Genomic DNA, 72,089 nt, shown 5'->3' with positions numbered 1-72,089 from the left:
AAAATTTCTGACAAGACCCGAACCAGGGCCTAATCGTGTCGGGTGCTTCAAGACCAACCAGGATCAAAGACCACCCCGAATACCTAACCATAATCGCCCTATACCTATGTCGGATGAATTTCGAACATATAACAAGATAGAAAAATTATAATTGAAAGACAATGTTAAAATCCATAACCATAACCATCCAAACCTCTAACCAAACACCCAACTAGTGTCAGCCCTAATACTAATACCAATGCCAAGGTTGAAACCGCCTATGCCCATGCCTATAGTAGTGACACAAAGCCTCTAATAAAAAATAAAGATCATCCGATTGGGACATGCCCCCGACCATTACCAAAACCAGATTCTAAGAAGAAAAAACAACATAAAGAAGTCCATATCATGAAATGGAGCCTTCCATAATATAGAAACTCACCACTTCAGTCTGAAACAAAGCTGTCCTCAAATATAATCACTGAATATGAGTAATAGCATAGCCAGTTACTGCATTGTGTGGGGATACAACGGCCAAAGATGGGTTAGCGAGTGAACGCTAGAATGTCCTCAAGAATAAGGGTAAAATAATACCAACATTTAAAATCAAGTAAGTAACCAAGTGCAATCATATCAATACATATATATATTCCATGTCGGGAAAGGAAATCGGGTTTAGCATGCATTTAAAATCTTAACTTGTGTCGTGTAGCTTAACCGTCCTAAAACCACCCACAGGCTATATAGGTCCAGTGTTACCCCCTGAATGGGCCCAGTGTGTATAGCCAGATGAACTGGAGATATCATAGGGATCGGGGATTTCCGTGTAACCTTTGTCCTCTATGATACATATATATAACTTAGGGGATTCCTATGTACCCTATAAGTATATGGCCACCATGGCCAACCCTCATGTCGGCAAATATGAGTTTCCAGTGTCTATCCATCTAACTCACACCTTTATGGTCAGCTATCACACCCCGCCATTATTACCCAATTAAAACCTTCAGCACATAATCAAACCACCAATTCCAAGAGTTAATTACCAAGGCATTATGAATTAGTATTGTCATACCGGCTATAGCTTGCAAGAAATGTCATTAGATAACACTTAGGGGATTCCCATGTACCCCATAGGATTTCTAATCAATCAAAACTATGGCCACCAAGGCCTTTCCAAATCATTTAATTCAATCAAATCAATTTAGGTTCCATTATTATATTATGCAATAAAAAGTTTTCAACAAAATTCAAACTATATGACAAAACCATTCTCATAGGCATTTTAACAAACATATTGAGGGCATAGAGTCCCAATAGTGTTTTAAGTCATGGGGTCAAGAAATGTTAACAGGTGAAATGTCCAAAATACCCCCAACTTAAAATGTAAAATCACTGTAGGAGGGTACGGTTTGGACGTCTCACTTGTATCCACATCTTATGAATGGTACCCTCCAATCGTAACTTGATCAGAAGGCTGGACATCATATATTGTCCACCATATGACTCCCCTTTCCTAAATCATACCCATACCATACGACTAGTACCCTCAAACTATATGCAAGATAGAATCAAAGAGGTTGGACACTGGACAACATATGAATTAGACTATACCACTCGCACCCTCAACGTATGACTCATCACCACCAACTCATACCCACAACAGAAACTTACCCACTAAACACAAGACAATATATGGCATAGGTCACCTAATTGTAACCTCACCATACAATAAGTATGGTGAGTAGTATGATGATTAAAAGGCTCAAGACTCAGGAAATTTCCCAAGGTCAAAACCCAGGGTGTTTCAACTCTCTTCCACTTGGATCATTCATCCCGGAATAATGGAATAAGGTAGTACAAGCACGATTTACCCCCCAACACCCTTTTTCCAACCTTTAACCAAGTTAGAAGACAAAGATGTAAGGAAATCAATCTCCCTTAACTAAGTTAGAAATTAAACATATGATGAAGAACACTTACCTTCCGCACAAATTTCCAGAGTAGAGAAAAGAAACAGATACTTAGACTTCATGTGCTCTTTTATTTTCCATGTAGCCTCTTCAACCTTGTGATTCCTCAATAGAAGCTTGACCAAAGCTACATTCTTGGTCCATAACCGACGAACCTGCCAATCCAAGATCTTAACGAAGACCTCCTCATAAGACAAGGAATCTGAAATAACAATATCCTTAATAAGAACGATTTAAAATGGATCACCCATGCACTTTCTCAACATAGATACATGGAACACCAGATGAATAGAGCTCAAACTAGAAGGCAACTCTAAATCATACACAATATCGGGGAATGAGCTTCCCCTTCTTACCTAACCACATCACTTCCTTCATGGGAGATACCTTCAAGAATACCTTTTCCCCAACCTCAAACTCTAACTCATTTTGCCTTACATTCGCGTAGGACTTTTGGTGGCCTTAAGCCTATCTCGAATCACCTTCACTTTCTCCATGTCTAGGTGAACCAAATCCGAGTCAAACATATCCGCCTCACCAAGCTCGAACTACCTAATAGTAGATATATCTTCTACCATATAATGCTTCAGATGGAGCCATCCCAATGCTAGAGTGGTAGCTATTATTATAAGCAAACTCTATAAGAGGCAACTGCTTAACCCAACTACCACCATAGTCAATCATCCAAGCACAAAGCATAACCTCCAATGTCAGAATAGTTCCCTTCACTTTCCTATCTGACTACGGGTGGAAAGTAGGACTCAGACTAACCTTAGTCCCCAACCATTTCTAAAAAGACCACTAAAAGTGAGATAAAAACTACGTATCGCGATATGAGATGATAGAAATAGGTACCCCATGCAACTTCACAATTGATCCTCATAAATACAGGATCTAACACTAGCTTCTTTCAGCACCAAGAGACGACTGCACCACTTTTTAAATGAAAACTCCACTATCCTCAGAGTCTGGGAGACGAACCCAAGGTTAGCCAAATAGTGAATATCCTTTATCAACTCCTGATTCTCCTTATCCACATGAGCTAGAATCCCCATGGACAACTTGCTAAGAGCATCTGTAACCATATTAGCTTTATCTAGATGGTAGTAAAGACTCATGTCATAATCCTCGAGTAGCTCAAGACATCTTATTTGCCTGAGGTTAAGCTCTTTCTGAGTAAACTCATATTATATGCTCTTATGATCAGAAAAGATATCCACACACACTCCATACAAATAATAACGCCAAAAATTGAATGGAAATACCAAAGATAATAATTCCAAGTTATGAGTTGGATAATTCATCTCATGCACCTTCAACAGTATGGAAGCATAAGCTATCACCTTTGCATGCTGCATCAAGACTCAACCAAGCCCAACATTAAAAGAATCACAATAGACCACAAACCTATCCGTGCCTTTAAGCAAAGCGAGAATTGGAGTCGAAGTTAGATTATCCTTCAGCTCATCAAAACAACCCTTACAAGCTTTAGACCACAAGAAATTTACCTTCTTCAAAGTCAACTTAGTCAATGGGGCAGCTATAGAAGAAAAACTCTCTACGAACCTCATGTAGTAACCAACTAATCCCAAGAAGATTCGAATGTCGGTTGGAGTTGTAGGTCTAAGCCACTTCTTCACCACTACAAACTTTTGTGTATCCTCCATGATCCCTTCACTAGAAATAATATATCCTAGAAAAGGGAAAAAGTTCAACCAAAATTAATATTTTGAGAATTCGTCATACAACTGTTGCTCCTTTAAGGTCTGTAACATAACATAGAGTTGATCAATATGACCCCCTCGCTCTTAGAGTACACCAATATATCATCTATGAACAAATGATGAACAAGTCTAAAAATTGATGGAAGACCCTATTCACTAAATCCATGAATGCCATTAGGGCATTGGTCAAACCAAAAGATATAACCAGAAACTCATAATGCCCATACTGGGTATGAAAAGCAATCTTAGGGATATCCACCTCCCTAATCTTTAGCTAATGATACCTGGCTCTAAGATTAATTTTGGAGAAAAACTTAGCACCCTGTAACTGATCAAACAAATCATCTATCCTAGGAAGAGGGTACTTATTCTTTACCGTTACCTTATTCAAATACTAGTAATCAATACATATCCAAAGGGAACCATCTTTCTTACAGATAAATAATACCAGCGCACCCCATAGAGGCATACTAGGACGGATGAAACCTTTATCTAAAAGATTTTTTTGCTGCTTCATAAGCTCCTTCAACTCAGCCAGAGTCATTTTATATGGAGAAATAAAATTGGATAAGTGTCCGGAACAAGATAAATCCCAAACTCAATATCCCTATTAGGAGGAACACCAGGAAAGTCATAAGAAAGACCTCAGGAAATTCATTCCCCACCGAGATTGAAGGTAAGAAAGAACCCTCTAAGTTAGAATCTTTAACCTGGATATAATAATATAGACACCCCTTGGATATTAATAATTGAGATCTAAGATATGATAAAAACCTCCTCTTAGGAGCTAAGGAACCACCCTCCCATTCTATCATTGGCTTATTTGGGAATTTAAAGACAACCTTCTATGTCCGACAGTCTGGAACCACATAGCACGAGTACAACCAATCCATCCTTAATATGATATCGGAATCCACCATATCTAATTCAAATAGATCCACCAAAGTCTCTTTACTACCAACAGATACCACACACCCCTATAAACTCTTCTAGCAATCACAGAGTCACCTACTAGGGTAGAAATAGAAAAAGGGTCTGAAATATACTAGGGATTAAAATAAAAATGCACAACCACAAATAGGCTCACACAAGAGAGAGTGAACCCCAGATCAAGTAAATAGTACATATCATGGAAAAAGAGTTTTAACATACCAGTCACGTCATCATGCAATGCCTTAGACTCCTGGTGAGTAGTGAGGGTATAGAGACAGTTTCGACTAATGCCAAAGCTAGATGGTGCAACCTTTAGTGCCAGAGCTGAAGAAGAGGAAACTGGAACCTTGTTTGCCCCAGAGTCAACCTTACTAATAAGATATTTTCTCAGCATATGCCCTGGCTAACAAGTAGATCGGATATGGATCCTATAAGTAAAGTGTGTCCCATAAACATTGTCCCTAGTTGGGATAGAGGAGTTTTTGTGAGCTTCAGATCGTCGAAGCATGATCTAAAAAGCAAAAAAATAGGAATTACATAAGAATTCAGGACTTAGACTCTACAGCTTGAGAACAAAACACAAGAAAGAGAAACATTCCTAAATTCTTTATAGCCTCTGCCTTATGAGTATGGCACACTACATATCCTTAAAAGAGACTCTACTCAACACAGCTTTATGGACTCCCAATTGACCCATGAACCTAGGGATCTGACACTAATATGACATAATCTAACCCAGGGCCTAGTCATGTCGAGTGCCTCAATCCCAACTAATATTTGAGATTAAAACCACCCCAAATGCCCAACCATAATCTCCCTATACCCTGTGTTAGATGAATTCCGAACATATAAAAATATAGAACAATTATAATTGAAAGACAATGATAAAATCCATAACCATAACCATCCAAACATCCAATCAGTGTTAGCCTCAACACCAATACCCATGCCAAGGCTGACACCAATACTTACATTACCCATGCCCATAGTAGTCACACAAGGCCTCTAACCAAAAATAAAGAACATTCAGTCGGTACATGCCCCCGACCATAGCCAAAACCAAAGTCTAAGAAACAAAAAAACATAAAGAAGTCCATATCATGAAATAGAGCCTTTTAAAGTATGGAATCTCACCACTTCAGTCTAACACAAAGCTTTCTCCGAATTTAATCACTAAGTAGGAGGAGTAGTATGGATGGTTCCTACTTCACATGGGGATATAATGCCCGAAGATGGGTTAGCGGGTGAACGCTAGCTACTCAGGAATATGGGTAAAATAATGCCAACATTAAAAACCAAGTACACAACCAAGTGTAATAACATTCATACATATATATATATTCCATGCCGGGAAAGGGAACTAGGTTTAGCAAGCATTTAAAATCTTAAATTGGGTTGTGTAGCTTGACCATCCTAAAACCAACCCATTTCATAGGGGTCAGAGATTCCCGTGTACTCTTTTCCCTCCATAATACATATGTACAAGTATAACATAGGGGATTCCTCATACCCCATAAGTATATGATCACCATGACCAACCCTTATGTCGCAAACACGAGTTTCTAGTGTCTGTCTATCGGACTCACACCTTTCCAATCAACTATCACACCTCGCCATTATTTCCTAATTAAAACCTTCAGTACATAACTAAACCACTAATTCAAAGAGTTAAGTACCAAGGCATTATAAAGTGGTATCATCATACTTACTATAACTTGCAAGCAATGTAATTAGACAACACTTAGGGGATTCCTATGTACCCCATAAGATTTCCAATCAATCAAAACCATGGCCACCAAGGCCTTTCCAATTCATTTAATTAAATCAAACCAATTTAGGTTCCATTACCATATTATGAAATGCAAGGTTTTCAATAAAAGTAAAACAATGTGACAAAATCATTCTCATACACATTTTAACAAACATATTGAGGGCATATAGTTTCCAAAACCAAAACCAAGTACCAATTTACCATTCCCATGTAACCACATGTTCAAACCATAATTATAACATAAAACCATAAGGAAAATATGGGAAAACATTATCAAACCAAGAATAACCAAAACCCCCAACACGTATTTCAAAACCCAAAACAATATCAAAATTATGCCATGAAAACCATTAAGTAAAACATTTTTTTAGTTTGAACTAACAATGAGGAAGGAGTAACATGCCTTAGCTATGAAAGAAGATAGAGAGATTTACTCTTTAAAGCCCCTAATTGAATCCCCTTGAAAAAACCCTAGCCCTATCTTGAACTAAAATCTTGAGAAAGATTGGAGAGTGTTTAAAGTATTTTTAATTGAGAATAATAGGGTAAATGAAGTCTCAATAGTGATTTAAGTCGTGTGGTCAAAAGAAGTTAAGAGGGGAAATGTCAAGAATACCCCCAACTTGAAGTATAAATATCACAGCAGGAGGGTACGATTCGGAGCTCTCACTCGTACCTACATCATATGAGTGGTACCCTCCAATTATACATTGATCAGAAGGTTGGACATCACACACTATCCACCTCACGAATCTTTTTACCCAAATCGTACCCATACCGTACAACTAGTACCCTCAAATCATATCCAAGAAAGAATCAAATAGTTTGGATATTGGAAAATATACGAATTATGGACTATAACACTCATACCCTTAACATACGAATCATTACCACTAACTTGTACCTACAAGAGAAACTTACCCACCACACACTGAATAACATATGAGATAGGTCACCGGACTCGTACCCTCACCATATGACTAGTATGGTGAGTCGTATGATGATCAGAAGGCTCAAGACTCAAGAAATTTCCCTGGGTCAAAACCCAGGGTGTTTTAATTTTAGATTACATGAAAATAAAATTAATACATTGATACAATGAAATAAAGTATTAACAGTAAGATGTATTTCATTTAAACCTCGATATTTTAATTGTTTGGGCTATGACATCAAATAGAACCAATTTTTTATTCTGGGATATGCAACAACAAAGTTGAACATATCAAAACCAATACCCGATTTGTTTACTTTGTAGTATTTGTCATTTTAGTTTTTGCATAATTTATATGTGTTAATGTCATGTTTTTACAATAAGAATTGTATATATTAATATCTTTAAAATTGATTTATGTACCTTTCGGCATGAAGCTTTAACAACCCATCGGCAATTTATTCTGAATAGTCCTTGAATAACTTCGTTAGTTTTTTTGGAGGTCCATCTGAGATGTTGAACCCTTCAAATGAGTAATTCTTCTGTTATTTGGGACTAACATGCTTAAATTTTTCTTCATCTTTGGAAGAAATTTATGGATTATCAACTATGATATTATGATGTTCAGCAGTAGTTTCTACTGTGAAATTCACCTAGAAAGCTAGAATTATCAATACTAGTCCCAAAGATACAAAAAAAGGATAACTCATATGTATTAGCAAATCAAACAGGTCTTCCTCATGTTTTAAATTATCCCAACATATTATCTATCTGTTACAACAGATGGATTATCTAATGGGATAAATTATAATAGGAGGATGACCTGCATGATAATTTCAAAAAGATTATCCATCTGTTGCAATGTATAACTCATCTTTTGGAAAAACTAAAATAGTAGGAATCTTGATTTGATTTTCCCAACAAATGACCCATTTGCTGCATCAGATAGGTTATTTGTTGGTATATTTAAAATAGTATGAGGACCTATTTGATTTCCTAAAACAGATGAGACATATAGTGCAACAGATAATGCATCTGATTCAATAGGTTAGCCAATTGTTGGAACAAGCTTTTTTTTGATTAGGCGTTGGGTAATTTTCTGCCTAAACCCCCCGTCATGTGCTTTGTCTTTATATTTTTACCCACTGCACGCATCTCCAAGATTGGATCATTATTTTAGAGGTTGGTGATTGTGCTAATAGTGGATTCCCCCTTAGGTTTAGTGTCAGACGTGCAATGACTAGACTCATTTGATTTTCCAAATCTTTAATAAAAACTAAATGGGATACAAAGATTCTAGAGAGTGAAATAAAGTCCTCTTTTAATTCATGGACCATTTTGTCCATTCCCTCAACTTTGTTCAAAATTTTTGCAAGGAGATCCTCCGTTCTAACTCTATCGATGTCAATGGAGCTGGACTCTGTGTTAGAATCATAATCATGATGAGGTGAGAAATAGCAATCTTTACACTCCTATTCCTTCCAAACTCTACTACCAACTGATTTATCCAACTTTGATTCCCACCTTGCCTACGGTAGGTCGGGTGGGAACCCTTCAAGGGGTTTACGAAATATCAAATTTCTTTGTCATCTTTGCCATGGGCTTTTGGTGGAGCACCCATGACATACTTGGGTAGGAGCTCAAGTTGAGTCAATATCTTTGCCATGGTTTCCTCTTGCTCTTCACCCCGCCTTTGTTGTTCCTTGCTAACCATGGGCTTGAATGAAAAGCCAGTGGAGATGTTGTAATCTTGGGTATGCCATTCCCAATTTTGATTAGTTACCTCTCTTAATATTTTTGTAGCTACATTAAAATGCAAGTTTAAGAAAGACCCTTCCGCCGCATTATTTACCACTATTTGGTTCAAAGGCTCGAATAACCGATAGAATATTTGAAGAAGCATCTTCCCCAAAATCTCATGGTTTGGGCATTGGGCTAACTTTTGATAAAATCCTTCCAACACTTCTTAAAGTGGTTCCCTGCTGCTTTTTCTAAAATTCACAATTTGATTGATGGACCTTAGAGGGATAAGAGTATTCTTCTAAGAAGATCCTTGTGAGTTCACTCTATGAAGTGACTGAGTTCGTAGGGAGTGAAAGAAACCACAACAATGCTTTGCCCGTTAGTGAAAATGAGAATAGACGGAGTCGAAAGGCCTCTAGAGTGGTGCATGGAATGTTAAATGGTTTTCACACCTACAAAAAGCTCCTTAAGTGAACATACGGGTCTTTATGCGCTTGACCTCCATATAGACCTTTTATTTGCAACATATAAAACATGTTACTATTTATATAGAACGTCCTGTCCCCATGATGAGGTGGGATACGGTTTTCACTCATATGACCCCTATCATTTAAGTTGATCTCTCCCTATGTATCATCGAATGGTTCCACATCTATTTATGAAAGAATTACCTAGAGAGGGTTAAAAAGAAACAAAAAAATAAAGTGACACATCGGATGCTCCAAAGTAAGAATAACACCAAACAAGTGAAGTATACATTTCACTCCTCGACAATGACACCATTTTGATAATGCTCAACTCACTCCCATATCGTAGGAGTAAGGCAGTCGTTGTCAAGTAACCTAATGTAAATCAGGATAAATCTCGAGAAGTAAATGCTATAGAGTTCAGACCTATGGGTATTCTAATGACTATAAGGTTATCCGGAGTGTTAAAGAAAATGAAATGTGTAATTAAATGGGGGGATTTGTTTGCAAACCTTTTTTTTCACTACTACCTTTAGCAAGAAATTAGTAAACGATATCTTTGATTTGAATTCAAGGTTTGGAGGAATTTTAGGATCATTTATCCTTAGAGGCAAAGCATGTGGGATAGTATTGGTTTAGTATGTAATTTAGTTGTTAATTAATGGATAGTATAAGTCGAAGATCATTGAGGTCAATCTTTCAATAAAACCCCAAAGATTTCACTCATTGGCTCTTTCGAGCACGTAACAAGTGTGGAGTGAGTAAAACCACCCAAAACCTCAACCAAGCATCCCTATTTCTAGGATGATACTCTTGACATGAATTACAATCCCTAAACACTTATTTCTAAGATTAATAAGGGTAGTAACCCATAGGCTTAGTTGTTCACCATTGCCTTGTCCCTCGATAACCCTCCTTCGAGGAAGTTATGGGTTACCTAATATTCACCTAAGTACCTCTTTTGAGAATGACAAAGGGTTTCTTGAGCTTGGAGCTTTTACCTATCAAACCCATTTGGAAATTTAGAGTTTTCACCAATCAAATCCCAACTCATAAGCTTAAGCAATGGTGAAACCCATACTCAACAACAAAAATCCATGCAAACACAACATTAACCATACACAATTACACACCAATTCAACATAATACCAAGACTAAATTACTTATCTACTAATGAAAAAAGTAAAGAGAAATATACTATGTGGGTCATTCAAAGAATCCATTCTTCATAAAAAAACTAAGCAATTAATCCTCCAAAATTAATTACATACTTTCCCAAGATTAGGGTTTCATGTCTTGAATTCCAAGATATCTTATGAGCTAAGCTATGCTAAAGAGGAAGAGGTTTTTACTTAAATATGGTTTAGGATGTGCCTAAGTGCTTTTACAGATCTGCCTCTAGGCCTATTCCTGCTTAACCGCGATCATGGACATCGGTCTGTGACTGCGACCTCATGACTATAGTTTTATGCTGCAATCACATATCTCTGACCATCTTGACTGACCACGGATAGAGGACCGTGGTCACGATAACCGAGGTTGATGTAGTACAGGTCTTCAGTTGCACTCTTCCTTACTCTCTTTTATCATTTTAAGCTCCAATCCACATCTTTTGGTCTTCTTAATATTATCCCTGCAAAGAGTGAATATTAGTGCATTTTCCCATAGATGTTGTCTCATTTATTCATTCAAAATAAGGTAATGTACACGAAAAATGAGTACGTATGAGTGGTAAGCTCACCATACATTAACACCCCCAACTTAAGACCTTTCTTGTCCTCAAGTGACACTACCACTTATTATGAGACAATTTTATATATACTCCCTCTTACTATTAATTCTATGATCATGAAGAGTCAAGCTTGATTGTGACCACCAAGAACTTTTCATAAAAGGGTAAATAGGCTTTTAATGACTCGATTCATCATAAAATAGAATAGTGAAGGGTGAAAAAAACTTTTGGGAGAAACTATGTGACAATTGCTAGTACTCTAAAAGTTACTAACATGTTGACTACGATCATTCTATACTTTCACTTGCCTTATTGTAGAAGATGAAAAAATCATCCACTTCACTAGTTCACATGCCTCCTCACTAGAAAGGAGAAATTAACACTCCTAGTTACCAATCATGCAACAAGGAATTTTAAGTGCAACCACTCACACTCTCAAGAAATTCTCCATGTTAACAAGTACCATGCCATAGGCTTGCCCTAATTTTCAATCACCACTACAATGATTACACTTGGTTGGAAATCTACAAAGGGCTTGTTGGGCTTGTAATGTGGGTTTAGGGTATGGAAGGATATCATTGTGGAAACAAATGGCTACATCCTTCCTTGAACTTCTACATCACATTTTTGCAAGTTTTTTCTTTTTCTCTATAACTATGGGCCACTCTCCTTGATTTATTTCTTTTACCATGCCTACTTTTTGCTTCCTTTGCTCACCCAACTTCTTTTATCTCATTTTCTTGTAATGTTAAATCTATTATTTCTTTGTTGGGTCATTTCCTCCCCTATTCACTTCTTTTTAAAACTTAGGGACATTAGGCATACGCTAACTCTTTATGGCACCAAACTTTATTCCTTCAATATTTTCCATCCCCAACTTTGGTTTTTTGTCTCAAATTACATTCTCAAGTTCAAGAAGGGTATAGTTTAAAAGAGGGATAAAAAGAATGGTTGATGGCTTGTAATGTGTTTTCCAAAGAAGGGTCCAAAGGCTCGAAGAGGGTGACTAGGGGTAACTCTTATGCATTGGTAAGCTCTTTAGGCTAAAGTGGACTTCCAAAATCACAAGATGGCCTATGATTATGTTACCAACCAAGCATTGTCAAACATTATCTTTGAAAGACAAAGAGGGCAAGTTCTAAATAGTACAAGTACTCATAAGATGGAGACAATTAACCTTACACACACGGCATGATAAAGTCATCAATGGAATTCAATTTTTCTACCCGCTCGAGACAAAGATGAAGTATTCATTATTTTTCCGAAGTCAACTTTTGAAGTCATAGGAAGAGGGAAAATTTTTGTCAGAAAGTTTATCACGCCTATGCCTTTGAATATTTCAAAGATTTCTAACGGAGGGGGTTGTTTTCCTTTGTATCTGCACCACATACGATTTGCCAATCATGGCAACCACCAAGTTATCATCTCACATTGAAGTTCCTTGTATGGGCGAACCACCATATGGTTACTCTGACTTCATAAATGGATCTTAATGCAACCCCAAAATAGAAATGCTAAAGGTACTCAGACTTCCTTTGCATTCTAAGGCCGTGATGCCAATCACGAAGGTAAAGCTCGTCTAAAGAAATTTAGCCTTAAATAGCCAACTCAGAACAAATTAGCTAATCCATACAATGTGAACACCATCAGTGTGCTAGAATATTACAACCCAAATAAAGATCATAATAAGAATTATTCAAAAGAACAGAAAAGTATGCAGCAATTTAAATAATACAAGCCCAAATGAAATTATTAAAGAAACACCCCAAATGGAAAATGTTTCAGTATCCCAACTGCATGAATAATCAAAACTAACAAAGAGATAAGGGTGCTCCCTAAAATGCTATTCTTTTCATATTTTGCTCCATCATCAATTATCTTGAGATTAGACCATTCCTGTATGTAAGAATTTGTGCAACATTGTAAGGAAATTAGGGAGATAGTCGATGAATCAACTAGACTCTATTCCCACAATCACAACCGATTGACCACGATCGCGGATAGACGGGTAGCTGTGATTGCTCCTGGGGACAGTGGTCGCGATAATCGAGGGCATGTCTGCTTCTCTATTTTTCCCCTATTTAGTGTTTCTTCACACTTGATGCTTATTATTTCTTTGATTTACTTTCCCTTAAAATTAGGCACACTTCTTTATTTCTAAGCTTATGCAAAGCTCTCCATAGTGTCACACATGCATGAGTTATTCACATACGAAAACTAACCATCAAAACTATAGAAATGTAATAAAAAAGATATGAGCCATCCTCGTGGTATTTATGGGTTGCGTCCCATACAATGCCTTAGTTATCATCGTAGCACGACATTAGCATGTATCAATTTATCAAGAAGGGTCTACAGGACCCTACTTATATAACTCTTCCTCCTCAATTAACTGACCAACAATGCTTTCCACCACTTTCTTCTCTTTGTCGATTAAACTTTGGGATAACCTTTATTTTGATCGTGCGTTGGGAAATTTTCTGCCTAAATCCACCATCATATGCTCTTCTCTATCTTTTTAACTACTATACACATCGCTAAGATTTGATCATCATTTTAGAGGTTGGTGATTGTGCTAATAGTGGATTTCCTCTCAGGTTTAATGTCTAGGCATGTGACGACTAGAACCATTTGATATTCCAACTCTTTAATAGAGACCGAATGGGAGACCACCATTCTAGAGGGTGAAATAAATTCCTCTTTTAATTCATGAACCAGTTTGTCCACTACCTTAATTCTGTTCAAAATTATTGTAAGGAGATCCTTCGTTCTACCTCTGTCGATGTCAATGGAGGTTGAATTTTTATTAAAATCCTAATCATGATGAGGTGTAAAATAGCAATATTCATGCTCCCATTCTCTCCATACTCGACTTCCAACTCAATTTATTCAGTGTTGATTCCCACCTTGCCTATAGTAAGTTGGGTGGGAACCCTTTGAGGGGTTTACAAAATACCATATTTCTTTGTCATCCTCTTACTCGTTTCCCCAATTTTGTTGTTCCTTGCTAACTTTGGGCTTGAGTGAAAAGCTAGTGGAGGTGTTGAAATCTCGAGTATGCCATTCTCGATTTTGATTAGTTACCTCTCTCAACTTTGTTGTAGCCACATTAAAATGCAAGTTTAAGAAAGACCCTTCAGCTACATTGTTTACCACTATTTGATTCAGAGGCTCGAGTGCCCGATAGAATATTTAAAGAAGCGTCTTCCCCAAAATCTCATGGTTTGGGCATTGGGATAACTTTCAATGAAATCTCTCCCATACTTCATGAAGTGGTTCCTCGCTACTTTGTCTAAAACTTACAATTTCATATCTTATTTGATGGACCTTAGAGGGATGAGAGTATTGGTCTAAGAAGATCCTTGTGAGTTCACTCTAGGAAGTGATTGAGTTCGTATGGAGTGAATAGAACCACAAAAATGCTTCATCCGATAATGAGAACGGAATAGACAGAGCCGAAAAGCCTCTTGAGTATTGCATGGAATGTTAAATGGTGTGCACACCTTCAAAAAGTTACTTAAGTAAACATATGGGTCTTTATGTGATTGACCTTCGTATAGCCCTTTTATTTACAACAAACGAAGCATGGTACTAGTCACATGGAACGTCCTTCCCCCACGATGAGGTGGGATACAGTTTCACTCGTATGACCCCTATCATTTAAGTTACTCTCTCCCCAAGTATCATCGGATGGTTCCACATGATTAAGGACTTCACTCATGGTTCTGTTTAGGCTAGAATTACCTACAGAAGATTAAAAAACAACAAAGAAAATAAAGTGACACTCTAGATTCTCCAAAGTAAGAATAATACCACACAAGAGAAATCTACACATCACTCCCCGGCAGCGGCTCCATTTTAATAATGCTCAGATCACTCCTATATTTTAGGGGTGAGGTGGTCATTGTCAAATAACCCAATGTAAATCGGGGTTGAATCTCGAGGAGTGAATGCTATAGAATTCAGACCTATGGGTATTCTAACTACTATAAGGTCATCTAGTGTGTTAAATAAAAATACATGTGTAATTAAATGGGGGATTTGTTTGGGAACTTCTTTTTTTTCACAACTATCTTTAGCAAAAATTTAGTAAACGATATATTTGATTTGAATTCAAGGTTTGGAGAAATATTGGGATCATGTATCCTTAGAGGTGAAGCATATGGGATAGTGCTGGTTTAGTATGGAGTTTAGTTGTTAATTAATGGATAGGATAACTAGAAGGTCGCTGAGGTCATTCAATAAATCCCCAATGATTTCACTCATTGGCTCTTTCGAGTACCTAACACGTGTGGAGTTAGTAAACCACCTAAAACCTCAACAAAACATCTCTATTTGTAGGATGATGCTCTTAACATGAATTACAATCCCTTAATACTTATTTCTAAGATTGCAAAGGGTAGTAACCCATAGGCTCAGTTCTTCACCATTGCCTTGTCCCTCGATAACCCTCTTTCAAGGATATTATGGGTTACCTAATATTTACCTAAGTCCCCCTTTTGAGGATGACAAAGGGTTTATAGAGCTTGGATCTTTCACCCATCAAACTTATTTGGAAATTTGGAGTTTTCACCTATCAAATCCCAACTCATAAGATCAAGCAATGGTGAAACCCATACTCAACAACTAAAATCCATGCAAACATAACACTACCCACAAACAATTACACACTAATTCAACATAATACCAAGACTAAAATACTTATCTACTCACGAAAAAAGTAAAGTGAAATATACAATGTGGGTCATTCAAAGCATCCATTCTTCAATAAGAAACTAATAAATTGATCCTCCAAAATTAATTACACCCTTGCCCAAGATTAGGGTTTCAGGTCTTGAATTCCAAGATATCTTATGTGTTAAGATATTCTAAAGAGGAAGGGTTTTTTTCTTAAATATGGTTTAGTATGTGCCTAAGTGCTTTTACAGATTTGCCCTTGGGCTTATTCCTGATTAACTGTGATTGCAGACGTCTGTCCAAGATCGTGACCTCGCAACTGCAGTTTTGTGCTATGATCACATTGCTCTGACCGTCTTGACTGACCATGACCGCGGTCCTAAGAACGTGGATAGAGGACCGCGGTCGTAGTAATCAGGGTTGATGTAGTCCAGGTCTTCAACTACACTTTTTCTTTCTCTTTTTTTTTTTATTTTCAGCTCCAATGCACATCTTTTGGTCTTCTTAACTTTATCCCTACAAAGAGTGGATATTAGTGAGTCTAACCATAGATGTTGTCTTATTTATTAATTCAAAACAAGGTAATGAGCACAAAAAATGAGTGGTAAACTCACTACTCATCAACACCCCAAACTTAAGACCTTGCTTGTCATCAAGCGACACTACCACTTATTATGATACAATTGCATATATATGCTTACTATCACTTCAATGATCATGAAGACTCAAGCTTAATTACGACCGCCAAAAGCTTTTCGCACAAGGGCAAATAGACTTTTAATGACTCCCCTCATCATAAAATAGAATAGTGAAGGGTACAAAAGACTTTGGAGAGAAACTATGTGACAACTACTAGTACTCTAAAAGTCACTCACATATTGACTAAAATCATTCTATACTTTCACTTGCCTCATTGCAGAAGATTACAAAATCATCCGCCTCACTAGTTCACATGCCTTATCACCAGAAAGGTGAAATTAACACTCCTAGTTACCAATCATGTAACAAGGAATTTTAAGTGCAACCACTCTCTCTCTTAAGAAATTTTCCATGTTAACAAGTACCATGTTATAGGCTTGCCCCTATTTTTAATCACCATTACAATGACTACACTTCGTTGGAAATCACAAAGGGCTTGTAATGTAGGTTTAGGGTACGATAGGATATCATTGTGGAAACAACATGGCTACACCCTTCCTTGAACTTCTACATCATATTTTTCAAAGTTCTTTCTTTTTCTCTACAACTATGGGCCACTCTCCTTGATTTCTTTCTTTTACCATGCCTAATTTTTGCTTTCTTTGCTCACAACTTCTTTTATCTCATTTTTTTGCAATGTTAAATCTATCATTTATTTGTTGGGTCCTTTCCTCTTCTATTCGTTTATTTTCAAAACATAGTCACATTAGGCATACACTAACTCTTTCTGGAACCAAACTTTATTCTTTCAGTATTTTCCACCCCCAAATTTGGCTTTTTGTCTCAAATTACATTCTTAAGTTCAAGAAGGTTATGGTTCAAAAAAGAGATAAAAAGAATGGTTCATAGCTTGTAATGTGTTTGCCAAAAAAAGGTCCAAAGGCTCGAAGAGGGTAAGTAGGGGTACCTCTTTTGTATTGGTAGGATCTTTAGGCTAAAGTGGACTTACCAAATCATAATATAGCCTATGATCATTTACCAACCAAGCACAGTCAAATATTAACTTTGAATGACAAAGGGGGCAAGTTCTAGATAGTACAAGTACACGTGAGATCGAGATAATTAACCTTACACACACGGCATGCGAATGTTATTAAGGTAATTCAATTGTTCTACCCACTCGAGAAAAAGATGGAGTATTCAATATTTTTCTAAAGTCAACTTTTGGAGTCATAGGAAGAGGGAAAATTTAGTCACAAAGTTTCTCACGCCCATGCCTTTGAATATTTTAAAATTTTCAAACGGGTGAGGTTGTTTACTTTTGCATCAGTACCACATAAGATTTGCTAATCATGGAAACCATCCAAGTTATCGTCTTACATTAAAGTTCATAGTATGGGAGAACCACCATATGGTTACTCCGATTTCACCAATGGATTTTAATGCAACCCTAAATTAGCAATGCTATAAGTACTCAAACTTTCCTTGCATTCTAAGGCCATGATGCCAATCACAAAAGGAAAGGTCATCTAAACAAATTTAGGCTGAAATAGCAAACTCAGAACAAAATAGCTAATCCATGCAAATATGAATGCCATTAGATTGCTAGAATATTACAACCCAAATAGGGATCGCGATAAGAATTGTCCAAAAAAATAGAAAAGTGTTCAGCAATATAAATAATACAAGCCCAAATGTAATTAATAAGGAAGCAGCCCCAATTGAAAAGGTTGCAGTGTCCCAGCTGCATGAATAATCAAGCTAACAAAGAGATAAGGGAGCTCCCTGAAATTTTATCAAAGGACGCTATTCGTTTTAGATTTTGCACCATTATCAATTATCTTGAGATTAGGACAATCTTGCATGCAAGAACTTGTGCGAGAGTGTGAGAAAATTAGAGAGATAGTCGATGAATCAACTAGATTCTTTTCCTGCAATCGCAGTTGACTAACCGCGATCGCAAACAGGCCGGTAGCCACGATTGTGCCTGGGGAATGCAGTTGCGATAACCAAGGGCATGTTTTCTCCCCTACTCTTCCCCTGTTCAGTGTTTCAGCATACTTGAAGCTTATTATTTCTTTGATTTTCTTTCCCCTCAAATTATACACACTTCTTTCTTTCTAAGCTTCTGCAAATATCTCTATAGTGTAATACATGTATGAGTTATTCACATATGAAAACTAACCATCAAAACTATAGAAATATAATAAAAAGGATATGAGCCATCCTCGTGGCATTTGTGGGTTGCCTTCTACACAACGCCTTAGTTATTATTGCGGAACGACATTGGCATGTATCAATTTATCATGGAGGGTCCACAAGAACCCACTTATCAAACTCTCCCACCTCAATTAACTGACTAATAATGATTTTTACCTTTCTTACTCTTTATCGATTAGACTTTGGGACAACCTTTCTTTTGATCGAGCGTTGGCCAATTTTCTGCCTAAATCCTCCATCGTGTGATCTTTCTTTATCTTTACCCACTGCACACATATCTAAGATTTGATCATCATTTTGGAGGTTGGAGATTGTGCTAATAGTGGATTCTCCCTTAGGTTTAGCATCTAGACGTACGACGACTAGACCCATTTGATTTTCGAACTCTTTTATAGAGACTGAATGGGATACCACCATTCTAGAGAGTCAAATAAAGTCCTCTTTTAATTCACAGACCATTTTTTCCATTCCCTCAACTTTGTTTAAAATTTTTGGAAAGAGATCCTTTGTTCTAACTCTGTTGGCATTAATGGAGTTTGACACTCTGTTAGAATCCCACTCATGATGAGGTGCAAAATAGCAATCTTTATGCTCCCATTCTCTCCAAACTCAACTACCAACTATATTTATCCAACCTTGATTCCCACCTTTCCTACGGTAGGTCGGGTGGGAACCCTCTAAGGGGTTAACGAAATATCAAATTTCTTTGTCATCCTTGCCATTGGCTTTTGGTTGAGTACCCATGAAATACTTGGTTAGGAGCTCAAGTTGAGTCAATATCTTTGCCAAGGTTTTCTTGAGCTCGTCACCTCGCTTTTGTTGTTCCTTGCTAACCATAGGCCAGAGTGAAGAGCCAGTGGAGATATTGTAATCTTGGATATGCCATTCCTGATTTTGATTAGTGATCTCTCTCAATATTTTTATAGCCGTATTAAAATACAAGTTTAAGAAAGACCCTTTCACCATATTGTTTACCACCATTTGATTTAAAGGATCAAGTGCCCGATAGAATATTTGAAGAAAAATCTACCCCAGAATCTTATGGTTTGGGCATTGGGCTAAGTTCTGATGAAATCTCTCCAACACTTCATGAAGTAGTTCCCCGCTCCTTTGTCTAAAATTCACAATTTCATCTCTAGGTTGATAGACCTTGGAGGTATGAGAATATTTTTCTAAGAAGATCCTTATGAGTTCACTCCATGAAGTGACTGAGTTCGTAGGGAGTGAACAGAACCACAACAATGTTTTGCCCGTTAGTGAGAATGGGAATAAACAGAGCCAAAAGGACTCTTGAGTGGTGCATAGAATGTTAAATAGTTTGCACACCTACAAAAAGTTTCTTAAGTGAACATATGTGTAACGCCCCGCATCGTCAATATGTTAGCTCGTGGTAATATGCTCTTAGAGTTAAATGACTAGAATGGTATCAAAGAGACTTAGTCTTATTTGTTTTGACTTCCAAAGTGAGTAAAGTTTAAACCATGTATAATTTCAATAATTTCAACTTTTTATCATATGGGAAATTGAATAAACTTTCCATCTAAAAAAGATTCGCCCAAATCCGATACTCGGACAAGAAGTTATGGCTAATTTAAAACCTAGTCATAAAACACCATCATTTTAGTGCTTGGTGCATCGTGGAGGGGGTCTATTTAACAATTATCAAATTCCAGTAGCCTATCACAATTGTGGTACATCATACTAAAGCTTCAGGTCCCAATCAGCGGGACAACACGATGGCTTCACATTGCGGTGGCCCATAAAATTAGGCTCCGAGTTATATTATTATTACATCTCATTAAGGGTAAATTAGGTATTTTCCACCCCCTTATCAGCTTAAACATAGTATTTAATCCCAAAGACACCAGAATATATTCACAATCATCGAAATTGCTCAAGAACACACTCTAGGATTTCAAACTAAAAATGCAAATAACTTAAGATTCAATCATGGGTTTTCAAAACTAATTGAAGATTTGGAATCCCTAAACCGTACGCTTCAAGAATCATTCATCAAATTCCTAAATTGAGATACATGGGGTTTTCCTAAAAATCTTATAGGCATAGAAATCTTGATTTTGAGAAAAGGGTTTTAGATTTATGATTTATAATCATATTTTAGAAGTCTCAATGACATTGTTTTGGTCATTAGGCCTTTTCCCAAATTGATTTGAAATTCTATATATATGTATGCATGTGTTTAAGGATGAATATTCAATTGAAAGCATAAATTATAATGAATCGCTCTCTTGTTATGATTTTTCCCATTATTCGTATGATATGGATTATTTTGAAAAGCATGATATGAAAGGTCTTGATTTATACTATGATTCAAATATGATTGTGGAATCAAAAGAAAGGGTTGTGCATGTAGATAGATATTGAATATACAGATAATAAAAAAGTGCATGGTTTTACCAAAAACACATGACCAACATATGTTTGAATAATTTTTGCATAGTTTTGACTATGTTTTGGAACATGAAATCTCTTATACTATCTGTATGTTTGGTTGGTTTGAGTTGAGTATTTGATGAAAGAAACATGCATGATGAATTATGGCTCAGAAATAGGACTTGCAAGTCTTGGTGTGATGACACCAACTCAGATAATGCTATGTTAATTTAGAACAGAATAGAATGCATGTTTGATATCAGATTTTCAGATTTTTGAAACTAGAATGATGCATGTTTCAAAACAGACTAAAATTGAGCATAAAGAGAGCTTAGGTGAATCCCCGAAGAATGAACGAGTTCAAATAACTCATTGCCCAAAATTGTGATTTACCGATCTGAGAATATTATTATATGCAGGCCTAGTACCCTATGGCATATCAGACTTAGACATTCCAATCCTTGTGGAACACTTGGGTTGGGGGCTTCCCCATTGAGTCAATGGCGGATTCAATATAGCCCATAGAATATCAGACTTGTAGGGGAGTGCCACCTAACTCAGAAGTAATATGAAGATTAGAGGCTCCATTGACAGAAAAGTTTTATAATTATCAAAGATGCCCATATGTTTTGGAATTTATATCGTAATGATGTTTTAAGACTAGATCTTAACTATTTTATTTATATTAAAATCTTTATTTGGATTGATCTGCATACCAGTATATCTGTATTGACCCCCCTACCTTCCAGGTTCTGAGGCACAGTCTAGGGGTCTTGATAAATGGTAGATTTTTTTAGACAGAAGTGCAGGGTCTAGTTTGTGAGCCTCCTATATTTTAGAAGGCCTAGTTATTTTCAGACATTTATTATCAATTATGGCTTTGGTCTACTGGGGACCTTGTCCCAGTTTTTAGACATTATTATTGGTCATGTAGTAAAGATTTTGCAGACGCTTTCAGATGTCATTAGATGGTTTTTGATTTCATTTACCCCTGTTAAATTTATATCAGACTTATAACCATGATTTACTTCTATTAAATAATTTTGCATTTCCCTCTATTATATGAATATTGTGCATGATTACCAGGCAAATAGGGATGCTCGGGCCTTCATGGTTTGGGATGTCTGTTACGGCCAGGGCTTCGGTTTAGGTCGTGACAAACTTGGTATTGGAGGACAGTTCATGGTCCCAGGGTGTCTGCGAAATTACGTTGAGTAGAGTCTTATTTATGGAAGTGTAGCGCACCACACTTATAAGTAGTAGGCTACTAGGGGTTTAGGTATGTTTTACCTCTTTGTAATTTATTTCGTGCTTTGGAGTCTAATCTATCATCTAATCTGTGATCTCTTGCATTTCAGAAAAACAATCATGCCTCCCATCGTAATATCGATCAGAATGTACAGACAGATGAGGTTCATCCTACTCATGGGATGAGGACCCAAAACAGAGCTTAGACTCCGGTAATTAATGCTACTCCGGGAGTCTCACTTACTCAGACCAGTCCACCTAGGGCACCCAGAGCTATCTGGACGGGGACTAACCACACTCAGCCTCGTGAAAGAGAGCTATCAAATATAGAATTCAAACATTCCATTCACATACTTGCTCAGTTGGTAGCCACACAGACTCAACAGTCGGAAGATGTTGGGTCTACACCAGTCATATCTGATGCTACTATGGTGGGTCAGTTTATGAGAATGAACCCACCCAAGTATTCGGGCACCAAGGTAGAAGAGGATCCACATTAGTTTATCGATGAGATGGAGAAAATCTTCAAAGTGATGCATGTAGATGATCTGGAAGGGGTGGAATTGGCGGCTTACTAGCTTAAAGAAGTTGCAAACTAGTGGTGTAATAAGTAGGATATGCTAAGGGTGAGAGTGCTGAGCCCACAGTATGGGGCGAGTTCGTAGAAGCCTTTCTTGATTGGTTCTTACCCCTTGAGTTGAGAGAGGCCAAAGCTGAGGATTTTATGAACCTTAAGCAAGAAAAAATGAGTGTAAAAGAGTACACTCTAAATTTCAACCAACTGGGTTGTTATGCTTCGAAGATGGCTGGTAATATGAGAGCCCGAATGAGAAAATTGGCATCTGGCCTTTCAGATAACTTAGCACTTGAATGTAAGGGGGCTATGCTAAACAGGGACATGGACTTTTTTAGGCTGTCAGTGCATATGCAGCAGGTAAAGGAGTAAAAGAAGAGAATTGATGAATCTAGGGAAAAGGATAGACAGGGAAAGAGATCCAGAACAACGGATCAGAACCACAGTCAGCCATAGAGTGGTAATTGGGGAAATAAATGGCAGAAGAAGAAGAATTTGGGTAATGCTCAGTCCGCAGCCAGCGCCCCAACGTCCAGACCTCTAGTAGACCGACGAACTTAGAGTTTCCAAACTAATCATAGATCCAGAGCTTAGGATACCCAATCACAGGGCAATGTAGCTCAGCAGTATTGTATATTTCTGTGGTGTGAGACTTACTGTAGGCATCATCTAGGGAGGTGCCAGCTGGGTTTGCTGGTATTCTATTCATGTGGTCAGTCGGTTTATTTTTAGAGAGATTGTCCTTTGACTAGAAAGATTGTTGGTGGTGCTAAATCTCAGGCAAATTCTTCCTCACCACCACCACCCCAAAAGGATACCACCTCAGTTGCCGGGAGTGGATGCAACTGACTATATGTGTTGTCTAACCGCCAGGAGGCGGAAGCCTCGCCAGATGTAGTCACCGATATGTTACAAATCTTTTACCGTACTGCTTATGTATTACTTGATCCCGGGTCTACCTTATCCTATGTGACCCCTTATGTGGCTGTCAATTTTGGGTTTAAGCTCGATGAAATTTTGGAAGCTTTCTCTATTTCCACTCTAGTGGGTGATTCGATTATGGCTAGGAGAGTGTATAGAAATTGTGTGGTGACTGTTTGTGGATGGGATACCTTGGAAGACCTCATAGACCTAGATATGATTGATTTTGATGCTATCCTAAGGATGGACTAGCTTCGTTCGTGCTATGCCATATTAAATTGTAGAACCTGAAGAGTCACCTTTTTTTTTTCGAATGAACCAGTGATGGAATAGGAGGGGCATTCTTTAGCGCCTATATGGAACTTTATATCTTATCTTAGAGCCCATAAACTTATCTCTAAAGGTTGTTTGTATCATCTTATTCGGGTTAAAGATTCTAATGCCGAAAGTTTTCCTCTCCAGTCAGTCCCTGTGGTAAATGAGTTTCCAGAAGTCTTTCCAAATGATCTCCCAAGAATACCACCTGATAGGGAGATAAATTTTGGTATTGATTTATTGCCAGATACCCATTCTATTTCTATTCTGCCATATAGAATGGCTCCTACAGAATGAAAGAGTTGAAAGATTAGCTAACAAACCTTCTAGACAAAGCTTTTATATGTCCCAGTTAGTTTCTCCCTAGGGTGCACCTACACTCTTCATGCAAAAGAAATATGGTTCCCTACGTATGTGTATAGATTACCACCAGCTAAATAAGGTCACTGTTAAAAATAAATATCCTCTTCCTAGGATTGATGATCTCTTTGACCAACTTCAGGGTGCTAAATGTTTTTCAAATATAGACCTTCGTTTGGGATATCATCAGTTGAAAGTTAGAGAGTCAGACATTCCTAAAACAGCTTTCCGAACCAGATACGGTCATTACAAATTCCTAGTCATGTCCTTTGGGTTGACTAATGCCCCTGCAACCTTCATGGATCTTATGAACAGGGTGTTCCATCTATTTCTATATCTTTTTGTTATAGTTTTCATTTGATGATATTCTGATTTATTCCAAGAGTGAGGAGGACTATGTCAATCACCTCCGAATCATCCTTCAGACTCTCAAAGATCATACGTTGTATGCAAAATTTTCCAAGTACGAATTCTGGCTTAATGCTATTGATTTCTTGGGAATATTGTGTCTAGTGATGGGATTAAGGTTGATCCCCAAAAGATTGAGGCAGTGAGAAAATGGCCCAGACCCATGACTCCAACCGATATTCGAAGCTTCTTGGGTTTGGCAGGGTATTATAGAAGATTTGTCGAGAGTTTTTCTTCCATAACTGCACCACTTAATAAGTTGACTCAGAAAAAGGTGATGTTCGTGTGGTCTGACTCCTGTGAGAATAGCTTTGAGAAGTTAAAAGATAAGTTGACAACTGCTCCTGTTTTGACTCTTCTAGAAGGTACGAAGGGGTTTGTTATGTACTTTGATATGTCCCGTGTGGGACTTGGGTGTGTACTTATGAAGCACGATAAGTTAGTGGCCTATGCATCTGGGCAGTTGAAGGTGAATAAGCAAAATTACTACACCCATGACTTGGAGTTAGCGGTTGTTGTGTTTGCACTTAAAATCTAGCGGCATTATCTCTATGTGGTACATGTTGATATATTTACTGACCACAAGAGTTTACAGTATGTTTTCTTGTAGAAAAAATTAAACCTCAAGCAAAGGCATTGGTTGAAGCTTTCATAGGATTATAACATGAGCCTGCACTACCATCTGGGCAAGGTAAATGTGGTAGCGGACGCCCTTAGTAGGTTTTCTATTGGTAGTCTTTCTCATGTTGAAAAGGAAAAGAGAGAGATGGTGAAGGATATTCACTAACTTGTAAAGCTAGGAGTATGACTTTTGGATTCCAATGATAGGGGAGTGGTTGTTCATGAGGTTGCTAAATATTCCCTTTGTGCAGAAATTAAAGAGAAGCAAGTTAAAGATCCCATCTTAATGCGGATCAAGAAAGATGTGGGTCAGTAGAAGGTGATGACTTTTGAAATAGGTGGTGTTGGTATTTTAAGATATCAGGGTCAACTATGTGTGCCAGATGTAGATGGGTTACGATAGAGAATCCTTGACGAAGCTCACATTTCGAGGTATGTTGTTTACGTAGGATCTACTAAGATGTACCATGATCTAAATACCTTATATTGGTGGAATAATATGAAGCATGATGTTGCTAATTATGTTTCCAAGTGTTTGAACTGCTAACAAGTTAAAGTAAAACATATGAGGCCAGGTGGTACGTCCCAAGAGATAGCTTTGCCTTTGTGGAAGTGGGAGATGATCAATATAGACTTTATTACAGGACTTCCAAGATCCCGAAACCAGTATGATTCTATTTGGGTGATTGTTGATAGGCTGACCAAGTCAACACATTTTCTGCCTATGAGGACTAACTACTTAAGAGATTATTATTCCAAGCTTTACATTGAGGAAATAGTCCGCTTACATGGAGCACCTGTATCCATCATATCTAACTGAGGTACACAATTTTTTTCTCAATTTTGGAGATCTTTTCAAAGAGGTTTAGGTACCCAAGTGAATCTGAGTACTGCATTTCACCTTCTGACTGATGGGAAAGATGAGTGCACCATTTAGACCCTTGAGGATATATTGAGGGCCTGCATGATTGACTTTAAAGGTACTTGGGTAGATCACTTGCCATTGATAGAGTTCACATTTAATAACAGTTATCATGTCAGTATTAAGATGGCTCCTTTTGAGGCACTGTATGGGAGAAGATGTAGGTTGTCAATAGGGTGGTATGAAGTGGGTGAGATACAGTTGTTTGGGCCTGATCTTGTTCATCAGGCAATAGAGGACGTGAAGATTATTAGAGAATAACTTAAGACAGCCCAGAGTAGACAGAAATCCTATGCCGATATCAGACAGAAATCCTAAAAGTCTCCCCTATGAAGGGATTTATGCGATTCGGGAAGAAAGGGAAGCTGAGTCCTCGCTATATAGGACCATACCAGATTTTGAGAAAGATAGGTACAGTTACGTATGAGTTAGAGTTGCCTGCAGATCTGGGTTCTATTTATCTGGTATTTCACATATCAATGCTGAAAAAACGTATTGGAGACCATTCCCTAGTGTTGCCTATAGAGGAGATCAAGGAGACAGACTCATTAGTATATGAAGAGGAACCTATTGAAATCTTATAGCGCCAAGTTCAGAAAGTTGAAGAAGAAACTTGGGAATAAGAAGATGATATGAGAGCAAGATACCCTAACCTGTTTGATCCGATGAATGATGAAATGAAAGGTACAATACTTATTTTATTCTTTTACGGTCTTAGTATACCTTAAATCGTGCTTGTCTGTGTTTCACATCATCATTTGGGGATGAATAATCCCAAGGGGGATAATGTAACACCTCGTATCGCCAATGCATTAGGTCGTGGTAATATGCTCTTAGAGTTAAATGACTAGAATGGTGTAAAAGAGACTTAGTATCATTTTTTTTGACTTCCAAAGTGATTAAAGTCTAAAACACATAATTTCCCTATTTTTTACTTTTTATCATGTGGAAAATTGAATGAGCTTTCCGTCGATATAAGATTCACCCAAATCCAATACCCGGGCAAGAAGTTATGGCTAATTAAGTCCTAGTTGTACAACATCATCATTTTGGTGCTTGATGCATCGCGGAGGGGGTCTATTTAACAATTGTCAAATTCCAGTAGCCTAGCGTAAATGTGGCACATCGCGCTGAAGCTCCAGGTCCCAACCAGTGGGACAAAGCGATGGCTCCGCATCGCGATGGCCCATAAAATCGGGCTCCCAGTTATATTATTATTCCATCTCATTAAGGGTAAATTATGTATTTTCCACCCCCTTATCAGCTTAAACATGAGATTTAATCTCAAAGACACTAGAATACATTCACAATCATCCAAATTACTCAAGAACACTCTCTAGGGTTTCAAACTAAGAACCCAGATAACTCAAGATTCAACGGTGGGTTTTCGAAACTAATTGAAGATTTGGAATCCCTAAACCATAGGATTCAAGAATCATTCATCAAATTCCTAAACTGAGATACGTGGGGTTTTTCTAAAAATTTCATGGGCATAGAAATCATGATTTTAAGAAAAGAGTTTTAAATTTATGATTTATAATCATGTTTTAGAAGTCTCAATAACATTATTTTGGTCTTTAGGCTTTGCCCAAATTGATTTGAAATTCTATATATATATATATGCATGTGTTTAAGGATGAATATTCAATTGAGATCATGAATTATAATGAATCCCTCTCTTGTTATGATTTTTCCTATTATTCATATGATATGTATTATTTTGAAAAGCATGATATTAAAGGTCTTGATTTATACTATGATTCAAACATGATTGTGCAATCAAAAGAGAGGGTTGTGGATGTAGATAAATGTTGAATATACATATAATGAAAGAGTGCATGGTTTTTCCAAAAGCACATGACCACCATATGTTTGAATAATTTTTGCATAGTTTTGACTTATGTTTTGGAACATGAAATCTCTTATACTATCTGTACGTTTAGGTGGTTTGAATTGTGTTTTTGATGAAATAATATTGCATGATGCATTATCACTCAGAAATAGGACTTGCAAGTCTTGGTGTGACAACACCAACTCAGATAATGCCATGTTAATTCAGAACAGAATAGAATGCATGTTTCAAATCGCATTTTCAGATTTTTGAAACTAGAATGATGCATGTTTCAAAACAGACTAAAATTGGGCATAAAGAGAGCTTAGGTGATTCCTCGAAAAAGACATGAGTTCAGATAACTCATTGCCCAAAATCGTGATTTGTCAATTCGGGTATATTATTATACACTGGCCTAGTGCCCTATGGCGTATCAGACTCAAACACTCCAACCCTTGCGGCACACTTGGGTTGGGGGCTTCCCCGCCGAGTCAATGACAGATTCCATATAGCCCGTGGAATATTAAACTTGTAGGGGAGTTCCACCTAACTCAGAAGTAATACAAAGATCAGAGGCTGCATTGACAAAAAAGTTTTATGATTATCAAAGATGCTCATGTATTTTGGAATTTATATAGTATGTGAGGTTTTATGACTAGCTCTCAACTATTTTATTCATATTAAAAGCTTTATTTTGGATTGCTCTGCATACCGGTACATCTGTATTGACCTCCCTACCTTCCAGGTTCTGAGGTACATTCTAGGTGTCCTGATAAGTAGTAGATTTCTTCAGATAGAAGTGTAGGGTCTAGTTGGTGAGCCTTCTATATTTCAGAAGGCCTAGTTATTTTCAGACATTTATTATCAGTTATGGTTTTGGTCTACTGGGGGCCTTGTCCCAGTTTTCAGACATTGTTATTAGTCATGTAGTAGAGATTTCGCAGACAGCTTTCAGATGTCATTAGATGGTTTTGGATTTCATTTACCCTTGTTGAATTTATATCAGACTTATAACCATGATTTCGTTCTATTAAATAATTTTGCATTTTCCCTCTATTATATGAATGTTGTGCATGATTACAAGACAGATAGGGATACTCGGGCCTTCATGGTTCGAGAAATCTGTTATGGCTAGGGTGATAATATGGGTCTTCATGTTCTTGACCTCCGTATAGCCCTTGTATTTACAACACATGAAGCATGGTACTATTTACATAGAACATCCCTCCCCCATGATAAGGTGGGATACGTTTTTCACTCGCATAACCCCTATCATTTAAGTTGCTCTCTCCCCAAGTATCATCAGATGGTTCCACATGATTAGGGACTTCACTCATGGTTCTGTTTATGCAAGAATTACCTACAGAAGATTCAAAAACAACAAAGAAAATAAAGTAATACTCCAAATGCTCCAAAGTAAGAATAACACCAAACAAGAAAAATCTACACTTCACTCCCCAACAACGGCGCCATTTTGATAATGCTCAACTCACTCCCATAATGTAGAGGTGAGACGGTCGTTGTCAAGTAACCCAATGTAAATCGGGGTCGAATCTCAAGGAGTGAATGCTGTAGACTTCAGACCTATGGGTATTTCAATTACTATAAGGTCATTTGGAGTGTTAAAGAAAAATACATATGTAATTAAATGAGGGGATTTGTTTGGGAACCTCTTTTTTTTCCATTACTACCTTTAGCAAGAAATTAGTAAATGATATCTTTGATTTGAATTCAAGGTTTGGAGGAATCTTGGGATCATTTATCCTTAGAGGTGAAACGTGTGGGATAGTATTGGTTTAGTATGAAATTTAGTTGTTAATTAATGGATAGGCTAAGTCAAAGGTCGTTGATATCAATCTTTTAATAAAACCCTAACGATTTTACTCATTGGCTCTTTCGAGCTCCTAACAAGTGTGGAGTTAGTAAAACTACCCAAAACCTCAACCAAGCATCTCTATTTCTAGGATGATGCTCTTGACATGAATTACATTCCCTGAACACTTATTTCTAAGATTAAAAAGGGTAGTAACCCGTAGGCGTAGTTGTTCACCATTGCCTTGTCCCCCGATAACCCTCTTTTGAGGATGTTATGAGATACCTAATATTTACCTAAATTCCTCTTTTGAGGATGACAAAGGGTTTCTAGAGCTTGGAGCTTTCACCCATCAGACCCATTTGTAAATTTAGAGTTTTCACCCATCAAATCCCAACTCATAAGCTCAAGCAATGGTAAAATCCATACTCAATAATTAAAATCCATGCAAACCCAACATTACCCACACATAATTACACAATAATTCAATATAATACCAAGACTAAATTACTTAGCTACTCACGAAGAAAGTAAAGAGAAATATACCAACATTGTAGTTTTGTTTGTACAAATACAAACAACAAAAATCAAACTTCAAAAAACTCAATAGACATCAACAAATTGAATAAATTGTTCGACAACAAGAACTACAATAACAAAAAAAATTATATTTCACTCTAGAAAAAGAAGAGAAGAAATATCAGAAATTAGAGTTTTCTTCAGTCCCAATTTCAAATTTAAGAAATAAATATTTAAATTGTTAACCAATACTAGAAGAGAAGTTGACTTAAGTTCCTTTTTTTCTTCATAACTAAAAGCCATAGTATTTTACTTGTGAAAGAAGAAAAGGGGTGATGAAGAACTCAAAGTTGTGTCACCAAATAGCAATACTGTCATGTCGATTGAAGGTTGAAAGTCGAAAAGAAACTCAACGCCAATTATTTATTGCCAGAGGTTGAAGTCGTTGGGGATTGAAGGAAGGAATTAGAAGAATTTTTGGTTGGGAGAAGTTGAGAGAAACTGTTGAGAGAAAGAGGAGAGAGAATAGAGATGGTTGATTTAGAGAGGAGAGAGGTGTGGGTTGATTTGTATTTTTGAAAAGATTAAAAAGTTTTAAAAATATTAATCAAGTCCATAATTAACTTCATTAATTTTTCTAATTATGTTTGACCTTTTAAGTTGGTCAATGTCATCAATCCCACAATGAAGACTTAAAAACACCTTTCCTTCAATTTTCTCGAGTTAGCAAATACTTTTTTTTTAAATTTTTATATAAAAAAATGAGTAATAATATATCAAATTTACTTAATAATATAGAATATTTTATACACTAATAGTGCATAAAATTTAAATAATTTTTTTTTCTAAAAATTATTCTTATTTTATTCCAAAAATGGTGTTAGGCCATAAGAATCTCAATTCTCAAATACAATTTACAAAAGTGATGTCACTTTTCTCACTCCTAGTTCTCTAAAAAAAAAAAATTAAAAATAACTCCAATTCACATTTATGGTCAAGCACAACTTCCACTCTAATCCTAAAAATTATTATTTTCATGATCGAACGCCTACTGTATTTCCATGTGAGATGTTATAATATATTTGTATGAACAAGGGTGTTCACGATTTGGTTAAAAATCATACAAATCGCGAACCAAATCAAATCAATTAAAAAAATTGTTATTTAACTTGATTTTAAATTTTAAGAACCGACAATATTTGGTTTGAATTTGATTTTACTAAAAATATTAAATAAATAACCGAACCAATAAATTATATACATAAATTTTATAATTATTTGAATATATGATATTAATTTCTCATAAATAATTATGAATATTCTATATCTTTTAATCATTAATTTGATTTTAGTCTACTTCTTTTACATGCACTATTAACACTTTTAAGTTTCATTTATAAAAAAAAAAAATATGTCCAAATTTAATCTAAATCTAATTTTATATGTGTGGTGTGGTGTATTGCCGATTTTTAATTTTCTTTGCTAAAAGATTCATCTACATTTAAATACCTTGTCCGTTTGATTTTTGTAGGATTAGTCTTCTAATTTAACTTATATCTTAATTTTGTGGATGTTAAACATGTGATGTGGAGTAACGTCTATAGTTATACAACTTAAACATATTAAAAACATTGAAATTATATTGAAAAATACTAGAAGATTCATAAATATTCATTTTGTCGTAGTAAAGAGAAATTTATTGATTCCGAATATTCATTTAAAATAGTTTTCTCATCTCTCCGTTATTTTACCATTATCAATTTATCATTAGCTAGTTAAAACTAAAAAATCGAACCAAACCGACAAGAATCAAAGCGATAGTTTTTATTTTATTTGGCTTTGTTTGATTTTAGAAATTTAAAAAATGATTAAATTAATTTAATTTTGATTGTAATCTGAAACAGACCCAAACTGAAACATGTAGTCTATTTAAGATACAATTAGTATTTATTAATTTTAGTGTAGGCAATATGCATTTGTCAATTAATAAAATATGCGTACAAAAATTTCGTGTTTTTTCGTTAAATGAAATTTTTTATGTTTTGACTGTACGTTTTTCATTTGGTTATATTATTTTAGTTGATTTTTAAATTGTCACTCTACCCCGATACACATGTATGTGTAATATAAATATTTAATTATTTAAACAATATATTAAACTATACTTAATTGTACGATCTCTTATAAAATTATTAATGATATAATTCTTGAAGATAATTACATATAGTATTTTAGAAATTTAATGACATTTGAAGTAAGTGGTTATCAAAAACAACATTAAGAAAAGGAGTGTAGAGGATCGACCCACGATTAAGTGGAATAGCTTGTCTTTAGCTAATGCTTTGGAAATAGGGAAGTAGTTGACGACTAGGGGAGCTTGGGATAGTAGAGGGGATATGGATAGCATGTGGGGGACGATTATCATTTGCATTAGGGAGACCGCTAGAGAGGTGTTGGGTGTCTTGAGAGGCCGATCGAGCAAGCACCAAGGGACTGGCGGTGGAATGAAGAAGTTAAAAGGCAGGTTGAGACTAAGAAAGTGGATTATGTTAAGTTGGTTGAGAGCAAGGATAAGGAGGATAGACAGACTAATAGGGAGGAGTATAAAGTGGCTAGAAGAAAGGCTAAGTTAGCGATTATGGCGGCTCAGATAACAACTTTTGAGAGCTTGTATGTGGCTTTAGGAGAGAAATGTAGGGATAAAAAGTTGTATAGGCTTGCGAAGGCCAAGGAGCGGAGGGCTCGTGACCTTGACAAAGTAAAGTACATCAATGGAGAAGATGGTACAGTGTTAGTTGAGGATGCCCTCATTAGGAAAAGGTAATAGTCCTATTTCTATAGATTTTTAAACGATGAGGAGGACAAGGGTTTTGTGTTGGGGGTCTTTGAAGAACTCAAAGAGGTATCGTAACTATAGCTATTGTAGTCATATCAAGGTGGAGGAGATCAAGGGGGATATTCATAGGATGTTTAGGGGTAGGGCAATTGGGCTAGATGAGATTTTGGTAGGCTTTTAGAAGAGCACTGGTAAGGTAGGTTTGGATTGACTGACGAGGCTGTTTAACACCATTTTTAAGGTGACAAAAATGCCCAAAACTTAGAGGTAGAGTACGATGATTCCATTATATAAGAATAATGGGGACATTCAGAGTTGTAACAACTATAGGGGTATCAAGTTGTTGAGTCATACTTTGAAGGATTAAAAAAGAGTGGTGGAGTTGAGGTTGAGGAGGATTGACTATTTCTGAGAATCAGTTCGATTTCATGCCAGGTCGCTCGACTATTGAGGCCATTCACCTTGTGAGGAGATTAGTGGAGCACTTTTGAGAGAGGAAAAAGGACTTACACATGGTGTTCATTGATCTTGAGAAGACATATGACAAAGTCCTCAAGAAGATTCTATGGAGGTGCTTGAAAGCTAATGGGGTGCCCGTGGCATACACTAGGTCGATTAAAAATATGTACGATGATGCGAAGACGTGTGTGAGGATGATAGGAGAAGACTGGGAGCACTTTCCTATTTTGACAGGGTTGTACCAGGGTTGAATCTTAGCCTATTTCTATTTGCCTTTGTAATGTATGTTTTGATGTAACCTATTCAATAGGAAGTTCCTTGGTGTATATTATTTGCTAATGATGTTGTACTGATTGACGAAATTCAGAGAGGTGTTAATGATAAGTTGGAGCTTTGGAGACAGACCCTCGAGTCTAAGGGATTTCGATTGAGCAGAACTAAGACAGAGTACTTAGAGTGTAAGTTTAATGATTTATCGCAGGAGGCTAACATTGTATTAAAGCTAGATTTTTAGGTCATTCATAAGAGGGAGAGTTTTAAGTATCTTGAGTCTATGATTTAGGGGTGGTGAGATTGGCGAGGATTTCATGCACCGTATTGGTATAGGGTGATTGAAATAGAGGCTCTCTTCATGAGTCTTGTGTGATTAGAAGGTGCCTCCATAGCTTAAATGTAAGTTCTATAGAGTGGTTATTCAATTGGCTATGTTGTATGGAGCAGAATGTTATCCAGTTAAGAACTCCCACATATGAAAGTTGAAGGTGTCGGAGATAAAGATGTTGCAGTGGATGTGTGGCTTTATTAGGAAAGATAGGTTAGAAATGAGATTAGTTGGGAGAAGGTTGGAGTGATTTCGATGGAGGATAAGATGCAAGAAGTGAGGTTATATTGGTTTGAGCATATAATGAAGAGTTGCATGGATGCTCCAACACAGAGATGTGAGAGGCTAGATATGGATGGTTTTAGGTGGGATATAAGTAGGCTGAGGAAATAATAGAGGGAGGTGACTAGGCATGATATAGAGCAGTTATAACTTACAGAGGACATGACCCTTGATAGGAAGGTGTGGAGGACGCAGATTAGGGAAGAGGGTTAGGAGGTAGGAATTTGTATGTAACAGTAGGGGAGAGTGTTTTATTGGTGTTTGGAGTTTTTGGTTTGTGGTGTTTTGGTGATGTCTATGATTTCAAATAGATTGTTTATAGTATTATCTTGTAGTTTTCTTATTTCCTGTATTAGCTAGCAGTTTGTTATTCCATTTGGCTGTGTCCTTTTATATTTTGTATTTGTTATACTGTTATTTGTCTTAAGTTGGACGTCTATCAGAAACAACCTCTCTTCTTTATCTAAGGTAGTGGTATGATCTGCGTACACATTACCCTCCCAGACCCCACTATGTGGGAATATACTGGGTATGTTGTTGTTGTAATGACATTTGGAGTAATACTACTTCATATAAGCATTCCAAAATGATGTCATTTTATTTTAATAAACCCCTTTATTTACTAGATATTTTCGACTGTTCTATATTTTCTTCAACACTTAGTACTTAGTAGGAGGCAGTGTGAATTAGCTAATTAAAAAGTAAGCTACGCTAAATTTATAAATAAGTATTTAAGTATTTGAATAACAATGATGAATCTGATAATAAGTCCTTAATATGTTAGGTAAAAAGATATGGGTAAGCATTATTTTTAGTAAAATGTTTGAATCCTTAAAGTTATTTACAAATTTATAAATCTAAAAGTGTGTTTACTGAAAATATGATGATTTGCATAAATGGAATAAAGAGATAATTAAAAGCTAAATGTTGGTAATAATATTTTGAAAATCACAAAGATGTTAGGGCTGAAACTATCAAATATTTTGTCAAATTAAAATTGATTATAATCTATTAAACTATAACTTAGGGGTGACCAAAGTTATGACCGTTGATTGTGTTGACTTATGTTACAATCGAAGTTCGGGAAGTGATGGAACCTATTTTATCCCTGTGATAGGTAAGTCAAACCAATAATATATAATAATATATGAGGCAAATATAGAGAAGAGATAACAATATCAAGTTTCAATATTAAATCGCATAAATTAATTCATAAAAACATACATGAATCAACATACACTACGCAAAATCTAGAAGTCATGATGTACAAGCACCTAGGGATAACTAATGACAACTGAGATTCTAAAGTATCACAACATAAGGAAAATGACATAAAGAAAATAGAGAAGGTCTGGTAGGCACTGAGATCAATCACAACAACTTCTGAATCTCAATGAGATAACCTTAAGCACAAACCCTAGATTAGTGTTGGAAAATAATTGGCTTGGTACCTATACATAAGGTACAAAAAATAAACAAGAATGAGTACTAATCCACATGTACTCAACAACATAATCAATCGATCTTTATTCCAAGAGATGAGAAAAACTACCTAAATGTACTACTACCCGACACTATCTACCAATACCTATCAAATCAAGAAAGTCATATCTAGTCTAACAGTCAAAACAAGGATGTAACATAGTGCAATAAACCTTAGCTACCACCAAATCACTTTTTACATCAAATATCAGTACAAGTCAAATAAAAATGATGAAATAAATACATATAATGCATATGTATATACCAGTACGCACCTAGTGCCTTGTTTAGCTAGTTAGATCCATGGAAAACTCGTGAAGTTCGTATACCTGTTTGAAATAGTTTTCCATCAGAGATATGAACCATCAACCCATAAAAATTCATACAAAATAACTTTCCATCAGGCATGCAAGTCAAAATCATAAAACCTCACCTGGAAAACTTTCCCATTGTGCATGCAAGTCAAAAATCAGTAAATCTCACCCGAAATAATTTTTCATCGAGTATGCAAATAATAAATTAGTAAAATCCATCTGAAACACTATCTTATCAAGCATACAAGTCATTTCTAGATATTCTTCTCAAAATTACCTCTTTCATAAGTCCATGAAACGAATATGAATGAGAACACATGATTCATAATGATAAAAGAAATTCAAATATCTCAATCAAGTCAAATAATTTCATACTCAACTCACATATAAGCCCAAAACATCAACAATCTTTGCTAGTTTACTCGAATCACGCTCACCAAAGGAAGTACAATCATCAATTATCATGCTCAATAATTATAACAACAAATTCATCGTTATTGAAAATATCCCACTAAATATCAAACGTGTTACATCCATATTGGGTTAAGGTCATGATTATCCATTATTAGAGGTGTCAGAATTTTTGGAACAAATTAAAGATGTGCAGGTTGACTGCCTAGAACCGTTGTGGTGGTCCTTTGCTCACTATAGTAGTCCCGTTATAGTGGGTTCCAGTGGTATCCTACCTGTATTTCAATTCCTTTTTCCCAACGCTCATTTTAATAGTATTACCTCCTCCTAAAAATAACATAACAATATTCCTAAGAGAAAAACTACAAAAAAGAGAGGTAAAGATTTGGTAAAAAATGTTCCAATCATATTTTCATAATTTCTCCGTCAGAATCGTTGGAATGAAATCAAGATAAGTGGATTCATGCACTTCGTAGCATCAACATGGAATTGAAGTAGGTTATTATTTATAAATAATATATCATTGATTAGAAATCATAATTATAATATAGATTTGACGAGAGAAATCATTCTTAGGCATGTGGACGTGGCAGTTGGATGGATAAAATATGATAAAACCTTCATAAAAATATTAGTTTGGTATTGATTTAATTTATGTATAAATTTTATATAAAATATTATATGTTGTATTATCTCTATGATAACTATTACGTGATTGGGCATGTATCTAATTAGAGCATCATAAAGTGTGGTGTTTAGAAGAGTTTAAGAATAATGAGGCTAGGGTGAATGAATGATGAGTACGATTTAGATAATATTAGAATTAGATTGATTATAGGTGGAATTCTAATTTAAATTATATTTATATACTTGATTTGGATTTTATGCCTATTCATAAGTTAAGTGTTTGTAAATTGATCTTTGGACATACTTGTGATTCTGTAAGTTGGTAGGTATTGATTGTACTCATAAAATAATGAACTTGAATTTGACTAAGTTTCTAGAAAAATTGTGTACTTGCGTATTTGGTGCACTATATTATTTCTTGGTTGATATTTTATTTGAAATTTATGCATTATGATATTTAGAGGGTCAGGTACCACACTGGTACCATACATGGATGAAGATGGTCCCCTATAGGTCATGCCTATTAGGCAGATAAATCCCTTTAGCATGTATGTAGAAATTGAAATGAGGTGATAATGGTTTTGACGTATTATTACTAATTCATAATCATCTGACTGGTAATTTGAATTTCATAACATGTTGCACTAAAATTGAGGTGGAATAAGTCTACTCTTGTGAGATGGATTGGTGATAATTGTGTAATGCATTTACACTAGTGGTAATTGTAGGAGCCATAGACTCTCCTATCTGTTTTGAACTTATACTTGTCATTGTTATCATGGAATTAGTGATATGTTGGGGTTATTGATTATGTAAATAGTTATCTATGAATTGGTAACTATTGATCAAGATGACTTATTATGTATTTGATTACAAATTTTATTATATTTAATCTATGTTTAACTGTCGTAGTGCTTATCTGTTAGTTGAGATATTAGGGGTTGAGTGACTTTTATACCTTCATAATTATTGTAATGTTATCTTAAGTTGATAAAAAAGTAAAGAATCATGGTTCAACATACAAATATATTGTGGCCACTACTACATTATAGAGTGATTATAGAGGTAGTATTCATTGAGTATGTGTGGTGTCAATATCTAAGAGACATAGGTTAATTATTGAGGTTAAAGTATGATGAGTTGTCTAGTCAAATAATGTGAGTTATCTAGTCGGATAATGTTCACATGTTTAGTGAAGAAGCAAGAATTTTAAGATATAAAACTTGGATTATATGCTTATAACTATTAGGTCAGCCCAGCTAATAAGAATAATTGAAGGTAAACAAAAAGGTGATGTTGGCAATGGAAATTATGTACTTGGTGTTGAAATACTATATTAATTGTCCTATTTTATTTATGTGATTCTTATTTTAGTCTTGAGTTTGGGTCTTTCGAAGACACCTACTCTACCTTACCTCTGGGGTAGTGGTATAGACTTTGTATATTTACCTTTCCTAGACCTCATTTTTATGGGAATATACTGGATATGTTGTTACTATTGTTATTGTATTCTATATGATATTTATGTGATCTAAACCTGGTCTACTGATGATGTCTACTAGTACTTGTGGTACATTGGTCTCTTTTTGGGATATAGATATATTGTAGGTTAACTAAGAGTTTCTGATATGGAGTAGCAATCATCCAAAACTAACTTTTCCTTATCTTTCTATGTAAGTTGTGTCCTTATTCATTGTTTTTTTTAATGGAAGCTCTTGTACATGTCTAGAATACGTCTAGGGTAGGAATAATGTGTGGATCATGTATTTAAACATTGTAAAGACCTCTGTTTATTTATTATGCTAACTTACTTGTAAGACTCTTACTTGAATTTCTACATATAATTATTTGGGTGCTAATGATTCTTCTATCTAGTTAGAATAGAGTAGGCACCTGAAGGATATGATATTTTGGATTGTGACAGTTGGTATCAGAGCCTTAGTTTATAGGTCTCACAAGTACATAAGCAAATGTAGAGTGAAGTCTTCTCAATTTGTGTGTAGAAGTCCACATCCGAATCCTTAGAGAGCTATGTGACATTTAGGAATTATTCACTATCTTATTTTCTATCATACTACTTTTATTGTTGTCTACCTGTGTCGAGATCAGTTGGTATCTAGTCAATTCTAATTGCTATATCTACAACCATAATTGAAATTTAGTCCATTACAGTTGGTATTAAAGAGTTGTAATTGGAACTTAGTCGTTTTTAATTGGTATCTGTCCATAAGATTCAGGATTATTAATTGTTATCAAAATTATGGTGGACGTGTTAGGTCAACTCATGCTTGTAATTAATGTTAATAAAAACCCAGTGTATGGTAGGTTTATGAGTTTTTTGTGCTTTGATGTATGTTAATTACCTAAAATGATTGAATTAGTGTGTTTCTTTAAGCTCGATTTAATTGTTCACTCTTTATGGGTGCAATAATGAAACTCTAGTTGGGAGCGGATTTGAAATCATATATAGTCATTATGACCATCATGGGTAGGAGTTGACCCTAAAAAATATGTCTAGATTATCATATCGCGCTAAGAGGGAAGGGAGATAAGAAAAGTTTTCTAGGCTACTGGTCAGGGTCATTGGATAGGGACCATAATTGCTATGGTAGGATTACTATAGCAAGAGAGGTACCACTAAAGCAGGCTAGTTAAGACTACATTAACGGACCATAAATTGAAACATTGGGATCGCTGTAGTAGTCAAGATACTGATGTCGTAGTCATATCCAGAAAGCTTATCCCTAATTTTCAAAAACTCTATTTTACAAAAATATGATTTAAAAGAAAGTCTTAGTGCTAGTATACTATTCCTAGAAAGTACGAGTCTACAAACAAGGTCATCATTGAATGATGCCACCAAAAATATCAAAATACAAGAACTGAGTCATAAATACTTGGTATGGGAGATAAAGAGATGTATTAAACATACCCATACAAGGTGTAAACCAACATAGTCTAAAAGCATGGGGGGGGGGGGGGGGAGATACCAAGCTAGGCTGACAAGTAGAATCATCTCCAAAATTAGATGTATTTGAGCCTTACTCCTGTAGCCAGCTGAGAAATGGAGATGCCAAGGCATTGGTAGTCATCACCTTGGGGTGTACTTCTTTCCTGAGGTGACAAAATTCAGGACAACCTTTATTCCTTTCCATATATGTGCCAACAACCGATCCTGGGAGAGCATCATTTTTACCTCGACGTCCTTTTAAATCTCCATATGGGCTTGGGATAAACTAGAGTAATCATTTTCAAGATTCGATGGGCCTACAGTACTAGAAGAAATGGAATCTCAAAGAGGAATGGGCATCCTAGTTAGCATCTACCTCATAACCCCTAAATTCTCCTCTAATCTCCTAAAGGGCCTCGATAGTTATGGAGGAACAATCCCCACTGTCCACTCTTTTGGGCTCGACTTTTCTCCCTATTGACAGTCACCTTTCTCTTTATTTTTGCACTTTTCTTGAGCACTGTTCACTTTCAATGGGTCAAAGGATGCATCATACATAGTCCAAATATCCTCTAGCTCCACTAGTGTCACGATCTAATTTCTCAGGTTATGATGGAGCCTACAATAACCCACCAGTAAGCAAGCCAAACCTGTAGTCTAGAACGGCTAGTAATGGACTACCCAATATATATAAAAAAATATGGAAAAGATGTTACAAAAGATCAAATACATAAATTAATCCCAAAGCCTGGTGGTATCAGTACAAGAGCTTCTACAGAACAAGAATCCAAAGTGAGGTACAAATGAATACATTGATATAACTTACCTCTGAATGCAACATAGAGACTAGTATAATACATAAGAGAGAGATAAGTAATACTCTGAACATCAGGAGTTCACTCTATGTCACCAAACCAGGGTTGTTCTGCACAATACATAAATCAACAATGATAACCCATACTATGATTTGCTGGTTGAAAAAGTGTTGCATGAGTACCAAATAAATAGTACTCAATAGGCGACTGCTAACTGAGCTCCAAAGATAAAGCATAAATATATATATAACATATAAATAGAATAGAAACTATACTCAATGTGCAACAATAATATAACACAACCATCGAGATAATGAGGATAAACTATCATATTAATATTCAAGAGACTAACATACTAAGGCTAAGAAAATATAAAGGATGAACTATCCTATTCTATCCATACATAGAAATCTCAACACTATACTGTGTATCCCTAGCCAATATACAAATAAAGGATAAAAGAAGATTATATAGCAATATACAAGTCTAAGGAATGAATATACAATATGAATAAATGAAGGAAGGGATATACAATAATAACATAGCTACAAATAGATAGACACACACACACATATATATATATAAGGTCAAATTGAAGTATAACCTAAATTATCATGTCTTTATTTTAAGGCCTTATTATAATCCTATAAGTACTTAGTACTATCATACTTAGGTTTTCTAATACATATGTCTAAACATGAAATAAATATGCATAATAATGAAATCATACGATAGAATAGGCCCGAAACATACCTCAAATCTCGAGACTAAATAAATGACTAATCTGCCATAAACTAGCCATAATAATGATCATAACAATGATAATATAAATAAGAATAATAATGTCAATAACAATGAGAGTAATTGGCTATTTCAGATAACTAAATACCTTGTTGAGCCTATACATGGCCCCACCATCCCAGTCTTGAAAGATTCAATAAGCATACAGCAACACAAGGCAAAGTCATCACCCATATCTATGCAGTTATCTCATACTAGCTGATAGACATAGGCACATACTGGCTATAGGTGATATGCATGCAAGAATGAATGTAAGGTACACAATCAATATAATCATCCTCTGGCTTTTTCGTATATTAATATCATCATCATAACATCCTCTGGCCTTGCCGAGAATCATCACATCATCATAATATTCTCCAACCTTTCCGAGCATCATAACATCATCATAATATCCTTTGGCTGTGCCGGGTATCATCACATCATTATAATATCCTCTGACCTTGTCGGGCATCATCACATCATTATAATATTCTCCAACCTTTTCGGGCATAATCATATCATCATAATATCCTCCGAATTGTCAGAAATCATCACATCATCATATTATCCAAATGAATATCAATAATAGAGAGCAAGCCTTACAAGGGATAAAGTAAAGTGCAAGCCCCAGGAGGGATAAAGTAAAGAATAAGCCCTACGAGGGCTAAAGTAAATAATCATGAAAAGAGAGGCAAGGTAGATTATATTTTCATGATTCATCACTCATCATGAATATCACATTATCCATAAAGTGCAAGCCCCACGAGGCTAAAGTAAAGAATAATCCCCACGAGGGATAAACTAAATAATTATGAAAAGAGAAGAAAAGTAGATTATATTTCCATGATTCATCACTCATAATCAATATCACATTATCCATAAGTATATATGATAGGTGAACGGACTCAAGCTGTGTCTAAAAGATGTAGGTTTGTAAATCCATTGCTCGGAGTAATTTCGGGACTAAATAATTATGAAGTATAGAAAGGGGAGAAATGTCTCATGACTAAAGTAAATAATGCTATTCAATTTTAGCCTAAGTATCCATCCAAAATGAATAAGTATTCCATAATCCTTGATTTGAGCCTACATTAACCTCTGTTCTTATTTTTCACCTTTTACTTTCCCAATTGATTAAAATGAATCTTTTATGGCCCTAGTCCCTCCTTGGATATTGTGCACCTCAAATCAAGAAAATTATCTAAGTAGAGGGTGGCTAACATAGAAGTGCATTGTTAGAATCGGGTAAGCATAAAAGTGTTTAATGTAAATGAAAAAGAAAGTAAGGTTGGATGTGGTAGAAGAAAAATAAGATAAAAGAGAAAAATGAAAAACTTGAAAATAAAAGAGAATAAATAAAAAGAAAAAAAAAAATAAAAACCACACCCAATCTGAAAACTTAATAAAGGAAGAAAAGGAGGAATAAAAGAAGAATGGTTGAGTAAGTGAAGCCAAAATATATGTGTAGTGTCAAGATGGGTGAGTCACTTGATCCCAAATTTACCATAACTTCCCTTAAACTATATTACAAGCCAAGTAAAGTCCCATAGTGATCTTAGTCCAACTGTCCAAAATACTAAGGTATAGAAAATAAGGGTAAGCTTATAGTGTTATGTGCCCATTGATTGAAACTTATTTTATGAAAGTGTCTTGTATAGTACTTTGTATTGACATGCATGATTATATTGTGAGAGTTGGGACTTCTTTTCTGTGAGGGTACATGGGTTGTGTTATTAACTACTTATTTGTTTGAGTAGTGTATCTTGCAAATTTTCTTGATTGATCGTCTTTGATATAATGCCATTGTCATATTCCTTTGTGTCATAATATTGTGCTACATAGATCTATATAGTGGGTATGAAAACTAAAATAGGAAGGGGTAAGAGTTTTGAGCTGAAATTGATTTGACTGCCATAGGTGCCTTAGGTTTCTTTTAATTAAACATCTTGTATTCTTTGTTTTGTGTTATTTGCCCGAGGATATGAAAATGTTCTAAGTTGAGGGTGTTAAGGTGTCAAGGTTTCATGGCACTTTTGATGCTTAAAATAGAAAATTATAAAAGTGCTTAGTTGTTTTTTGTTAGATGTGATGTGTTTTTATGTTTTTTGGAAAGAAAATAGGTTTAGGAGCAGAAGAGGTAAAAAGAGATAAAGTGTAAATGTGAAGTTCACTTATGGACCCACTTACAGGTCGTAAGTGTCCCCGTAAGTGCCAGAAAAAAATTTCTAAATGTCTGATGTTTGGCTCTGAGAGTTAAGAAGGCTATCTATGGGGCATAAGAGACACCTCCAACCCTCTTAGGTACCCTAGTGGGTTGGTGATATAAAGCTAGAATTTTTCTCTAAGACCTATGAACCCACATAGGGTCCATATGCAGTACCTAAGGCTTGTAAGTGAGTCCGTAGGTAGGTTCTGACTTAATTTCCTATTTTGTTTTGGTTAAGATTTTTAGGTTTCTAATTTATCCTATAAATACCCCATTGATGTTTTGTTATAAGTTTATGCACTCTTTGTACTTACAACATTATATTGAGTTTTGAGATACAATTTTGATCTTAGAATTCTTGCTCTTGACTTTTATGATTTGAGATTCTGGTTTTTATTCTTAATTTACCATTTGATTAATCATATTCTTTCTATTATGAATTCTATGAGTGTTATTGGAAATATGAGTGGCTAAACATCTTAACTAGGGTTGTGGAAATCGTAATGGAAAAACAAAGTAGAGAAAGAAAAAACTCTTTCTTCATTAGTGTTTTTGCATGTATTATGGTTTTCTTTGTATTGATTGCTTTCTTAGCGACTTTAGATACTAAGAATCCACTTTTATTTGATACTAACTCAAGAGAGAGATTGAGAATAGAAAAAAGATCATAATAGTAATTTTGAGCTAGCAACCTTTATCCAATCAACTTGAGACCGAGAGAAGATAGTTAATTTAGGATCTAGGACAAGTATTAGTAACGCAGCACAAAGAGACTGAGAGGATATGAGTTAAATTCACCAAAGAATGTCGAGAGATGTTTGGTGATACATAACTTGTTAAATTCCTTATGCAAGGCACCTTGGTAGTTTGAATAGCACAATAATTATATAGAGTTAGGAAGTCAAGGGGAACATAGTCCTAGTATTTATCTCATATTAATTTTAACCTAAAGTATTGAAGATTTGTTGGTACTATTACTATTACTACAAAATCTCCCCATTTATATTTTGCACTTTCCAACTGCATCTGCAAGTTCTTGACAAAGATTCATCCTATTCTATGTGGGTTTGACCCAACCTTTATTGGGTTTTTTATTTGACAACGATCGTATTATAATTTTTAGGAGGTGTAATTTGGGTGACATCATGGGTGATTAAATTAGATTTTTATGGAGGATCATTATACTATATATCTGAGAGTAACTAAGATGTATAATAATTTGAGAAAATATTACAAGTGGGGTGGTACGACAAAGGATATAAAAGATTATGTATCTCGTTGCCTATGTTGCAATAGTTAAGGTCGAGAATTTAAGTTCTGGTAATTTGCTTCATAGGTTACCCATTCCTAAGTGGAAATGGGAATAGATCACTATGGACTTTGTGACTGGGTTGCCTTATACTTCTTTTGGTTTTGATAGTATTTGGGTCATCATAGACCGATTAACCAAATTTGCTTATTTTTCTGGTTTAGTTTTTTTCACTGATGAGAGGTTGGCCCATATACATATTTATGATATATTTTATCTTTATAGTATGCTAGTGTTTATTATCTCAGATTAAGTTTTAGTGTTCATATCTCACTTTTGGAAGAATTTTCAAAAGTAGTTGGTTTCCTAATCGATCTTAGTATAGCTTTCTATCTCCAAACTAATGGCCAGTCGGAGCTAGCTATTTAAGTTTTAGAAGATATAGTTCATGCTTGTGTGATGGACTTTGGAGGTCAGTAGGAGCAACATTTAAGTTTGGCAGAGTTTGTGTATAATAATAGCTACCATTCTAATATTGATATGACCCCTTTCTAAGATTTGTATGGTAGGCATTGTCGGTCTCCAGTTAGTTGGTTTGAGGTTTATGAGATTAGAACTTGAGGTATGGACTTACTTTATGAGTCTTTGGATAGAGTTTGGGTCATTTAGGATAGACTTTAAGATACTTAGAGTAGGCAGAAGTGCAACGTGGATCGTAGACTTTATGCCTTAAGATTTAGTGTTAGTGATTGAGTTTTCCTTTGTGTATCACCTATGAAGGGCGTGATGATCTTTGGGAAAAAGGGCAAGCTTAGCCCAGGTATATTGAACCTTTTGAGATTCTTTGAACCAAGGATGTGGCTTATGAGGTAGCATTACCCCAAATTCATCAGTTATTCATCAATTTTTTCATGGTTCTATTCTTTGGCATTACATTTTGGATAAGTCTCATGTCATTCATTGGGATTTAGTCTAGTTATATGAGAGGTTTTCTTTCATTGAGGTGTTGTTCTCTATTTTAGCTAGGGATGTAAGACACTTGTGTTCTAGAATTATCCCAATGGTTAAGGTCCAGTGGAAAAATTAACCTATAGATAATTCTACTTGGGAGGTTAAGTCTGATATGCATAGTAGTTATCCCTAGCTTTTCACTAATTTAGGTTTTTATCTTGCCTTTAGTTTGAGGATGAACTAGATTCTTAGTGTTGGATGATGTAATAACCTAATCTTTGGTGATTTATGTAAATTATTTATTTCTATGTAATTTAACTATTTTATCCCTACCTGTGGTTGTATTGTGGTATTATTGGGGTGTAGGAATGATTGGAATGGTTCTCAATGTAGTTTGGTGTGATTTGTGTGAGATTGTGATTTTTGGTGGTCATAAAGTCTTTATAGTTGGCTTTGGTCAACATTTATTGATCTGTGCATCGAATGGAAAGTGCCGCATGACCCTTGGTTTTTAGGTCATTACATTCCATTATCTACCCCAGTACTTGGAGATTCAGGCTATGGTTTGTCTTACCTATTGGTGAGGTAAGGTAGGTGCTATTATGACTCTACAAATTGGGTTATGACAAATTGGTATCATAGCCTAGGTTCACTAGTATTATTGGTACAAGAGCAAGTGTCTAGTAGAGTCTCGTGGATCAAAACGATAACGTCCTTCTTATCTTTGGGAGACTATAGGACATTCTTAGGAGTTCTTCACTTCCTTCACTTATTTTGTGCTAAGAGACTGGGTTGATTTATAAGATTCATTTGGTTTCACTCTTTCACAGATAGCTAAAAGACCCGAGCTACTATTACCAGAGACGAGGACCTCGAGTCCATAACTAGGGATACTCTCGAAGGACATAAATGACCTAGAGGGGGCACATGATAGCTATAGCCCTAGTTATAGATTATATAGAGAGCCTTCACAAGACACTATTCCTGCTTTTTCACTAGAGATTCCTCTATCCCAGCTAGTGGTGGGCCTGGGGGTAGCCCAGGCTCTATTAGGGTTTATTGCTTTGTCATTTCTTAGTGATACTTTGGTTTATCTTTTGAGATTCATTGGTGGTGTATCATTTTATAGTGCTCAGTCTATGGATCAAAGTGGTATCGAGGAAGGGGTGTAGCTTGTAGCTATGGCCCCTAGAGTTGAGATCCCTCTAGTGCTTGTAGTTGCTTAACTGGTAGTTAACCAACCTAATATAGCCGTTGAGGAGTAAACAATTCTTTGTAGATTCTTTAGATTGTCTCCACCTAGGTTTTCTATGGCACCAAGCAAGGATGCATATAATTTCTTGGTTGTTTACGAGGATAGGCTCGATTATTCAGACCTACTTAATACTTGTGATCTTGAATACACTAATTTTTAGTTGGATATATTAGCTTGACATTGGTGAAAGGTTATCTAGATTACAGGCTAGTTGAATCTCCCCCGATGACATTGACATAATTCTCCAAAGTTTTCATAGAGAAGTATATGCCTTGTAGCTTTAGAGATGGTCCGAGAGACCAATTCTTGATATTTGGGGAAGTTCTATGACTGTCTTGGTGTAGGAGGATTGATTTGATGAGTTAGCATGGTATGTTACTTCTATCTTACGAATTGTGTATGAGTGGATTCAGTGTTCTTTTTAAGGATTGAGAATTCCTCTTTGCATAGTTAGAAAGAGTTTAGCTGCTCTTATAGGTCTTTTTTTTAGGTTTTTGATCATGCTCAGATTATGGAGGAGATACATCACGAGGCCTAAAAGGTCAATACTAAGAGGTCGCATTGTTAACGTAGTTTTAGTAGGAGCTAGAGTGGCTCACAATTTAGAGGTAGTGGTTCTCAGAGTAGGTACCCTCCATGCAAGTATTATCAATATCAGGGTCGGTCTAGTAGGCTTGTTCATGCCATACTTTAGATTATTGATAGAGGTCAGCCCAATTACAGTGATTATTTAGGCTAGAGTAGTGGTTAGCCTTTAAAAGAGGAATCTTTTGGGTTTTTTAGATGAGGTAGTTATTTCAGGTCAACCAGATATTTTGGATACAGTGAAAATCTTAGGGTGTGTTATGAGTGAGGGGCCATTAACCATTTATCAAGAGAGTGTCCCCAGCATGGGGCATTTGTACCTATAATATAGAGTTATCACTGATTAGGGTTCTGCCGCCCCAAGCTACAAGTGGTATGCAGGGTTGTTGGGGTGGTCCCAAGGGTTCTCATAGAGGACCTCAGACAAGTAGAATAGGTGATTGGTCAGACACCTAACCCGGTAGCGAACGAGGTCATTTATATGTTGTACCTAGTAGATCTGAAGTAGAGTCTTTGAATGCTATTATTATAGGTATGATATCAGTGTGTTATTAGCCATTTTTTTCCTTTTCTGATTCAGGATCCACTTATTATTATGTGTATTTATATTGTGCACCTTGGTTAGAGTTGTCTTTGGATTCTTTGTTTGTGCCGTTATATGTATCTACTCCCGTGGGTGATTCTTTTGTAGTGAATCAGGTTTAAAATCATGCATTATGACTATTCATAAGTTTGTTATTCAAGAAAATCTTACTTTGCTAGGTATGGTGGATTTTGATGTAATTCTGGGAATGGATTGGTTATCCCCCTATCATGTGGTCTTGGATTGTTTCATTAAGATCATTACCTTAGACATGCCTAACATACCTCAAGTAATATGGAAGGGATATATTAGCCATGAGCCAACAAAGATTATTTCTTATGTTTGTGCTAGGAGACTTATATCAAGGTTTGTGAGTATTACCTTACATATATTTATGAAGTTAGTATGGAGAGTCCTTTGCTTGACTCTATTCCTATAGTTTGTGTTTTCCTAGTTTTTTTCTACTGATCTACTTGTTCTTTCTCTTGAGCGTGATATTGAGTATATTATTAACCTTAAGCTGGTCACCCGACCAATTTCTATGGAATCTTACCATATGTCTATTTCGAGTTTAAGTAGCTAAATTTGAAGCTTCAGGATCTTTTGGGTAAGGGTTTTGTTAGACTGAGAGTGTTGCCTTAGCATGCTTTTGTCTTATTCATGAAGAAGAAAGATGGATTCTTGCATATGTGTATTGATTATAGGCAGCTTATTAATGTGATGGTAAATAATAGATATCCTATGCCTCATATTGATGACTTATTTGACCAGCTTCAGGGAGCAGCAGTATCTTGTAAGATTTACTTGAGATTTGATTACCATCACTTGAGGATTCGGGTAGAGGATATCCTAAAGACAACATTCAAGACATGCTATGGTCATTATGACTTCTTGGTGATGTCTTTTGGGTCGACAAATCCCCAATTGCATCCATGGATTTGATGAACCGTGTGTGCAGACCTTATTTAGATTCCTTATTGATTGTGTTCATCGACGTCATTCTTGTGTATTTAAGGAGTAGGGAGGTGAATATGTAACATTTGAGGATTATGGTCAAAACTTTGAGATATCATAGGCTTTTTTTAAAATTCTCAAAGTCCAAGTTCTAACTCGACTCGGCGACATTCCTAGGACATTTGGATCTAAGGATGGGATCATGGTGAACCCAGTGTAGATTGAGGCTATTCGTGATTGGACCAGGCATACATCTCTGTTAGAGATTCATAGCTTTATTGGTTTTGTTGGTTACTACAGGCATTTCATTAAGGATTTTTCTACTATTGTAGAGCTGCTGACCAATTGACCTAAAATGAGGTTCCTTTCTATTGGTTTGAGAAGTATGAGTTGAGCTTTTTGACGATCAAGGGTTTTCTTACTTTACCTCCTTTACTGGATCTTCCTTTTGAGGGTGAGGGATTCCCAATATATTATGTGGTTTTGGTGTTAGTTTGGGTTGTGCTTTGATTTAGCAGGGCTAAGTTATTCCTTATGCATTAAGGTAACTAAAGGTGCACAGGTGTAACTATCCCACTCATGATTTGGAGTTGGTGGCGGTAGTTTTTACGCTTAAGATTTGGAGGCATTATTTATATGGCATGAAATGTGATATCTACATAGATCATCGTAGCATTAAGTATCTTATGACTTATTGAGAGGCAACGTAGATGGATGGAGTTGCTGAAGGATTATGACATATCAATTATATACCATTCGATTAAGGCGATATTGGTAGTGAATGCCTTAAGCCAGAAGGCGGTGAGTATAGGTAGCTTGGCTTTTTTTTTTTTATTTTTGAGAGGCTATTGACATGGGTCATTTAGTCCTTAACCAACTTGATGGTGACACATTATATTTTTTTCCAAGAGGATCCTTGATAGTGTTGAAGTGAGGTTTACCTTGAGCAGATTCATAGTCGCTGATGATAGGGGACTTTCTGTCTTTCATTATGGGATGCTGAGCGGTGAGTCCAGGTGGGCTACCATAGATTTCGAGGGTATTATGAGATATGATGCCACATGTGTATTTCTAGTGTTGGTGACTTGATTCAGTTGTTATTGCATGAGGATTGCAACTCCAAATACTCTATTCACCCTGGGATAGGTAAGAAGTATAAGGATTTGAAGTAACACTATCGATGGAGTGGTATGAAGATAGATGTGGCAAACTTTGTAGCTCGTTGCCTATATTTTCAACAGGTGAAGGTCGAGCATCAGAGGCTTGGTGGCATGATTTAGAGATTGCCCATTCTCGAGTAGAAGTAGAAGTGGATCACCATGGACTATGTTAGTATTTTTCCTCATGCTTCTCTTGGTTTGGATGACATTTGGGTTATTATAGATCGATTAACCAAGTCGGCATATTTTTGTCTTATTCAGATATCCTGTGATGAGAGGTCATTCCGTATCTATGTTCATGAGATAGTTTGCCTATATGGAGTGGTCATATCAATCATTTTAGACCGAGACTTAGTATTCACTTCTAGATTCTGGAGTGATTTTTTGGAGAAGTTGGTACTCAGGTGGATCTTAGCATTTCTTTACACCTTTGGACCGATGGAAAGTTAGAGCGGACCATTCAAGATCTTTAGGATATGCTCCGAGCTAGTGTTATGGATTTTGGAGTTTAGTGTGAGCATCACTTTACATTGGCGAAGTTCACATGTATTAATGGCTAACATTCGAGTATTGAGCTATTACATTCAATGAATTAAATGGTAGGCAATGTAGATCTCTGATTAGATAGTTTGAGACTTTTGAGGTTAGGCTCAGTGGTGATGACCTGCTTGGGAGTCATTAGATAGATTCAGGGTGATTCAGGATAGGTTGAGGGCAACATAGAGTAGGCCAAAGGCTTATGGATATCATAGACTTTGTGCCTTGATGTTTTGAGTTGGATATGTGGTATTCTTTTGAGTATCACCCATGAAGGGCATGACTAAGTTTGGGAGAAAAGGCAAGCTCAGCTCCGGATATATTTGACCTTTTGATATCCTTCACACAGTTGGCGATGTGGCTTATGAGTTAGCATTTCCCCTAGATTTTTCCGTTGTTCATCTAGTTTTCTATGTTTCTATGTTGCGGCTTTAGATTACCGATGAGTCACATGTGCTTCGATGGGAGTTAGTTTAGCTAGATGAGAGGTTGACCTTTGGAGAGCGCCAGTCTTTCTTTTAGCAAGGGATGTCAAGTGGTTGTGCTTTAAGGAGTTTCCTGTAGTTAAGGTTCAATGGAGACACTACCCAATAGAGAAGGCTACTTTGGAGATCAACAGTGAGATGCAAGCCCAGTATCCCCACCTGTTCGAGCCATTAGGTGCATCCTAACCCTTTAGATTCGCGAATGAAAGTTTTTGTAGTGGTGGATATTGTAATGACCCTCTATGTCATTTTATTCATTTTTCATAGATTTTTGCTATTTTGAGCTTTCCTATAGATGCCCTACATCATTTGTGACATACTGGAGCTAGGGGTTCATTTACCAAGTAGTTTGTTTTGCTTTTAGAGCCAATTCCCTATTTTGAAGTCTTTTTTGGTTAGAATTAGCTATCAGGTCCAAAATTTATGTTAACGACCTCATATGCTAATTCTGACAGTTCCAGCGCTCCAAAATATGGATTTTAGGCTAGGGGGCCCTTGGCTTTGGGTCCCAAGGCATCTACACTTATTTTGGGATATTGGTCGAAAGTTGGTACTTTTAATAAAATGACCCCCGGTGGAAATTTCAACGGGGTCTTTGGTACAAAATATTGAATTTGATAGTGTATCATAGTTCATCATGCTTTATGGGATTCCGAATGAATCCCAAAAGGCCGGTGGAAACCTGGAATTTCCCAAGTTTTAGCTGGTGCATCCGCTAAAGTGAACCATTGGTCGCTTTAATAGAGGATACTTAAGTGGCTATCCAATCACTTTAGTGGCCAAAGCTTGCCCAACCAGGTTTTTTAAGCAAAAGCCTATCCACTAAAACAGATGCCACTTAAGTGGCAGCTTGTATGCTTTAGCGAAGGGCCAGACAAGGCAGGTATCACTTTAATAGTACTAATCCACTTAAGCAGTGCTAAGTTGCTTTAGCGGTACTAAGTCGCTTTAGCAGTGACCGCTTAAGAGATCAAGTGGCCACTTAAGTGGAACTTGGAAGAGTGATCATTAGGATATTGTATGGTTTTGGTGTGCTCGGAATAACCATTTCCTCATCAAACTCCTTGTAAGTTTCCATTTAATTCTTGGTTTAACTCCCCAATCTAGTCATATATCCCTAATTTCTTGTTGGATTGATTTTGGTATCATCTGGGCTAAAAATTTACCTATTCTTGAGGGAAAATGATCATTGAGCATACTGGGATATGTGATGGTTTCCAAAGTGCGATTCCACAAGTAGGCCCATGTGAGATTTTGACTTGATTTTGGACCCCAAGCATATAAATGCACTATGGGTACCATTTTTATTGTTTAAATGCGTAGATTACTATTTTGATAGTGTGGCATCATATGGAAGCTTCTCGAAAGGGGAATTTATTGATTTAGCAAACTTTATTAGGCTTTCTTCAGCGTCCAGGTAGGCTAGGCTTATCTTTTTCTTAGATTGGGCTTAATTATGATATTGTGCTAATTTTGGGTTGGGAATTTGCCCTAGAGTTATATTTAGTGTGATTTGGGTCATTTAGCCGATTAAGGGAACATAATTAGGCATAATTGACTGAACTACTCGTTCTTAAGGTAGGATTTCTGTCTTAAGCTGCAATGATGGGTATGTAGAATCTAGTAGTAGGATTTGTCACCCTAGTCTAGTTTACATATAATTTGCCTTAGAGTGGATTTTCGAGGTTAGAATTTGTCACGACCCAAACCAGGGCCTAGTCGTTATGGGTATATAAAGACCACCGTGGGCTGGAGACCACCCCTTTAGTCTAACCTCCTGAGCACAATATAACAAACAACGGAACCCAACAAAAATAGTAAATAAGATAGTTGAATCAAATGAAATCTAAGAGTCTAACCAAGACAATCAATTATCCGAACACTCTCCATAAAAGCCTCTAAAACCAGAAATACCAAACTAGGTCGGGACATGCCCCCGACCATGATAAAAGAGAATTTACAATTCCCAAAATATGAAAAAAATCCTAATGACATGGCAGGGATTTCTAAATGATGGAGGCTCACCACTTCACAATAACTCAACCAACGTACCACCCACCTAACGCTGCACAGGAATAATAGAAAAACTCTTAGACCTTGCATCATGAAACAATGCAGTGTTCAGGGATGGTTAGTAAGTTGATTACTAGCATGTAACTCAGGGAAAAGGGATAAAATAATGGCATTGCCAAAAAAGATAGTCAAAACCACATGCACAACATTTATATATACATGTATAGGATGTTGAGATAGGGACAAGGGACATGAACATGAGAGTTCAAAATATTAACCTAAACTGTGTAGCTCACTTGATCCTAAAGGCACCAATGGGCTATATGGGTTCGACTCCCCTTATCGGAAGGGACCTAGTGCATGTTAGCCACACGTACCGAGGAAACCAAGGAAAGGATAAAGACACCAAGGTGATATCCATTAAAAATATAAAGTGTGTACCAAGCACACAGTCACATAGACCCCTACATCAGCAAACATAGTTTCCAGTGTTGGACCCCCCAAGACTACACCTTCACGATGAGCTACACAATTCCCTTTAAGCATAAATTAAAATAGTTTACACATAAACCCAACCATTAACTAAAGAGCCTTTATTAAGGCATTTTCCAATATGGTATCATCATATCAATATGCTTTCAAGTTAATTAAATCATGCCAAACCAATTCATATAACCATTAGACTCCTAAGTTCCATTTAAAATCCAAAACCATGGATACCAAGGCCTTCCAAAATCATTTTTATCCATTCAACCTTTTATGCAATGCAATTTTTCAATAATGTAAGCCAAATCATGCAAATATCTAAATTTAAGATCAAGTTTACAAGGTGGGTTGAGGTTAATTCCATTACCATACAAAAATTCATCAATATTATAAAACATAACTCACCAATTTATAAACATTATGTCAATGCCTCCATTGAATTCCAAAATCTATCCATTTAAGCATGAATAACCCAGTAAAATGAGGACTAATCAATTCAAGTGTTAACCACCAAAAACTTCAACCCAAGTTCAAACACTTTATAAAAAACACATGAATATTGAGTAAAAAAGTGACATAATGTAAAAATACCTGTTAGGTATAGAAACATTCCTGAAGTATAGATGAAATTGTAGAGAATTCAAAGTTTGAATCCTAACGTTGAATTTCTTGTAAAACCCTAATATCTTATGCCTTAGGAGTTAAAGAGGAAAAAGGTAAGGTTTTGATTTTGATAACTGATGGTAAAGGGGTCATTTGGGTGATTTTAATCACGGAACAAGAGTTTGAAGGGAGGAAAACAGCAAAAATACCCTAATTAAAATATCCAGGAAAAGTTTAGGAACAGTCGTCATGACTTAGGTAACGACTCATGAGGTCTGGCCACAGTCATAGCCTAGAGTCTTTACCCAAGGATAAAAATATTGTTCTTCACTGTTATGATAACATATCCATCATAATGACTCGTTATGTCTCACAACGAGTCACACCCTTGAGTTGTTGTCAAAAGATCAAGGTATAGGCTTCCTAACTACCATGACAACGAGGCCTCCTGACGGATCCTTATGTTTGGTAATGAGTCATGGTCAGAGTAATTGTCAATGGCAATTTGACATCACTATTTTAATTTGGCCATATATTCTTACCCCAATCTTGGATTGAGGAGAAACTAGTGGCACTGGAAAGCTAACCCAACTATTTATCCTATGGAGGGACTAGTGCTCAAGAAATTAGGGTATTACATTACCCTTATCCCCTCCTTTGTATCATTCATCCCTAAATGAATTAGAATTTTTTAGCTCAAAACCCACCAAATTGTAGATAATTGAATTAGCTTTCCAACTATACAATTTCTTCTTAATCCGATACCCCAGCGAAAAGTTATGATTATTTTTGTCAGAACTAGTAAGCTATCATGATAAGACTTCATCACGGTGATGTGGTTGCATCCATTTTTTATTTAAATAATTAAGGGTAAATTTAACCAATTCATCTATAACGCTACTTGGGCATCAGTTAGGGCATAATTTTGTCCTTCTTCTCTCATTTTCCTCTCAAGAAAACCCTCTCCTTTCTCCAAGAAAAAATTAAATTCCTTTTTCCCCAAGAAATAAAGAATTCAAGTTCCCCCAAGTTCAAGAACCTTCAAGAAAGCATCAAGAATTATGTTTCCCTCTCAAGTTAAAGGCATAAGATTTGTGGGGTATCACTCATTGGTCCTTTCTACCCATGGAGCCATAAAACCCCTTTCTTTCATTTAAAGAATGAAAATTCTATCATTATGGTATTTTATGTGTTCAAGAAATATTGAATTTCATGTTTTCATGGTGATTTAAACTAAATTCAATCCATGTATGATCCTATTCAAGATTTGATTTCCTCATGCTATGAATTTTAGTTTCCCTTGTCTTACTCAAGTAAATTTTAGGATTTGTTAAATGCTCATGTTTAGAATATCTCCATGTGCATGTTCATGCTTTCCACATGTTTGATTGAATACTCATGTCTTGGATTGAACCATGATTCAATACTATAAAATTAAGTCTATACGTCAAGTTTTATAATCATTCAATGCTAGAGGGTTATGAACACCTGATACCTATGTGTTTTACATGATTTCCATTTTTCAAGTAACAAGTCAGTCAGACCATGGTTTTAATATCATATTTAGAACATGAAGATCTTATTGAGAATTATCAATTTATATGTTTATGATTACCTCAAAATTTGTATGCACCGTTATTTTCAGAATACCATAACTTGAGCTTATCAGTTATCAGTTATCAATACATGCAACAATTAGTATTTCAGTGTCTTTCAGTTGGGAGTAGGATTTAGCAGCGAGCAAACCTAGGGATGGGGGATCACCCACCAGTTAGGACTGGGTCATTAGCAGTAGTCCCTAAGTACCAGAACTACATAAATATCTTAGGATGAGATGTCACCCGATAGATTAAGACTGACACTCTCTTAGGGGTCGTTTGGTTGGGAAATTGTTATCCCGTGATAACTAATTCTGAGATTAGTTATCCCAGGATTACCTAGTATAACTTATCCTACCATGCATATGGGATAAGTTATCCCATCACTATGATGTAAATGGCGGGATAAGTTATCCCGATATTGATCCCTTATTTTATTGCGGGATTACTTATCCCTTATACCTTACACTAAACGACCCCTTAGAGGTCACCCGCCAGTTAGGACTTACTTCCTAGTCCTTTGGGAAATAAGTGTAGTGATCACGCAAGTTTAGGTTCTGCTTCGATGGTAAGGATAGAACAACCCTCCTCAATGTAGGTCAGACGTTGGACTCCATTATAGCTCACATGGTTTATGTAGATTACATGATAGCTCACACAATCTCAGTACCATATTCTGTGTAATTTTAGTTCAGGTTTGATTAACCAAGAATACAAATTCTCAATTATTCAATTATCAGATTTTAGTCTGTCAGTTTATAGATTATTTCAAAAATATGCTTATTCTTAGTCTTGTATTCTCAGATATTATAGTTTTCATGCATTCATGCTCAGTTATCTCATGTAGTTTAGTTTGTCCTTATCTCATATGCACAGTGCCCCACAGTTTTAATCCAGTTATTAGACTAAGTATAGTTCAGTTTTATATGATCAGTATTTATATACCGCTACTCAGTATACCAATGTCAGTTTTACCTTTACTTAAATTTTAGTTGTTCGATCATACAAACATTAGTTATTCAGTTAATAAGATCTACTTAGTATATGCTATGTTAGTTTTGTATGTTTATTCATTCTTGCTTTTTATATTTGTATATTTAGATCCTTGAGTTAAGACAATTTCCACCACATAGTTTCAGAGCCAGTGTTCATACATCATCCTCAGGATAACTTTTATAGCATATTCAATCCCACAAGAGAATGGCTGACGACATTTATGTTTCAACCGCCTCCTAGCTTACAGAATTTTTTTTAGCTCATGATTTATAAAATTCCCTATAATTTACCATTTTTATGTATAGTCATATTTTAAATGTATATTTCAGTAAATAACTTATATCCTCAATCTTACAACATGTTTGAAATATTTCCTTGATTTAATGTATCTCTAATTACTCAGTACACTCCAACGTACTATATGAATTTGTGGATACATCCTTCATAATGTAGGTACCATATATAGCTCTTACACCAGGGTTAGAAAGTTTGCATCTTTCAGCCAGCAAGTGATAAGTTCTGCTATTTTGAGAACTCCAGATAGTTCTCAATCATGTAATATATTTTTTTGATTTTCCATATATACTGATTAGTGGTAGTTGAAGGCATGTCCCATCTATCTATAGTCACTATAGTATAGGCTTCATAGATGTCAGTTCGAGTCAGTCATCTAATTTGAGTTCTTTATTCAGTTGTATCATGGTGTAAACTATATCAGTATTACCTTTATTCGGACTTTTTATGATTATGCTTCCGCTCAGCAAATTAAGTTTTGTTTTAAATATTAAATCAATTGCTCAACAGTATGCCAGTTCATGGGTTAGCTTGGGATCACTTTTTGTTCCAAGCACCATGTTACGACTAGGGGGTTGTATCAAGTCCTGACAAACTTGGTATCATAGCCTAGAGTTTAAGTGTGATGTCTATGAAGCCGTGTTTAGTCGAGTCTCGTGAAATAGTATGGAGATGTCTATACTTTTCTTTGAGAGGCTACAGGGTATTTAAGAAATGTTTCCTTTCTTTCATATCTCAGATTGTGCAGTAGAAGTTTTCTCTAAGAAACTTATGTAGATTCTTTTGTTGATCCATTTGTGCCATCTCTGCCTTATTCTTAAGGAAACAAAAATAGCCAGCTTACATTCTTATAGATAGTGTTTTCTCAGACAGTTCCCATAGACAGTTATGGGATTACACACAGGCTCAAAAGTATCCCATCAGTGCCCTTATGATCTAAACTTTGAAAGTATTCATTTTTTGTTCATGAAAAATCATGCATTGAGCCAATGTTAGATGTACTTTTAGATCCCTTCTCAAAATCCTATTATAGCATGTGACCTAGAGCTAGAAGCATGAACCCAGAACTTCAGACGTAGTAAATTGGGATAGTGTTTATCTGGATTTAACATATTATATATTCATGGATCTAATTGTCTGAAGGGTGAATCAGTAGGCTTGAAATAGAGTATGCAAGAATTTAAGTTTGTTGACTCAAAATTATATGTTGTTGATGTTGGGTATGTTGATATAATGGTAATTCTCGTGGTTTAGATGTGATGTTAGTAGGCTATGAAGGAAGTTAGTATGGTTCATTGAAGATTTAGGGATATCCATGTTAAGTGTTAGAATCTAAGTTTGAATCTTTGAAGATTGAGCTGATAGAAAAAATAGTTTAAGCTCTAGATAGCGTGAACTCAGGGTATGGTGAACTCAAAGATATTATATGATGACTATTGGGGGTATATCAAGTTAAGAGTTGTATCCCAGAAGAAAATACAAGCAACGGGTTTTACACTTTCAGGTTGAGTTTATTATTTATGTGTATTGTTATATCTCAGGCTCTAGAGTAAAGTGATTGTGGTTTAGTTTAGAGGTTTTAAAAGGGTCCACAGACTTAGAATGATGGGTTAAAACTAAGGGGGAGATGATAGAATAATTAACCAAGTCAGGTTATAAGATTTTAGTAGTGATGCTAGTATGCTGTAGAACATTAGCAGGGGAGGAAGATGCCCGGCCCATTCTTATCTCAGTGAAAATTTTTGTACTTCAGTTCTCACGATATATACTCATTCCTTACTTGTTATCTCCATGACTATAACTCATATTCATGCACTTTCCATGGAATCATGTACATTTCCAATTCCTAGTATGAGGAGTTCCAGTTCACTCAACAGTACGAATCATGTTCCAAGAATTTATGAACTCCAAACTTAGGTCATGTAGCTTAGGACTCATGTACTCATGCTTTACAATATGCTCAGTTCCATAACTCATGGTGTAATCTTAATGACTGGTGAAATTCAGATTATGTCATATGTGTCCTCAGTTTTGATCTCTTTAATGAATTTATGCTTTTATGGGCGTTTGTTTAGAAGTTCATATATGGTTATTAAGATAGGCTTGAATGTTATGTTGGTGTATAAGTGGATGAATGCATTGTACTTTAGTGAATTCCTAGTAAGAGGTGAATATAGTTATTGAAGTGGTACTAAGAATTATTCATTAGAAGAAAGTTGTGAAAACACATGGGGTATTGAATTCGTGGTTCAGACTAGTGTTATGGTGTGATTTGTTGTACCTTGTGATTTTGAGTTAGGCTTGATCATAGTGAGAAAATTTAGTTCAGTTTAGACTTAAGTAATGGAGTTATCAATGCCTATGTAAGAATTATAAGTGGAATCAAATAAGCCTAGTATTTGAGAGGAAAAACATAGTTGAAGGAGTGCTTGAGAAGCGTGGCTAAGCTTAAAAGTTAGAAGTTGCATTGACTAAGGCCTAGTGATTCTATCCTAGCTTATGTTTTATACGCCTATGTTCCATGTTACAGAGTGATAGCCATATTAAGATACCTTACTCAGGTATCCTACTTAGATCATCCCCAAGTTCCTTTGCTCCGTAATGTTATCAGAACGTTTTAGAAAGAGTGTTGAAGAAATACTCTAGTTGAGTGTAAGATTTCAATATAATTCAGCCTGTATAACCAACAATTCAATTTAGCAGTCAGATAGACAAGTTTTTATGGTTTTCCATTTTTCTCCATCTAGTCTTACTATTCAAAGTTCCATGAATATGGCCATTCCTTGAGGTAAAATATTCACATCCATGGAAATTACCAATTTAGCTTAGTTCATGAATTATGCATCAGTTTCAGATTTCAGATATTCAGTTATGACTTAGTTCCTAAGTGTCCTATTTATCCTCTTAGTCTTTCCTTAGTATTTTAGCCAAGTCAGTATTATTTGGGGGATGAATGATCCCAAGGAGGTGATATTATAATACCCCAAGTTTTTATGTCCAAAATCTCTCAACTTTTCTTCATGAAACCAAATCCACCCTTAGGTAATGGTTATTCATAAGTTAAATCTCTTATTTCTATCTCAGCCTTATAACCATTCTCATGTCATTACGTGTATTCACAAAATTAGTTCAGTTCATGTATATTCTCAAATTCAGTTATGCACTCATGTTCCCAGTCATACATGTTCAGTATATGATCTCATTTACTTTAGTATAGTACTCTCAGTCTAACAAATCATATTTGAGGATGAATGTTCCCAAGAGGGAGATATTGTAATAACCCGTACGAATCTTAGCTCGATTCAACTCTTAGTTGTATGCTTAAGGGGCTTAAGGCTTGAAATTTTCACTAAGTATCGGGGACTTTGTTATCTTCAAGACCTCTAAACTTTGAGGATTTTTACTTTGACCTTCTCCACCTGTAGACATTAGTTGTTGAGTTAATTCATGTTTAATGATATAAGAAATATGTCTCGAAGGAGTTTCAGATTTTTCAGACCAATTTGGGACATGTTTGGATCACAAAACCAGTGGGTCACTATGATAGGCACGTGATATGACATTAGTCCAAATCGCATATTGACCATGTCATCATGAAAGTTTTATGTCCAGTTCTTGATTTATAATTGAATACATGTTTTGTGATCTTTGTCTTAGTGTGTGAAGTGCTTTAGAGGTGAATAATGTTCATAGGAATCACTTAGAACAAAGTTAAGCTAAGAGCCTTTGATTTGGCCAAATTTTGGTATTCGATTCTACAAAGGTAAATTTTGAACGTGTATAAATTTTTACCTATATGAAATTTTTCATCTCAATACCCACCAAATTGTAGAAAATTGAATTAGATTTCCAATGATACCAATTTCATCTTAATCCGATGCCTGAGCCAAAAGTGATGATTATTTGTCAGAATCAGTAAGCTACCGCGATAAGACCGCATCGTGGTGACGTAGTTGCATCCAGTTTTTTTCTTATTTAAATAATTAAGGGGTAATTGGGTCTTTTCCCCCCTCAACCTAGTCGTCTATAACATGACTTGGGCATGAGTTAGGGCTTAATTTTTCCCTTCTTCTCCAATTTTCCTCTCAAGAAAACCCTCTTCTTTCCCCAAGAAAAAATCCAATTCCTTTTTCCCTAAGAAATAAAGAATTCAAGTTCCCCCAAGTTCAATAACCTTCAAGAAAGCGTCAAGAATTGTGTTTTCCTCTCAAGTTAAAGGCTTAAGGTATATGGGATATTCATGCATGGGTCCCTTTTACCCATGGATCCAAAAAACCCTTTTATTTCAATTAAAGAATGAACTTTCTATCATTATGGTATTTTATATGTTCAAGAAAGATTGAATTTCATGTTTTCATGGTGATTTAAATTAAATTCAGCCCATGTATGATCCTATGCAAGATTTGATTTCCTCATGCTATGAATTTTAGTTTTTAGTTTTTCATGTTTTACTAAAGTAAATTTCAGAATTTGTTGAATGATCATGTTTAGAATATCCCCATGTGCATGTTCATGCTTTCCACATGTTTGATGAAATGCTCATGTCTTGGGTTGAACCATGATTTAATACTACAATCTTATGTATAAACATCATGTTTTATGATCATTCAGTGCTGGCGTGTTATGAACACCCGATACCTATGTGTTTTACATGATTTCCATTTTTTCAAGTAACAAGCCAGTGAGACCATGGTTTTAATAGCATATCAGAACACCATGATCATGTTCAGACTTATTTGTTTATATGTTTATCATTATCTCGAAATTTGTATGCACCTTATTTTCAGAATACTATGACCTGAGCTTATCAGTTACCAGTTATCAGTGCATGCATTAGTTAGTATTTTAGTATTTTTCAGTTGGGAGTAGGATTTAGCACCGAACGAACCTAGGATGGGGTTCACCCACCAGTTGGGACTGGGTCATTAGTAGCAGTCCCTAAGTTCCAAAACTACGTAGCCAGTGTAGGATTATGAGATGTCACCTGCTAGTTTAGGAATGACACTCTCTTAGGGGACACCGGCCAGTTAGGACTGATCCCTAGTCTTTTGGTACATCAGTTTAGTGATCACGTCAGTTTAGGTTCTACTCTAATGGAAAGGATAGAACAAGCTTCCTCAACGTTGGACTCCATGATAGCTCACATAGTTTATGTTGGTTACATGATAGCTCCCACCGTCTCAGTACAGTATTCAATGTATTTTCTACTCAGGTTTTCTTGAAAAAGTGTACAGATTCTCAGTTATTTAGTTATTAGATTTCATTGTTTCAATTTAAAATTTTTTTCATAAATATGCTTATGCTTGGTCTTGCATTCTCATATATTACAGTTTTCATGCATTTATGCTCAGTTATCTCATGTTGTTTAGTTATTCCTTATATCATATGCACAATACCCCATATTTTCAGTCCAATTATTCAAATTAAGTACAATTCAGTTTTACATGATAAGTATTCATATATCCGCTACTCAGCATAACGATATTAGTTATCCCTTTACTTAATTTTCAGTTGTTTGGTCACATAGACATCAATTATTCAGTTAATTAGATCTACTTAGTACATGTTATGTTGGTTTTGTATGTTTATTCGTTTGTGCTCAATATATTTCTATATTCAGATCCTTGAGTTAAGTCAGTTTCCACCACATAGTTTCAGACCCAGTATTCATACATCATCCTCAATACAATTTTTAAAGTATATTCAACCCCATAAGAGAATGGCTTACCACATTTATGTTTCTACTGCCTCATAGCTTATAGAATTGTTTTTATCTCATGATTTATAAAATTCTCTATGATTTATAGTTTTCACGTATAGTCATGTTTCAAATGTATTTTTTAGTAAATAACTTATATCCTCAGTTTTACAGCATGTTTGAAATATTTCCATGATTTAGTGCATGTCTCCATATACTTAGTACATTCCAACGTACTGACCACATATATGCATTTGTGGATACATCCTTCATAATGTAGGTACTATATGTAGCTCTTACGCTAGGGTCAGAAAGTTTGTAGCTTTCAACCAGTAGGTGATGAGTTCTCATATTTCGAGAACTCCAGATAGTTGTAGATCATGTACTATATATTTTTGATTTTCCATATATATTGATTAGTGATAGTTGGAGGCATGTCCTAACTATCTATAGTAGTATAATAGAGGCTTCATAGATGTCAGTCATAGTCAGTCATGTTATTTAAGTTCTTTCTTCAGTTGTATCATGATGTAAATTATATTAGTATTAAATTTATTCAAACTTTTCATGATTATGATTCCACTCAGCAAATCAAGTTTTGTTATATATATTAATCAGTTGCTCAACACTATGCCAGTTCATGGGTTAGCTTGGGATCACTTTTGGTTCCAAGCATCGTGTTACGACTAGGGGGATAGTTTCGGTTCGTGAAACTCACTACATCAAACCACCAAATAGGAGACCTACACCTTTTACTATAGAGACCCTTAAAAGAAGCCATTTGAATGCTGGAATGATAACTGTTGTAGTAAGCAAACTCATTAAGAGAAAAATGGTCAACCCAAATACCTTTAAAATCAATCACACAGGCACTGCTTGTCTATCCATTTGAGGGTTGAAAGTGGTGCTATGGTTCACCTGAATACCAAAACCTTTTTGACACAAACACCAAAAGTGAGAAGAAAACTACATACCATGGTCTGAAATGATGGATACCGGCGCCCCATGCAGCTTAACATTTTCCTGAATGTATGACATAGCATAGTCCTCTCCCAAGTTGTTAATCCTCATAAGAAATAAGTGAGCAAACATGGTCATTCTATCTACAATGACATAAATATAATCATACTGGTTGCGAGACTATGGAAGACCTATAATGAAATCCATATTAATCATCTCCCACTTCCATATGTGCAACTCTATCTCTTGAGATATGTCACTAGGCCTCATATGCTTAACCTTGACTTGCTGACAAACTATACACTTAGCAATAAAATTCGCCACATTCCTTTTCATATTATTCTACCAATAGATTTCCTTTAAGTCATGATATATTTTGATCGAACCCAGATAAACTGTGTATCTAGACTCATGAGCTTCAATCAAAATCCTTTCCAACAAGCCATCAACATCAGGAACACACAACCTTCCTTGATACCTCTAAATACTATCTTTCCTAACATCGATTGCCATAACATTTTCTGCCTAAAATCATCCTTAATCTGCCTAAGTATGGAATCCAAATCCTATTTCTCCTTCACCTCAGCACAAAGAGATAATTTAACCACTTCCTGAGCAATCACTCCTCCATCCTTAGAGTCCAAGAGACAAACTCCCAAGTTATCTAGTCTGTGGATATCATTCACCAACCCTCTTTTCTCCTCATCAACGTGATCTAAGCTACCCATAGACCACCCGCTAAGAGCATCATCAACAACATTATCTATACCTTGATGGTAGTGAAGGCTCATATGATAGTCCTTAAGTAATTCGAGACACTGCCTCTAACTGAGGTTCAATTCCTTCTGTATAAACACATATTGCAAGCTCTGATAGACTGAATAAATATCCATATGCACTCTATACAGATAGTGGCACCAAATTTTCAAAGAAAAGGCCACAACCGCCATCTCTTGGTTGTGAGTCGGGTAATTCCTATTGCGAACCTTAAGTTGCATGGAGGCATACCTTACTATGCTGTATCAAAAAAAACCCAGTCACACATGACACACATCATAATTCACAACAAATTCATTAGTATACTCGGGCAGAGTCAAAACTAGCATAGAAGTCAACTTGTCCTTCAACTTCTCAAATAAACCTCACAAGTATCAGACCATAAAAACTTAATCTTTTTTTGTGTTAGCTTTGTCAACGGAGTAGAAATATAAGAGAAACTCTCCACAAACCTTCTATTGTACCCTGCAAAGCGCAGAAAGCTCCTAATGTTAGTTGGAGTTATGGGTCTAGGTCATTTCTTAACTGCTTTAAATTTTTATGGATCCACCTTGATCCCTATACTAGAAATAAAATGACCAAGAAAGGTCACAACACTTAGAAAAAAATTCACACTTAGAAATTTTTGAATATAATTTCTAGTCCTTAAGAGTCTGCAACACAATGTGGAGGTGCTTGGCATAACTTTTGGAGTACACCAATATGTCATCAATAAAGACTATAATAGACAAATCCTAAATTTGGCTGAACACCTAATTCATAAGATCCATGAAAGAAACCAGAGCATAGTTCAACCCAAAAGACATAACAAAAAACTCATAATGACCATAGCAAGTATGAAAAGTAGTCTTGGGAATATCAACCTCCCTAATTTTCAATTGGTGATAGCTCAAACGGAGATCAATCATAGAGAAACACCTAGCACCCTGAAGTTGGTCAAAAAATCATAAATACCTAGGGAGAGGATACTTATTTTTCACTGTAACTTTGTTTAACTAATGATAATTTATACACATCAGAAGAGACCCATCTTTCTTCCATAAGAAAAGCACAAGAGCACCCCAACACTAGGATGGATGAAACCCTTATCAAAGATATCTTTGAACTGCTCCTTTAGTTCCTTTAGTGTAGCTGGAGCCATTCTATAAGGAGGAATGAAAATAGGATGGGTACCTAGTAAAAGGACAATCCCAAAATCTATTTACATATAGGAAGGAATTCTAGAAAGATCATCGGGAAAAACTTCAAGAAATTCATTAACCACAGGGACAGATTGACATCACCTAAACTACCCTTCCTTAGAAGGATAAAATGGTCACTTTCAAAATATAGTAACCTAACTAGGTTGGGGCATATCCCACAGGGAATACGTCACATATCTTGCTTGAACTTTTTGAAATTACCAGGCAATGCAGAAAAGGGGGGATTTGTAGTAACTAGCAAGAAGTAACAAGAGTTGAATGATTTTGGTTGTAAATAATTTCTCTCTCTATATATATATGTAACACTATGGTTTGTGTTCCCTATGGCTTCTAACTCTATAGACTTATAGTGCACTTTCAAACTATTCTAATAACTTGCATGTAGAATGTAATAAGTTATGTACTGTCAACTATTTGGTGGACTTATTGATGTATTTCACCATTTACCTTTTAAGTCTCTGTCCAAATTACTGTTGCAATCTTCTTTTCCTACTCTATAGCTCTCTTGTAAAGAAAACAAAGAATAGGCAGGATCTTAATGTTGGCCACCACTAGGAAATCATTTTGAATGAAGAAAACCAAATACATGCAAGAATCTTTATCTAGAATGACTTGGCACTTCCTTTACTTTGTTAATCCTCTAGGGTTCCTACAACCCTTGATAAGGAAATTAGTCGCTCATAGTTATAAGATCAGTCATGAAATCCATAAACAAAATCATAGAATCAATCTCACAATAACGAAAGAAGAAGACGCAAAGTTTGAAATTGAATAACAAACCAAAACAAAACCAAGAACAATAAGAGTATATAGTGTGTAATCTTATCCCTAAGTGCTCTCTCAGCCTCTTTCTATCATATAACAAAGTCTAATAGGCATTTATAGATTACAAGAAAACCTAGAAATCAAATCCTAAATATGATAGAAAAACTTGACTAAACGCACATAATAAGGACTAAAAATATCATAGGACTGTATGCAGGTTACATGGAAATCCTAGGAACAATTTCAAAATAATTCAAGAAAATTGCGGTCCGTGACCACTTATTGAAGTTACCCATGGACCGTGTGTGGTCCTTAGTAAGAGAAAAACCTCCTGCACATCTCCTAAAGCTCTCTGGACTTGACCCTTTGCTAGTTACTAAGGCCACCTATGGATTATAAGGGGCACCTACGGACTGTAGGTGCCCTTAGTAAGTGACAAAGTCTTTTTTTCCTATTTCTTAGCCTCTGGACTTGAAGTTCTGACACCTACATATTCACCTACTTAAGTAAGAGACACCTATTTCGAGTAAGTGACCAGGTAAGTGGCCCAAAACATCAACTTCTCATCCTTTTCTTTTGTTTATCATACAAAACCTAGATTTTTTTAATCCATTTTGGCATCCAAAACCTAGTTTCTTGCAAAATCACTCCAAAACACATAAAATCCAACAAAATAGCCTTAGTTATATAAATATTCTCCATGTTTAAGCATCATAAGTGCTATGAATCCATAGCGCATCAAGACCCTTAACTTAGAACGTTGCATGTATCAAGCAACAAATATACCACAAATGATACAATGATGCTTAACCAAGAGAAACCTAAGATACCTATGATAGTCAATCATCAGATTTAGCTCAAAATATATTACCCTCTCTAAGTTTAATACTTTAAAACCAACTGTGCGTATCTATGAAGCACAACTATGTAACACAATGGAATCAAGCTATGGCATTACATTAGCAACAACTAACCATGAATATATACATGTTACACTACCCAAACAAGTAAGTAGCTAGAAGTACAACCCATGTGCCCTTATATCAAAGAAGTCCCAATCACTCAGTAGAATCGTGCATGTCATTTTAGTGACGTATCAAGAGACAGTCACACTCACAAGAGAAGTTCCAATCAATATACACAGAATACTATAGGATTGCCCTTATTTTTTACCTTAGCCTTCAGACAGTTGGGTTAGGATCACTATAAGTCTTTCTTCAGCTTGTAATGTAGGCTTGGGGGCTGGTAAGATACATATGGGACTATAGTAACTAAGCCTCCTTGGTACTACACTTACTTTGGGGTCCACTTATCAATTCGTTTCTTTTTATTCCACCCTTGTTTCTCTCTTTTTATTTTTTTATAACACATTTAGGTTGGGTGTGGTTTCTTTTATTCTTTTTATTTTTTAACAATTTTCTTTTTCTTTTGATTTTTATTTCTCTACCACACCCAACCCTACTCTTTTTTTCTCCGATTTTACCCATCTTCATACCCACTTTACATTACACACTCCTATGATAGCCACCCTTAACTTAAGAGATTTGCTTAAATTAAGGTGCACAATGTCCAAGAATGACTAGGGTCAAAACAAGTTCATTGTAACACAAATGGTAAGGTGAAAGGTGTAACAAGAAAAATAGGTGATAAGGCTGAAAAATAGGGTTCAAGGGATAGTAATTCACATATGGAAGGTCATTTAGGATAAACGTGGAATGATATTAAGAACAACTAATGATTCTTTCCCAACATATTGTCCTACAACCTAGGCAAGACAATCGGGCAAAAACTAGATTTAACATACGCTGGGAACTAAGTAGTATCTCACATACACATGGAAAATGATCACATCACAAGCAACTACCTATCCGGTTCATGCAATCATTAGCAATGATTATCATATCCCTAGTTCTTATGCCATAACAAGATTCATAATAGTCACACACACATATATATATATATATCACACAATTCAAAAACAAGTTATTGAAGAGGTATCATTTTCTCAAAAATCAATAAAAACTTATCAATAGCCCTAGATACTTATTTTTCTCCTAGTTGAACACAAACCATCACTAAATAAAACATAATACGCCAAAATATACCGGATCTATTGGAAAAATAACTTCAGGGAAAAGAGGAACAACAACAAAAACCCTTAGAGGACATCAATAGCCACAACCAAACCCACCCTCAACTTAATACATGTATAGTACCCGATACATTGGGACATTAAAACCCAAGAGAGTTAGAAACATAACTGTGGCACCATAGGTGCATAGATCCAACATCAATCATAATAACATGTACAAATAATGAAATACATTGGGTTGCCTCCCAAGTAATGCCTCTTTAGCATCATGGTATGATGTGGCTATGTTGGTAACCCAAACTTCACCAAAAAATCCCATGGGTACCTTGATTACTCATACTTTATCAAAAATCCCAAGAGTTGGCCTCCAATTTTTTCTTTCCACTTTGAACTTATGAATTTCACCTCTAATTATTTTTCTGATTTCTTATTATGCTCATGAGGCAGAGGTATATAAATAAAGGACCTAAGAAATAGATGTAGCCTATTGTAATTCTTGGTCTTTATGCGAGGAATGTAATTCTCTGATTCTGGCTCAACAAATTCAAGAATGTAGACATATGTTTCCTTCTTGTTGCACTCTTCTTTAGATTTGGATGGCTCGATCAAAATCGGACTATCCAAACACAATATGAAAAAATGCTTCAAATAAGATCCAATACACTATAACTCAGGAATTGCAGTCTTGTTTACATCCCAAAATAAGTCTAGTATGCTCTCCTTAAGAGTGACACTATCCATAAGAGTATAAGAAATTTTAGACTTCTCTAATTTTAGCTCCTCAAGTTGGCCTCTTAGAAATTTTTTACTCTCACACCACCCATAACTAAGTTGCTGAGCATTACATGCAACAACTTTTGCATCCAACTCTATTTGTAAGTGGTAAATTTCCAAGCCAAACCTATCAACCTTTTCAATAAGCTCATCATTATTGTGAAAAAGGCATGTCATTGTTTTCAACTGGCTATTCTTGTGTTCACATACTATATTTTCCACACTTCTACAATAATACACCATATCAAAAGGATAAGGATAAATAATAAAGAAGTCTTCATCACTCCATGCTTCTTCTGGCAGAGTTGTCATCTCAAGAATAGTGGGCATACACTAGCTTATGCCCATAAAAGAATAGAAAAGAAAAAACTAATAAAATTATCAACTCCAATCAGTCTATCTATAATAGGATTCCTCGATAATGGTGTCACATTTTGATATCACCCAAACTACCCCTCCTTAGAAGGATAAAGTGACCGCTGTCAAAATATAGTAACACAACTATGTTGGAGTCGATCCCATAAGAAATGTGTTAGATATCCTAGTTAAACTTATTGAAATCACCGAGCAGTATGGAAAAGTAAAAAATGGGGGATTTGTAGTAACTAGAAAGAAGTGACAAGAATTGGATGCTTTTGGTTGTAAACAATCTATAAAGAACACTAGGGTTTGTGTTCCCCATTGTTTCTAACATTGTAGACTTATCATGCACTGTCGAACTATTCCATTGCCTTGTATGCAGAATCTGATAAGTTATGTACCAACAACTGTCTCGTGGACTCATTAACGTATTTCACTATTTATCTTTTGAGTCTCAGGGTGTTGCTTTACTAACCCTTATTCTAGATCCCAGTTAACTACCTCCTTTTGAGTCTTAAGTTATTTGATAAAAGATAATCGTCTTATGTAGATGATAATGATTAGCCTAGATCGATAATTACTCTCCAAATTACTACTTTGATTTTTTTTCATACTCTTACCTCTCTTTTGAAGTAAGAAGTGAGTACACATGGGATGTTAATATTGGCTAATGCTAAGAAATCCATAAGGAGGAAGAAAACCCAATATATGTGTAACACCCCGAATCTGGTATTTGGAACGTTACACGGTGCTCATGACCCCGAAAGACCATAAACTAACCTATGACTGATAGGAACCTGACAAAGCATGACTTGCTTGAATACATAATAATCACCATAATTCATTTATTAAAGCATTTCATCAAACATGTGATAGGCATAAGCTTGTACATACATGGGGATTTCATGACAACATGCTAGTTAGGCACTTTTCCTTTATTTAGGCATTAAATCAAACATATTGTAGGCATGGTACATGTAAACATCATTGTACAACAATTAAACATCATGGTCACATTCTAATTTCATCATTCAAGGGTTTAGTCATAGGTTTGCACGAATTTATATATATAATTATTAAACCCACATAGAAATTATCACCCAACATGGAGTAAAATTCAATTTCTTATTTATCGACATGAACAAGAACAACCCAATCATGAAATCAAAAAGAAAATCTATTACTTGAAGTTGGAAAAGAGATTCTTGGACTTCATAGATGAAAGGAGTCG

Source organism: Capsicum annuum, chromosome 12 (assembly GCF_002878395.1).
Source record: "Capsicum annuum cultivar UCD-10X-F1 chromosome 12, UCD10Xv1.1, whole genome shotgun sequence".
Lineage (NCBI taxonomy): Eukaryota > Viridiplantae > Streptophyta > Magnoliopsida > Solanales > Solanaceae > Capsicum > Capsicum annuum.
This window is presented reverse-complemented; position numbering follows the sequence as displayed.